This window comes from Caloenas nicobarica, chromosome 10 (genome assembly GCF_036013445.1).
Source record: "Caloenas nicobarica isolate bCalNic1 chromosome 10, bCalNic1.hap1, whole genome shotgun sequence".
In the NCBI taxonomy this organism is placed as follows: Eukaryota; Metazoa; Chordata; class Aves; order Columbiformes; family Columbidae; genus Caloenas; species Caloenas nicobarica.
Genome location: NC_088254.1, coordinates 15708958 through 15777789, shown reverse-complemented (window position 1 = coordinate 15777789; position 68832 = coordinate 15708958). Strand labels below are relative to the sequence as shown.

The 68832-nt window shown below is 51.4% G+C and overlaps 4 protein-coding genes across 7 annotated transcripts; 2 read left to right on the top strand and 2 right to left on the bottom strand.

The window, feature by feature from the left end:
- Positions 1 to 10181: 10181 nt before the first annotated feature.
- On the bottom strand, positions 10182 to 13394 carry MRPL46 (mitochondrial ribosomal protein L46). The gene is made up of 4 exons (XM_065641921.1): positions 13213 to 13394; positions 12102 to 12291; positions 11322 to 11495; positions 10182 to 10623 (listed from the first exon to the last, which is right to left on the bottom strand). Exons 1-4 carry the CDS (start codon positions 13375 to 13377, stop codon positions 10373 to 10375), a joined length of 780 nt encoding a protein of 259 aa, XP_065497993.1. The 5' UTR covers positions 13378 to 13394; the 3' UTR covers positions 10182 to 10372.
- A 42-nt stretch (positions 13395 to 13436) lies between these two features.
- MRPS11 (mitochondrial ribosomal protein S11) lies at positions 13437 to 17159 on the top strand. Its single transcript, XM_065641911.1, has 6 exons — positions 13437 to 13510; positions 13691 to 13798; positions 14020 to 14109; positions 14876 to 15005; positions 16312 to 16377; positions 16816 to 17159. Exons 1-6 carry the CDS (start codon positions 13470 to 13472, stop codon positions 16921 to 16923), a joined length of 543 nt encoding a protein of 180 aa, XP_065497983.1. The 5' UTR covers positions 13437 to 13469; the 3' UTR covers positions 16924 to 17159.
- A 9119-nt stretch (positions 17160 to 26278) lies between these two features.
- On the bottom strand, positions 26279 to 40576 carry DET1 (DET1 partner of COP1 E3 ubiquitin ligase). 2 transcript variants are annotated; one of them, XM_065641565.1, is made up of 5 exons: positions 40494 to 40576; positions 38635 to 39743; positions 35450 to 35640; positions 33619 to 33810; positions 26279 to 29930 (listed from the first exon to the last, which is right to left on the bottom strand). In XM_065641565.1, exons 2-5 carry the CDS (start codon positions 39715 to 39717, stop codon positions 29741 to 29743), a joined length of 1656 nt encoding a protein of 551 aa, XP_065497637.1. In that variant the 5' UTR covers positions 39718 to 39743; positions 40494 to 40576; the 3' UTR covers positions 26279 to 29740. The 2 variants fall into 2 exon arrangements, with proteins under 2 accessions (XP_065497637.1, XP_065497639.1); XM_065641567.1 differs by having other exon boundaries at positions 40533 to 40557.
- Positions 40577 to 59525: 18949 nt separating this feature from the next.
- AEN (apoptosis enhancing nuclease) lies at positions 59526 to 62799 on the top strand. Of its 3 annotated transcripts, none has more exons than XM_065641848.1 (4): positions 59526 to 59603; positions 60081 to 60745; positions 60962 to 61162; positions 61998 to 62799. In XM_065641848.1, exons 2-4 carry the CDS (start codon positions 60083 to 60085, stop codon positions 62199 to 62201), a joined length of 1068 nt encoding a protein of 355 aa, XP_065497920.1. In that variant the 5' UTR covers positions 59526 to 59603; positions 60081 to 60082; the 3' UTR covers positions 62202 to 62799. The 3 variants fall into 3 exon arrangements, with proteins under 3 accessions (XP_065497920.1, XP_065497918.1, XP_065497919.1); XM_065641846.1 differs by having other exon boundaries at positions 59529 to 59557; positions 60078 to 60745; XM_065641847.1 differs by having other exon boundaries at positions 59536 to 59603; positions 60078 to 60745.
- Positions 62800 to 68832: the final 6033 nt, after the last annotated feature.

Here is a 68832-nt window from a genome sequence, read left to right as displayed (position 1 = left end):
CCAGGTAGCTCATGCACCTCCAGGACTCCAAGAGCCAAGACCTCGCAGCTACTGCCCTTGAGGGCATGCAGCCAACAGCCACATCACCTTTATGAGGATCTTTTTGTACTTCAGCCTAGACTAGAAATACACAGTTTTGGCCACAGTGAAAGACCCCTGCACATACATCCACGAGTGACTCAAGGTCCTCTGAGCAGTCCAAGATCTCTCTCTGCTACTATAATTCAGTGCACAGACAACTGAGGATCCTCATGCACCCACTTTCCTTCTCCTGCATTAAAACCCCCAAGAGAGGGCAGCTGAAACAGTTAAAGCCTCACTTCAGTCACTTCAATGGGTGATCAAAATCCTCCAGGAGATAAGCCAGTGCTCAAAAGGTGTGCGTCCTACTGGTGGTGTTGATGCTGCTAGAAAAATCGAAATTTCATAGCCAAAACATAAGCTACAAACAGGAGAGGCTCAGAAGGCCAGAGGGAAAGCCCTGTTTTCCTTAGTACAGCCACTGCTTATAATCAAAACTATCTGATACACTGATGTCATGCTAGTAATGGTATAACTCCATATCAGCCTAATGGTACAATGGGTTTACAAAAGGAGCAGTATATGCAAAAATAAGCATTCATGCTTGCTAATCCCTCATAAGCCCGTAATCCTGATTCTTTCTTTTCCAAATAATAAGTGCTGATCTATTAAGATCCTATCACTAGCTGCATGCTAAATTCCCCTCTTCATGCCTGAAACCTGCTGCGTTACCCTACACATTGTGGGGCTGTGGGAGACACCATTCCTGGCAGCCCCCTGTGATGATGACTGTGATGGTTTGTGCTTGAAAACCCCACCCTGGGGGTTTGTCCCTCACCTGTACCAGAGGAAGAACATGGAAGCAGCCACTGATTCACTACCAGTTCCTTTCTGGAGAGTCTGAGGATGCCTTCTAGAGGGCATTTCTGCATCAAAATGAAACGTGTTTACCCACAGGCATGCACACAAGCAAGGGGATACAGGGGACACAGAGTTTTTCACCCCATTTCTTGCTGGCTGTGTCCCAGCGCTGCCAAATCCCAACCTCCACCAGCATCCCCAGCCACAGACAGCTACTTCCAGGGAGTCTTGGTATCAAACACCATTTTATAACCATTTCCCAGCCACCGCATACATACAACCTGGAAATCACCCTTCCAGGAGTGACAAAGTAATAGTCACTAATTACACAATTAATTTATTCTTTGGCACTAATAAAAAAAAATGAATTTGTGTTACAAAGGAAAAGAGAAAAAAATCTAAGGATTTGTTTAATTAAAACTACATTGTATTGAAAACCTAAGTAATTATGATGATACGGACAATGCCACGATTGTATGATTAGTAATTCACTACCTACAGAAATGACATTTTCCTGTCTTTAAAACTATGTGGGGTTTTTTTTGTTGTGGTTTTTTTTTTTTTTTAAATCTTGCATGTAACTATCTTCAGGGCACACAAATCATGGGAGAGAATTGCAGCGTGGTGCATCAGCTGCCAACCTGGCTCTATGTGCAATTCCTTACCTGCGGGCCGAGGTGCCGCATCCTCACCTCTTGCATCCTGATCCTCACTGAGAAGCAACCACAGACCTCTCTCCCCAGCCTCTCTCTGCCCGTAACAGCCGCTCTCTGCACTGAGAGCCAAGCAAAAGCAGCAGTGGTGCAAATTGTGACTCCAGCCACGAAAAGCTGCTGGGACAGAGCTGACAGGCAGAACAGCTACAGCTTCTGTAGAGGGAGTCGAGGAACAGACTGTTAGACCAGTGCTATATATATATTATGCTTATATGTTCCGATGTTAATCAATGTTATATATACACTTTAAGTATTCATGTATTCATAGCTATAAAGGCCTTTTCTCTGCTTGAGCTAAATTGTGTAACTGTGACCTATTGTCCCAGAAGGCTTTTTATTCATGTTAAATGAGTACTGATATTACAGTGCTCCTTGGTAGTAGGTACAGACGCATTCTGGAGGAGACAGGAGAAGATGGATAGTCCTATCAAGGCTCAGCAAAGAAACCAAAAACATGAGAGCCAAGCAGCTCTGCAGCACTGCTGGCTTCACATCCGAAAAATCAGCTCTGGGGTTGGCCGACTCCCAGGAGAAGGACAGGGTGTCACCCACCCTTGCCCCCCCCCCAGCAAGATGCTAACTGTACCCACGGAGTGGGGACATGAGCACCCAGCAGCGCACCCCTTGCACACTCACATGTCCTCAATTCTGGTGGCTCCAGCTTCCCATGGTGGTCGCCGACAGCAATGCTTCACAAGTGCTCCATGTCCGATGTCCTCTTCTGCCCTGCCCTGCTCCTTGGGGACATGTGCCTGCTCGTGTTGCCCCCTGCAAACTGAGCAATTTGCCACTGGCTCCCCAGTACCCACAGGAGCCTCCAGCCCTGTCACAGAGCCCAGAGGCACCCTGGCAGCTCCCAATTAATATTCAAGGGGAAGTACAACCTCCTTGGAAAAAGCTCTGCATCAGCATCCTGCAAGGAGCTCTTGCGCCCTCTCCCCTCCCTGCCCAGCCAGGAGATCACTGCAAATCATGTTAGTGAGATTGGCAGGTTCCCTGCTCAGATCTTCACCTTTATCTGAAGCCTGGGGACCCCTCTGGCTGCTGGATTTGAGTGTCATGGCCACACAGACACAAGCAGGGAGATGCTCCCAGCACATCTGCTTATTCCCAGTGCACACCAAGGAGAGCCCCTAGCTCCTCAGAGATGTGTTACCTCCTCACTGTCTTGGGAAGAAGTCAGGAGAAAGCTGACCTGGGTGCTGGTGCCAGAACACATGCTGGTGTCCCCTTGTCGGCTCTGACACTCCAGTCATTCCAACACAGTCAGGGTGGAAGCAGCTGTGAGCTGGATGCTGGCTGTTACGCTGGTGCCAGATGGTGGATGAGATTAAAAGAATTTGATTTTCAAATAATCCATAAACCTGGCTGAGCTAATGTCATTTCATATGCATTATCTTGTAATCCCAGGGAAGAGAACGTTTCAGAGCAAAGAGCCTTATGCTCCCTCCCTGCAAAGACTCTAACAAGCTATAGATAATCCCCTTTTTGTTGGAAGGTGCTTACAGGGGACCTACAACACCAGAGCATGGCATGGGGGCTGCGGCTCTGCAATGATGGCTGGAGGACAATCAGGCCCCCAGCACTGCAGGGACTGTCTTGCCCTTAGTTTTGTAGCAGGGAGCAGCACATAGCAGATCCCAAGGACACCTTGAACTCAGACCCCTGGCTGATAAGGGAGGATAAAGGAGCAATTTTGCCACTCCTGTCCTCTAACAGTGCATGGGAGCCCATGCTGCATCACTGGGGTAGCGGAGAGAGAGACAGCCCTCTTCTTGTTAAACCCACTTTTGGGGATAAACCCCCAAAGCCCAACCCAAGTAAATCAAGGGCTGGCTGTGCCACTCCAGGAAGAGGATCAGGCCCTCCTTGGTGACTGAACTTCACAGCTGGGGGCTGGTGACTGCACTCCTTCTCACAAGGTGAGGGACAGCACGCAGCCAAAACCTGGACACTGCTGGCAACACCTTCACTGCCCTCTCCCAATGCAACTGCTGCGCAACCAGGCCATAAAAAAGTCATCCTCAGGGATTTATCTTCATCCTCAGGGACTTCTCATCTTCTCCTTGCCTGTGTCAAACACCTGTAACCCCTTTTTTGCCTCTATCCCTGCCCCACAGGGATGCACTCCTCCTGCATCTCCATCATCCCTCACCTCTGCACAGCACCCTGGGCTGCTCTTAGCACCCACCCTCCATCCCTTGGTGCTGCCTGCCTGCTCCCTGACCCTTTTCTTTGCCCTGCAGCCTCCTTTGAGGCTTTGGTTACTTGTCAAGCCGCCATGGAGCAAAGACGACCCTGTGCCAGTCGCTGGGACCCTTCCAGGCACCAAGCTGGGGCATAATTTTTAAAAATTGGTGATATTTAGCCCGTGTTCCAGGTTTCCACACTGGAGCGTGTGAGAGTAGAAGCAGCAGGTGATTTTAAGGGGAAAGGGAAGGAAAGCTCCACGGATGGGATTTCCCGGTCACTGCCTGCCATCTAGTGCCTGGCACTGAGCTCTGTCACAGACAGCAAGTGACATCTGCCTCTTTACTCGGGGGAATTTAGCTCTTAAATTAGAGCCAGCGACACTTACTCATCGGGGTCCCAGCGCTGGGGAGTTCCCCACTGTCCTCTTCGCTCTTGGCCACAGCCAGGGAGAGGGTTTTGGAGTCAAACAGCTGAAATCCAGGTGGGACCTGCCAGGGAAAACAGCCCAGGAGGGAGGGGAGGTGATGTGTGCCCACCTGGGTTGCAAATGTGATGCCCAGCTACAACAAGCTGACTAAATACAACACATCTCGCTTCACCGCCTGCTGTTACCTTCAAGGTCATGTCATCGTCATCAGCAGCTCCGATCAAAGTGGTGCATACAGGCATTGTGTGAAGAATGCCACAAACAGGCTGAAAATAGGGAGAAAAATGCAAGAGAAAGGGGCAAACACTGAGGTTTGTCAGGTGTGCAGGAGACTGAAAACGTACAGAAAAACAGGAAACAAAGGAAAACAATCAAGAGACATCGACTTTGTGACTCAGATATTCCAGCACTTGGAGACACTGCTAGAGTTTCCCACCCAGTTCAATCCATGGGCAACCATTTCAGCAGGAACACAATCTCTACAAGCCACTGGAAACCTTTGGGTCAGAACCAACAGCAAGTGATTTGGAAGGTTTTGCAGGTCTTTAGGTGACTGGGGGGGCTGATGCTGTCCCTCCCCTCCCTTCAGTAGGGGTATATCTGTGCTTACTTTTGGGCTGCTCATCTGGCAGCTTCTTTTCCTGAAACGGCTCTGATACCTACCTACATACAAAGGCAGGAGAGGGCACTCAAGACAGCTACAGCTCACCACAACCCTGTTTCCAGGCAGAGAAAATTAAGGGATATAAAATCTGGAAGTTTTGGGATAGGGCAACATCTGTCCTGCTCGCTGCCTCCAACCCTGATCATTTGGAAAAGGCAGGCAGGGCAGGGCAGCAGCTCACAAACATGCAGAACCAGATTTACTGATTAGCACAGGGCTCCAATTTCCTCCAGTGCTTCCAGAAAAAGCAATAGGCGACATTAACAAAAGGATTACTCAGAATTCAAAAGCAAATGGGATTTATGACCCATCATATTAACCGGGGACTGGGGAAAGCTCTACAGAGAGAGTACACTGTCGGCAGGTCACCAAACTAATTATTAAGAGCTCACAGATCACGAAGCTAGATATATACACCCATCAAGATAAATTTCTATTTGCCGGCAGAAGCAGGACACTGGCTGAGCCACCCTCCCAACTCAGTGTGCATTTTCTATGTGCCCATTACACCTGGATTATATCCAGTTACTTTCCCCAATAACTCACTTCCCCCACAGGTTTAATGCCTGTGGAATAACATTTGGGAGGGTAAAACCTGAAAGAAGAAATGTAATGGGCATAATTACTTTGATAGATGGGAGAGAGCAGAAAGCAGGCACGCAGCAGGTGGTGGGAGCAGGCAGGCAGCTCACACACTCACCCCTGACACTGTTCACTGTCCTCCCAGCACCAGCGCTGGCCCCTGCCCTGAGGTCCCCATGTCCCCAGGTTCCCTCTGCCCAGATGCTTGAGAGGCAGAGCAGCCCTTAGACACAAGATAATCTGCCGCCAACATCAGTTCTCACCTTAATCTCCAGCAGAGATCAGTTTAAGCTGCAAATTGTTAGCTATAAAATCTTTACGTAAATTTTTTCCTCGGTTGTGAGATGGGATGTTCATGGTAGCACCCTGCCCTGCTTCTGGAGTAAGCGAATCCTAAAGCCTTGTAGATGCTGCATAAAGGCTTTGTTGCCTTGCTTGAGTTTCAAAGAAGCTTCAGTTTAATGTTGCTGAATAATCCTTTATATTTTGATTGAGAAATGCCCCTGGGTCTCTGAGCATTGTCTGTGAAGTCCTGCCAAAGAATTTTATACCCCTCAAAATCTGTTAGGGAAAAACAGCCTCGACAGCAAAGCTGTAACTGAACTACCTGAAGGGGCTTCCTGCTGTCAGCATTTTGTACTCACCTCACAAACTCCTGGCTTTGCTTTTTTGAGGGCTTGGTGTTAAGGACAGGGTATCATCAACAAAGCTTCTGGAGCAATTTTACTCTGAGTTCAAGTTTCCCAGTAGCCTCCTCTCCTCTTATATTCATTCTTACCTTTGCAGAGATTCACCCAAGCACTGCCTTCTGCCTGCTCCACTCTGCATCCTTCCAGTGTGCTGGTTGTGTCAAAACACAGGCATGATTTCACAAGAAAAGGGAGGAAAAAGGTGTCCTCAAACCAGAAGGATGAGACCTAATCTACTCATATCACTGGTGATCCCAACCAGATTTTCCACACCATTTTCTGCTGAGTGTCCGGGCTGCCACAAGCAGATCTCCCCACGCTGCTTGTCCCACAGGCTGCTGGGCACAGCGGGAACAGGCAGCACTCACAGATACCCCAGGCGCTGCCAGAGAAACTCCCTCCAAAGATACAGATCCCTTCCAACACAAGCATGGGGGCTTGAACAGAACAAAAGCAACATGACTGATGCTGCTGGAGATACCTTATCCTCCAGGACAGGTTGTGAGCCCACAAGCTGCCCCAGCTGGGACTGACCAGCTCCCACCCTTCCCGAGCCAGCCCACCCCATGCCTGGGCCAGGAGGGATGCCACAGGCTGCTCCCTGCACCTGAGCAGCTCTCCCTGCTCTAACAAGCTCACATCTGTGTTTGGGACCAACAGCATTGCTCATCTATAGGTTCTCAGAGAGCAGGGCCCATGGCTTCAACTGCCTCTCCTGACTCTGCAGGTATTTATCTTCCAAATGTTGAAGCCTTTGGTTGCTCAGAGCCAGCCACGAGGAGCAGCAAACAGCAGCTTCTTGTTATGTGAAAAAGCATGCAGTTCTGAACAGTCTGCAGTGTATCGCAAAACATATGAGCAGGGCTCTGCTGAGAAAGAACCAATCCCCAACACTCCCACAGACAGGGAACGATATTGGGGAGGAAGGTATTTTTGTGGGGGAAGTAGAGGAAAACTGTATCGGTGAAGGTAAAAAGTGGTTTTATTAGGACTTTTTACCTCTCCTTCGCTGGATGGGAGTGCTAGCATCAATTTGTCACAAGGAAAACCATCTCTCTATTCTAACACGGTGGCTTAAGCAATGGCTTAGATGCTGGCGTTTTAGACTGCAACTGATCCTTCCATTTGTTTTTGCTCCTGGAGGCTTTCATTATAGCAACAGCTGCTGGACTGCATCGTGCCAGGAAAAGGTCATCCCGATTTGCGTCCTTCCTCCTTGGAGGGGGGAAGGATCTGGCTTTTGGGTATCACCCTCATGAATGGAAGTGTCCTGTGCTGAAAACGGCTTTGAGGAGCAGTCTCCGCAGTCTGACTGCTCTCCAGCCCCAAGGTAACGCTCGGACACTGGCCCTGGCAGCCACAGCACTGATCTTACATCAGACTTTAGATGAGCCCCATGTTGCTGCTCTCAAAGCCAGAAGTCATAGGTCCTTTCCAAAACACCCCTCTCCAGTGCATGCTTCCCAGCAGAGCTCTTCGATTGACCTGACCATGCCTTGCACTGAAGAGCCACAGCAAACTCGGTGCCTTCTCAAGTATTTGCTGCAGCTCCAGGTTCTAGTAGAGAGATCTTGTGTGAGGAGACCTTTGCCAAAGCGAGAAAAACCCTCCAGGCCTTGGGTGCAAACAACCTCCAAACTCCCTCAACATCCAGGCAAACAATCACGCAGTTCTCCATCACGTTTGCAGGAGGAGTTTTTGGTTTCATGCTCAACACCAGTGAAATGCTCCCCCTGCTCTTTGTGCTGGACCACAGGAGGGACAGCACAGCTGCAGCAGCTCTCCCAGCCATGACTCCACAGGTTTCGTCTGTTCCAGGAGAAAAGCTCTCTCAGAAAAGGTTTAAGGCTTTGTGCTACCCTTTCAATAGTTACCGGCCAAATATATTCCACCAACCTGCCTGATCAGACTTCTGCAACTCTGCAAGGAGTACGGGTACAGGTTTGCACTGAGTGGAAAGAGCTTGCAGCCACCAAGTTCTCAAAAGGCAATAACAGCCTTTGTGATCTACTGCAGGACCTCTAGGAGCAGAGAGATGAAAAGATACAAACCATCCTCTCTGCTGCACGATATCCTTCTGCCTTCCCTCTCACTGAGGCTGGAGAGGCAGGGAACAGGCCACACAGAAGAAATGAGCAAAAGCACCCAAGTTGCAGGATCTGGGATTGTTTACAGCAACTGGTTGAGGGTTTTTACATAAAATAAACTGCTGAGGGAAAAAAAAAAAAAAAAAAGAGCTTTTCCTATGCTATGAGCAGGAATTTGTGGCCTAGGTGATGAGAAAACAACAATTTCAGCTTCCAGAAAAGACCAAGCTTCTCACATACCTGCTACTTAATAAGAACAAAGGCCTGAGCCTAAGGAAGAGAATTTAAAAAAAAAAAAGAGGCTGTTGATTCTGACCTTTCCATTGCTGCAGGGAGCTACACCTCTCTCAGCACAGGCAATGCCCAAACACTCATACCTTGAACAAGCCACAGAATAGGAACTGCTTGGGTCTGAAGATCAGCAAGATTTCAGTACAGCCTTTTTTTCCCTCCTTTGTGCTCCTGGTTTTGAGAACAAATAAGCACCAATTAAATAGCATTTTACATGCTTTGGAAATTTTTTTCCAGCAACATACAACATATCTTTGGTATGGAAAATGCAGTAAAGACCTTGGCACAGGGCATGCCCTAAACCTGTGCTGAGCTGAGCCTAAGCAGTTAGTGGGGCACAGCCTGAGGGGAGGAACTCACCTCTCCCCTCTGCAGGAGCTTTCAGTGCTGGAGAAGGCAACAGTCTCCCCTTCAGCAGCGCTGACCTCAGACAGCAGCCAAAAAACATGCATTTTTCAGGCATGTATTCTGTTCCACATTAATTTCCTCTTTGCCAGCGCGCTCTGTTGCAGACACAGCCTCCTTGGCAGGCCTGCAAAGGCGCTGCAAGAAACTAGGTTTTGTTTTGTTGGTAATTTATGGCAAGCCTGCAGCTCCCAAACTGCCCAGCGTTAGAAAATAGAAGGCTGCTGTGCTACCCCTCCACCCCAATGGCTTGTGGAGTGATTAAGGATTGCTTTAATTTGAGGCCTGCAGCTCAACAACTCCCAAAGGATTGATAAAATAGATACAGCAATCTCCAGTTCCACCTCTGGAGGCCGAAATCTCTCAATGATTAACGACAGCTATTTCCTCCCTCTCTCCCTGCCACTGAAGAGGCCGATTCTCTGCAAGGTCCAGCCAGCACTGGCCCCACACTCTATCAAACAGCAACATTTACAACCAGAAAAAAAAACCTCCAAGAAACATGACTGGCCCCAGAGTGATGAGAGAAGTCCAGAATAGATCTTCCAATAAAGAAATTCGGGTAATAGGGTCAGGCTACCTGCAGCAGAACCAGCTGCACTGGGACCCTAATGCACTGGGAATGGGAGCCCAGGACTACCCAAATACACCTCCAAGGCTGCTCCCAGGAGGCAGCAACACCACAGCAGCTTCCCCTGCCGGGAAAAACGAGCCTCGCAGCCCAGAGAGCTGCTGCTTAAGTGTTCCCCTCCTTCAGTGGCTGCTGCTATAGCTTGAGGCTCAAGAGGAGGGCAGTGCGGGTGGGAAAGCAGAACTCATATAAAGAGCGAGCTGCTGCCTGTTCCTCATGAGTCTGTGTCCTACACGTATCACAGACTCTAGGCCAGAGGCAGCTCTAATACAGATTAAACGTAAAACTGTGAATATCCCAGCTTCCAGCTTCCCAGAAACCCACCTTTCCCAGCCTTGTATCCAGAAGGTTCTGTTCCCACCTGGACACACAGATAACCTTCCAGTGCTGCTCTTATCAAAGAGCAGGTGCCAGAGACAAGGATTAGCCATTGCTTAGAAGAAACCAGTTGAGCTCTACACTATGGCAGGAGTCTGGTGAGGAGAGCAAGCCTCCCAGCGCTCACAGCCCCAGGGAATTGCACACTTGGGAGAGGAAAAGATCACAACATGCATTTCTAGAGGAGGTGGAGGAGGATTCAACAAGAGCAAAGAACTCCCTGAGGAGAGCTTCACTTCCTAGTATAAGTTTTAATATTTATTTAGTACAAGCCTGGTGAAGAGAACTGGAAAATATGGCAAAGCCAAATTATCTTCCAGAGCCCAACTGAACATCTCATACACACAGACCACACGAAGCAGCAGCTCTGCATCTCCCTGGAGTCACGTCCCACATCTTCCCCAGCTCCTGGAGCACAGCCTATTGCCTATAAGTCCAGAAGGAATCCATTGACTTTTTTCAGGTATTCTGGCTTCAAGTAATCTCCCAGCTCATCCTTTGTGACCCACAGGTAGTCTTTTTTCAGCTCGGCCTGGGACAAATCGCTGCTTTGGAGGAAGGCTTTGAAGAAGAATACTTTGGCTCCCAAGTTATCCTCAGTCCTGATGGCCCTGGGGAATTTATACTTGTAAACCCCAGACGGCGCATTCCCCAGGATTTTGGCTTGAACGTGATCTCCTGCAAGACCCCAGCAATGCAAGAAAAAGAAAACAGAAAACAAGATGTAAGAACATAGAGCAACAGTAACTGCTCTCCTGTAGTAACAGAAAGGACAGCATAAGTCACTTCTTGTATCTGGTTCAGATCAACTGTTCCTTCTTCGCAGAAATACTGCCAATTATAAGCATTTTCTCATGAAAAAAAACCAACTTGTCCCAGAGTCCAGCAAATAGAGTGAGAGAGTTTTACCAACTCACATCAAAAAGCAACAACATGTGGGTTTGCCATCACCTGTCTGCCACAAAAGCTGCTACAGGGCGACAAGCGGGAAGGTGAAGCCACACACCTGGAGCGAGCTGAGTCTCTTCGGACGGGTATCTGGTGATGTTCCAACATCAGACCCTGAGGGCCAGACCTGGCACCACAGCTGCTGGCAGCCAGAGACCCCAACTCACCCGCCACCAGCCCAGTTGGCCCCCCACACGCTGCGGTTGCACTGTGAAAGTGCACAGTCACAGAGCCAATTGCCCAGCATCACAGCTCTTGCCAGAGAGCCCACCCTGCTGTGCTCCATCTCTTTGCCATGAAATGCCTTTTCCCAGCAGACGGGAGGTGACTTCACCACAGCAGATGGCAAATACCTCTCAGGTAGGGCACACGAAAAAGACCACTGGGACAAAAAGAAGGGAGGCCTGGGCAAACAGCAAACTACACACCCAAAAACGTAGCCATGGCTCTCTCAGCTGTGCTTCGCAGTGTCTCTCCAGGCTGCCATTCTGCTTGAGGCAGGAGCCACAACTTCTGATGACCAATTTTCTGTTTGACCAGGAGCATCAGGTTACTGTCCAGCCTTCTGTTCAACGATGTTCGATTGTTGTTTTTATCAGCATCTGATAAAAAACAGCACATGATGGAAACAAAGCCTCCTGGCAGCACTGGTCTGATCCCCATGATTCATCACCCCTCTCCATCTCACATCCTTCCAGCAGTAGCACACAAACATGGATACACAGAACAAAACAAAAATCTAGATGGAAACGCTCTCAGTTGCTCTGCAAGCCAATGCAAGATTCAGCTGGAAACCACTGTTTCATTTACAGGAAGAATTTATAGCAAGCTGCCTGGATCTCCAGCTTGACAAAAATCAACAAGAGCACCAGGCAGAGCTTGGGAACCAAGCAACCAAACATTTCTCTTGTCTGGAAACAACATCCATTTTCCTCATTTTGCTCTGGTAAGGTTGAACATGCACATTATTGCAGCATGGAAACACTCATTCCCTGGGCACCCAGTTAATTCCTTGTGTGCTAAAAGTGCTCCCACAGAGTCAAGACCCTCTTTAAAACAGAACAAAAAAGACTTAGCAAATGCCTTCACTGAACTGCACTCAGCTGTGTAAAAAAGACTGAGCAAATGCCTCCCCCTACTGAACTGCCTTCAGCTGTGTCTGCAGACAACCGGGGGTGTTCCCACTCACCACAAACTTCACCCCCTACCTGTTATCCGTGGAGCAGCTTTGAATCCCAGTAACTTCTGTTCCCACTTATCCTCTAGGTCTTGAGCCATGATGACTGTTTTGCCAGTTGTTTCATCATCATACAGGCTTTCCTTCCTCCTCCTGAGCTGCTCCTCCTCCTCCAGCTTGCGGATTTCATGGTCTGAATAGTGGCTTTTCTCCAGCTCGATCTAAAAAGGCAACACAGAGAACTGTTCAGGCACCAGTGCTACAGGCTGGGCTCAGCAAGCAGAATTAAATTATTTCTATCTCTGTGAATGGAAGATGCTGAGAATTTTCCCCAAGCTTGAGCAGGACTTCCCTGCCCTCACCACGAGCCTCTATCAGGGACACCTACAGCACTGAGAAAGACTATGGGAACGTTACTAAGACCCTTGATACCTGATGCAGGCCAATACCAAAAAGTCAGCAAAAAGACTCCTTAACTCTGCTTTGAAAGTGTTAAAAAGCCGGCACTTTTATTGCAGCACGCTGGATGCTCGGAGGATTTTTCCCCTAATTGAATGCGTGCATGCCTCACACTTCTTGGTATTTATTACATGTACCAATTGCATATTCACTTGTTTCTACCGCTAAGTTAGTGTCTTAAATGTAGATTATTTCCATAATCACACCACTTGTCAGAAGACCCTTTTTGGTATTCGAGAGTCTTCACTCTAGTGGCTCCCACTGGTTCTGCAGCCTGGTGCCCCCTTGGATTACAAGTGTCTGCTCCTTCACCTGATTTCTTGAGCTTGTGCGTTGTTATTTTGTGCTACTACACGGCAAAAGTCACATAGATCTTTCTTTATCTAGTGGAACATCCCGCTTGCAAAACAAGCGCATCCCGCTTTGAGTCATCTCTGGTGTCTATACAGCTGTTGTTTCTCCATGAGGGTCCTGTTGCATCAGGCCTAGTCGTGTTTCTAAGACTTCTGTTGCTCTTATCGAGGCAGCAAACCATGCACACAGCACCCGGCATTGCTTCATGGAGGGGAGCGACACCACCCCAAGCCACCAGCTCCCTCGGCCTGTCGCCCCCGCGGCTGCTCTCCCCACCAGGCCTCAGGCGGCCATTTTCCCGCCAGCAACCCCACAGAGCCCCCTTCTACCTGCCCCATGAGGGCCGCCATCTCTTCCTCCTCCTTCTCCAGGGGCTGCGTGATGCGGGGCAGCCGCAGCAGGCACATGGCCCCGAACAGCCGCCAGGGCCGAGGCGCAGCAGCCGTGCAAACCCACCGGCCCCGTCCCACCGCTCGCTGCGCGGCCGCCGCCATGACGCCCCGGCGCGGCCCACAATGCACCGCGCCGCCGCCGTGAGTCCTCCTCGCTCCCGTCGTGCCTTGCGGCGGCCGCAGCGGGAGCCGCCATGAGCGCGGTCGCCTGGCAACGGCTCGGAGCGGCCTGGGGGTGAGCGGCGGGGACGGGCCCCGGCGGGTGGGGGGGCCGGGGGGTTCGGGCCGGGCCCCGCTCGCTCCGGGCTGACCGCTTCCAGCCCCGCCATGGCGGCCGGCACGGGAGCTCCCGCCGGGCCCGATCCCCCCCAGCCCGGGTAGGCCCCGGTGTCCTGACGCCGTTTCTTCCCCGCAGGGCCCGAATCGCCGGCCTGTGCCGGGGCCTCCGCACCGGCCCCCGGAGCCTGCAGGACGTGGCGGGGGCGGCGAAGGAGGCGGAGAATCGGAGCGCGACCGACCTGAGGTGAGGCGGGCGGGGGGGGCTCCACCATGTGCCTCTTGCTGGGAGGTTTTATCGCCTTCGGTGGTTTTTCAGCCGAGGGAGGGAAAGCAAGTGACTTGACTCAATCACAAACGCAGCTTGTGTCTTTCAGAGGCTCGATCCCTTCTTTCTTTCCCAATATGAAATAAAACACTGCAAAATTTAAAGAGCAACTGCCTGATCGCTGTTCTTTTGCTCCGCAGCCCTTTAATCCTGCAGAGGAACTCCATGAGATGGGATGGAAAGGTCTATGAAGAGATCCCAGTAGCTCACATCAAAGCTACGTACAACAAGTAAGCAAACGAGCTGCTCCGTTCCTGCTCTCATGCAAAATGAAAGCTCATACCCGGGCTTGGGCCAGTCTGTGTTTTGATCAAAAGGATCAAAGGAAAAGAGCCAGGGGAGTGGTGGTCATGACTGGGAAGATAATAATACTGAGTTCAAACTTCAGTGCTGTTCAGGAAGCGTAACCGTTCTTATAGCGTTGTTAACAGCAATAAGATCGTTATTATATATTTTGATGAGAGTCTGATATTAATAATTAGAGGCTGGCAGCTTTAATGGCAGGTTAACCCAGCTCTAGCACTACTGCTGTACAGCTTTTGAAGTAATTATCATATTCTCCCTGAGAGATTGTTGTGTTTTATTAGTGATCCCTAGTGTGATATTTTACTGTTTCTTAAAGCTTTGAAGTTCTAGAACTGTTTTATGCAGGTGTTTTTTTTTAATAACTGGAAGAGTTGTTAGGCTCACAGTGAGAGGTGGGTCTGAAAGGGCTGAGCGGTATCTGAGGAATACCTGGATAAAGTACACCTTACCCAGAAAGGTTTTGCCACCTCACCCAGATTCTCTAGGGTGACCCAGAGCATCACTGCTGGGAGGTCTCTGCAGCTGGTTCGTGTAAGGGGGATACCTCAAAAGAGAGTGCAGAGTTAAAAGTGGTTTGGAGAAGGAAAATGGGAGTTCTGTGGTGAGCCGTGCCAATAAACTGAGCAAGAAGAAATGAGAATAAAGCTCTGTTCTACCTTGCTTCTTTGTTTTGCCCCTCTCTTTCTGTAGCACCCACATCCAAGTGGTCAGCTTTGACAACCGGCCCTTAGCCCGTACGTCCTGTGGCACAGAAGGCTTCCAGAACGCCAAGAAGGGAACTGCCATCGCAGCACAGACCGCAGCCATGGCAGCAGCAGCGGTGAGCCCACCCTGGTTATTCACACCTTCCCCCTGCCTGGGTACACAGCTCACAGGCAGCACTGTGAGCTCTGCGCCTCGGCGCTCGAGCAATAATCTGCTGTTTGCTGACAGTTTCCCTACCTTCCTCTGACACAGCACGCATCTTCACACAGGCAAAGTGTGTTCCAAACAGCAGCTGGAAATGCCCAGAGGGTGAACTCAGCTGTGCAGGTTGCGACTGGGAAATGTAACTTGCAGCCTGTCTTTTCCAGCTCCAGTTTGAACAGCTTTTTTCTAAGTAAACACCTCTCAGCCACTTTTGGAAATGTAGCTCCTGAATCAGCAGCAGTTCAATTTTTGCACAGTGGGAGACTGAGAAACTGCTGTAATTACTGGCTGAATGTTTTATATTTATATTTGCTCTCTTCCTCCATAGGAGAGCTGAGCTGCTGCCAGCAGCTCCAGTCAGAGAAGGTGATGTCCTTGCACATGAAGTTTCCAGCTGCATACAGTTTACTGTAATTGTTCCTAAAAACCCATGTGGGTGTCCAGGTGGCAGGAGAACATGAGGCTGGCTGTGTCACGGACCTCATTACAGCAGAATCAGGCAAAGTTAAAGTGAAAATCCTCATCCTAAGTTAGGCAGAACTCACTCCAGCCTTTCATGTCAGAGGTGGTTTTGGTGCCACTGCTGGCCAACAGCTTATTGTGGTTGACTCAGAGGAATGTAAGAACATCTCCACTATTAATCTGTGCTCATTGGAGCCTCACAATAGCTGCATAGCTGTGCCTGGCCAGATTTATTCTATCACTGTTCAAGTTAGTAGATTAATTGCACCAGAACACTGAGAGACCCAGAGGAGCTCCATCCACTTGATGGCAGCACTGCTTTGCTTTACAGCAGGTGGTTTTCATTTTCAGTTTGTAAGCCCCTAGAATTTTTGCAGAGAAGGTGCAGACACCTGCACAGCAAATACAGATCTCACCTGCTTTTCTCATTTACCCTCTAGAAGGAATCCGCTGATCACAGGAGAGAAGTCACTGCATCACAGAAGGGAAAACAGCCTTGAGTTTGTCCTTGCCAGTTCAGTCACGTATCCGTGGATATGTCATTTGCTGCCATGGCTTTAGGTCACAGATGGTTTGATCGTAAAGCTTGCTCTGTACACAGACTTGACAGCCCAGAAGCTCTCTTGAATCTGCCATGGTTGTATCCAGGCCTCCTTTTCTCCTACAGTCTTTGTGCAATAATACACATATTTGTCTTCTGTATCCATTTCTACCTACTCTTTATTTTATATACTAACCAGTTGTTCTTTTCGCAGAAAGCACGTGGGAAGGGTGTATTACATGTACGAGTCATGGTGAAAGGACTGGGGCCAGGACGCAGAGTAGGTGTCAAGAGTTTCAGTATTTTTCTTTTTCAAGCATCATCTAGGTTTTTTAAATTCAGGCTGGTCTCATGACTATACCTATTAACTTGTTTTTTCTGAAAGTGATGTAAAGAATTTGTCACTCAAGTACCTAGTAATGAAATTTTAGAATAATTAGAATTTTAGAGTAATGTCAGTTTGGAGGCAGAATAAAAGCTGTATCTTGGACTTCCAACTAAAGTAGGAAAATTAATGGGAACTCTGAAAGGACTGTACCAGACAGGTTCAAACTGGGTTTTCTGATATGAATTACTTATTTTTAAGATAATTACAAAGTAGAACTATTAGAACAAATAGATTATTAGACGAGGGACCAAACTATTTTCCCCTGAGCTTTTCTCCTCTGCTGTTCAATGTGTTGATAACAGCGTGTCATTTGTTTTCTTCTTCTTCCAGGCTGCCATCAAGGGTTTGACTATGGGAGGTCTGGAGGTCATCTCCATCACCGACAACACCCCAGTTCCACACAACGGGTGCCGCCCACGGAAAGCCAGGCGAATGTGAGAGGAGAGTGAAAGACATGCTGTGTTCAACAGCAGTTCATGCAACCAGGACTGCTCCTGTGACAGATTCTAGAATCCGTCTTCCCTGGAAATGCTTCCTGAAGGAAGATTGAAGAGGAAGCACCATCCTGGGCCTTAAAAGCCCAGGGGGTAGAAGCGGGAATACACGTGTTCCCTTAGTGGGATGCTTCTTGTGTACAAAATTTGTTGATTAAAATGTTGGTCTTTTGACAGCCATTTCCTACTGTGTTCCCTGAAGTATTTTGGATTATTATTGCCTCTCGACTGCTCCCTTCCTCTAACCACTGTATGTGGCTCTTGTCTAGCCCTCGGTGCTATTATTGCCCTTGTTATGTGGAAGGGCAGCCTGAGGTCTGTAGAGAAATAGTAGTAAGTTATGTGATCACACATAATTGTTTTCCTTCCCTCTTTCTCGTCACACATTTGGCAACAAGATGTGTGGTAACTTCCCCTTCCTCCCAGCTTGCAGAGCTCTGTGTGCCGTGCAAGAGGCAATGCTCCCTGTCCAGCATGGAGCACCGCAGCCTGGATCTGCTACTGGCAAAGAGCTGTTGTGGTGCTTTGTTTCAGCCAAGCTTTAGCTGGCTTGCCTGCACTCCTAGCAAATAGAAAATGCCAGTCCTGAGGAGGCTGGGATCAGGATGGGTTTGATGCTTGTCATCTCTTTAGTCCCACCTTGTGCACCATAAACTGGATTTTCTGAAGTCCTGGGTAAAGCAAGCAGGGGGTTAGTAGGCCTGAGGAACAACAAAATGCTGCCAAGGAGATTTAAAATGCTCAAGTTTTGAACTGTATCTCTGTACATCCACAGACAGCATGGGCTTGTCATGGCTCTCTGATATATTATTGCTGTCCTGGCTCCATACAGAGAGAATTTCTGCCAAGCAAATATGTCTGAGGCTCTCTGGAGCATTAACCAGGGAAGATGACAGCAGCAAGTGACCACAGGAGCGATGCCCTGGCTGGCAGAGGCACAGTGCTCAGGAAAGGGCAGCTCCTAGAAATCCACACTGCCAGAGAAGCCCCGTGCATTTACAGTGTATGCTGGGCAAATATTTCACCAGTAAACAATCAATTTTGGTGTGACCAGCAGTTCTATGACAAACTCAGAACCTTCCTTTCTATTATTTCTCTTTCTGTCGTTCCTCCTTAGTTTCTTAAATTGCATAATTAACTATTCTCTTCCTCTTTAGAGAAAGGGTACCATGGCAACAAGGCAGTGAACCTACTTCATGGGGCTGAATGGTACACGGCAGATTTTGAAAGAAATCAGTCTGCTTACAAGAGCCTGTTGAGTTGCATTTGACAGAAGAGAACAAAACAAGATGCAGATGAATCCCCTACCTTACTCCAACCATCTGAATTTGACTAGAGGGTAGGTTATCTTAAAGGGAAGTTCCTTGAGCTGTCATAGATTTGACAGCAAGGAAGAGAGGTTCTTCCATAGGTGTTTGACACACTAAAAGAGCTTCCCTCTCACTCCAGAAATAAGGCTGAGCTTCTGGTAACTTCATATTCCTCTTTTTAAGAAGATACCAGGTCAGCTATTGACTGCAAAGATTATGTCTCTGAGAACGCAGGCAGATGCTGTGTGTCAACACCAGTGTGCCTCACAGCAAGTCTGGACAGGTTTCTGTGCCGAGCACAGTGACCAGCCCCAAGAGAGGAGGAGCAGCAGCAGCCTGCGCTGGCAGGCTTGTCAGTGATATAGTGTCTAACACACCGAGAAAACCAAACGCTGCCATTCTCTGCCAAAAGCTGCTTGTCGCATCAATGTGGCAGAAGTGCCCACGTCAGATAAAGATGATAGAGCAAACAGAAAAATAAGATTGGGAAGAGATCTGCGGTCCTTCCGAAATTCAAAGAAGAGTAGGTGGATGACTTGGGAGTCAGAGAGCAACGAGAATAAATCTTTGTGTTATCCAGGCCTAGAATCAAGGCTGTGCCCTTTGTAAAGGCCACTCTTTAGTGCTCTCGGTTGCTGAGCATTTGTGAACATTTTATGAAGTCTACCAATGCACTGCCACTGCTTACAGTTGGCAGTTTTATCTCCCTGTCTGCCCTGCCTAGTTCTGGGACCTATCCCTACTTCTTCCTCCAACTGATGTTTAAACAGCACTCTCTGGCCTGGACAGAAGAGGCTGACGCTATTTTCCATGGTTCAGTGGCTGGTTCTGTACAATATAACGCAATATCTGTCTCCCAAACCCCCAGCTCTGCATACTCTCCCTGAGCTCTCTGGCACGGTGCTTCGGTTGTGCAGAAGTCACATTTTCTACTCACCTTCTCCCTGCCCTGATGGAGCACCCCAAAGCCACATCATACCTAAATGCTCAGGCTGAGCTGTTTATTCTGCAGCTGATCCCAGGGCTCCGCGGCAGCCGGCAGCACAGCGGGAGAGCACAGCTGCACAAACCAAGCTCTCCCACCTTGTGCAACGGCTCGGTCGCTCCTTCCTGCACGCGCTGTATGGTAAAAGAAGTCTTAAAACTCTGTTGTTGTTCATTTTGCAGGGTATTAATAGACACCAATAGCACTTAATTATTTCCTTACCCCTCAGATGAAATTATTAATTAAGGGCCTGTTTTCAAGTCGGCCAATGGTGTTTACCAGTTCTAATTGCTTTTCTTCGTGCTGGGTGGAAGGAATACTGTTTTCTGCTGGCTCACGTTCCTCCTGAGCAGCAATTACTTCACATTAGCACCCTCGTTAGGGTCACATCCACTCCCTCTGGGCTTCCCCATTGCTTTGGGACATTTTTCTCTCCACTCCCTCCTAGCTTTTGATTCCCTGCTCTCAAAGAAGCCTTTTTCCATGAAACAAGCTCAGAAACTGCTTCTGATCATAGCACTTCATCCTGGTTCAACCCTGGTCTTTCTGGGGTTTTGCCCTCCATTTCAAAATACAACCTGGACCATTCTCTGTCATACAGGGGGTGAAACACAAACCAGTGTTCTGACCAACAGATAAAATGCTGCCTGAGGTCTGTTTACCCCTTAATGAGTGCCGTACCGCCTTGGGGAGTTAGTCTAACTCTGTTACCCTTCCCCTGGACTGGGATGGCACCTGGTGGCTTGGAAAAATAGCCCCCAGCCTTCTCCCTCATAGTATATTATTCTGCAAAGAGGAATTATTTCCCTATCCTCAACAATAAGGACTTTCTACCTAGACCTGCAGCTTTATCTGCTGAATTGGTGATTTACTATGTCTTACATGAGCATCTCAGTGACAGGAGTCAGGCAGACAATTTTGATCCCTTTGAGAGATTCAATTAAACCATTAATTAAGTGATGTCAGTGTGCTTTAACAGCTGACTGTACACACAAGCAAGGAGAAGGGGACAGACCCCGCAGTGCTAATAAACTGTAGCAGCAGGGGTGGCTCACCACAACCCAGCTGCAGATGTTAGGGAACATCTGTGCAGGCTTTGCAGGTTTTCCCTCTGCTGCAGGAATACCTGGCTGAGGATGTGCACAAAGCGGGTTGGTGAGTAGGTGTTTATAATCCTAAAGCACCCCTTGGGAGCCTTTGAGAAGTAACAGTTCAAGTCGGGTTATGTTTTTGCTCTCTGACTTTTGGCAGATAATAGTGGTGCTGCTTTCATTCCTGGTGTCCCTATCTGGCCCCTCTTCCTCTCCCAGTTGGCCCTCCAACCTCAGCCCATGACCTCTCAAACCAAAAAAAAAAAAGAGATCAAGGACTCTCAGATTGTTTTTGTACTTTCCAATGTTCTCCCCTGCCCTCAAGAGGCATTAATGGGTACTTCAAGGCAGTGGGAACTGCTCAGAGGTTTTGCTAATGAACTGCCTAATAGCATCCAAGTTCCCATGCTGATGGTGAAGCAGGCCTGCAGGGTCCTCTTGGGAAGGTGCAGAGGGGAGCCAAGCCTCCATGCTATTCCCTTTCTTTTGGAAACCATTCGCACCTCCTCTGCTGTGCTTGCCAAGGTCCCCCTGCTCTAGTGTCACTTGGCAGGGTCCTTTCCTTTCTCTGGGTTCATAATTCTCTTCCTCTGCCCACATCTACTGAGAGTCGGAGGCTGCAAACGGATCCAGGACATGGACCCAAACCTCTCAACAGCTATAGAGCCCCAGCAGCTGCTCCTTGGGGTAGCTGCTCCCAGGAGCAGCGTCACAGCTTGTTTTTCCAGAGGAAGGAGGTGAAGAGGATAAAGGGTTGGGTGCGAGGGGCTGAATGCTCAGTGAGGATGTGCGCAACAAAAAGGTGGGTCGGGAAAGAGAGAACACAGAGGATAAAATGCAGGAAAATACAACATTAAACGCCTTTTCTAAGGCTAAAACCTTCCATCTGTCCAAGAGCCAGCACAGATTAGAAGGATGCAGGGGAGGGCTCTCCCGCAGCAGTTGTGCTTCATGACCAGGCTGGATGCGCTCCCTTTGCTGTTCTCCCAGACAGACCTCCCCATGAGCAGCACAGGGTGGCCTTGCCTTGCTCAGGAGCCCTCCCTGCCAGCATGACCAACCACTCTTTGGGCCTTTCACTTCACCCTTTTGAAGAAGGCACAAATACCATCCCAAATCCATATATAGAAACTGCTCCAAAGCCTCTCCAAGTGGCAACAACAGTCCTCAAAACCTTCCTTCCCCTTCCGAACTGGCTCTGAAACCCCTCTTCTGTGCTGTGCCACTTAACAATTCATTTTGCAAAGCCAAACTCTAAGCTGGAGTGGCTGGGATTGATGTCCACCATGCCTCCCAGCCACATTGCTAGACTCCAGATTTTGGCCCTTCCTTGCTCTGCTTGCTCCTTTGTGCAGGAACAGGCCAGGCTTCCTACCACATGAAGGACTCCAGGTAACAAATACAACCTGGGGCCCCAGGCAGGAGAAAGACACATATTTCATCACCCAGCTACTCATCTCCAGCCCCTTCAGCAGGTCCCAAGATGAAGTGGTGAAGTGTGACCCTCATCTCTTCATACACCAACCTGCAGGCAAACAAGTTGCTCTCCTAATTGCCCACCACGGCTAGATGCTGCCTTTCATTTTGCTCTTGCTGAATCCACAGAAATAAATTATCCATTCCTGAGCTGCCAGGGTGGAACTGAGGAAGGAATGCAAATGACTTTAGACCTGCCGGTCCTCTGGGCTTCTCTGTAATGCCAACAGCCGGGAAGCAGCCTGCTCTAGTGCTGGGAGATGCTCCAAAACAATCTGCCCTTGGACATGGTTGTAAAACCAGTCCTGTTTACCAAAATCCCTGCAGGAGAAGCAGATCAGCTGGCCGGGGAGACTCCCTGATCCTGCAGCCAAGAGCAGTAGCGCTGTCACCAAAGGGCCACTGTAAAACTGGGACTAACCCTGCTGGGTCTCAGCCACATGGCAGAGCTGCTCCCTCCAGCCCTTCTCAGTGGGTCAGCATCAACATTTCCTTCAAATCCGACCCCTCTCTGGGTAAGACGGTGAGGGCAGAGCCATTGTCTGGGGGGATAAGGGACAGGAGGCAGGATGAGGAGAGATTAACTCAGATTTTGCTGCCTGAAGCCGGACGGGCTGCACTGCACAATTGCGCTGTCAACACAATGTTTGTCTGCCCTGTGTTACAGGAGACCTTGCTTGGCTGCCAGCTGCCCCTTTTCCCTTACAAAGGGGGATTTTACCAGCGTTAGGGACTCACCAGTCAGGGCTGAATCAGACGTGGCTATACTGCTGCAGGTATCAGCACAACTAATCGGGACCTTACCCTGACCTCATGACCAGCCCCCAAAAAATAGGGAAGCACCAGCAATTAAAACCATCCTTTACAGCTGGAGATGCAAGAGTGTGCACTGGCTCTGTGACAGGGGCAATGCCAGTGTTTTGGGAGGGGTGTCCCACTGTGGGGACGGTGCTGACACTGGAACAATCCCACAGGACATCGGTTCAGCCCAGCAGCACGAGCCAGGGCTACCCACTGGCTGCTGCAGGGGTGCCCATGCCTCTCACCTCTCCACATTTGGACTGTTTTCCCCTCGAATCGGTTGCTGGGTCCAGCAAGGCCGTTTCCATGCGGACGGCTGTTTCTCCTCGTTGCCATGGCGACAGCGCTGGGTGCCAGCAGGCTGAGGACCGTATCATCTGGTGCTCGCCAAGGGCAGCAGGTACATCTAATCCAGCATCGCTCCATTTTACGCCTTTGTGGAGCACCGAGGAGCTATCAAATGACCAGCTCAGTGGCGGCAAGCAGGCGCTCGGAGGAATGCGGCACTGCCTGCTGCTCTTACTTACACCCTAAAATCACGTCAAACAGTGGCTGGATGGCTCTGGCAGGGCTTCCCTGCCACCTGCCTGCCTCTCACCACCCTCAGCCCCCTCGCACAGCCGGTCCCACACATCCCCTGGCCACAGTACCCCCAGGGCTGGGCTGTCTCCTCTGGCAGGACTCAGGCCTGGGGCTGGATGCCAGCACCGCCAGCGCATCCTCACCAGCCCCATCCAAGATAACCAGAAGCTGCTGCCCAGTTCATCAGGCACTGGGATGGACACAGCGTGCTGGGCCACCCAGCTCCCCCTTGTACTGCTCTGCCTCCCTACCTGGGGCTGTCACAAAGCACCTGGATGGAGGAAGGACATGGGCAGATGAGAAGACAAACCTGTTCAAAGGCAGCTTTCAGAGAATGATGGTGCACTGCCAAGAGCAGGGGGTCAGGGAGTCCTTCGGGCAAAGCCAGGGCTGCTTTGGATCACACTTGGCATGTTGCAAAGCTACTGGGGAGAAAGAAAGAGGAGGACAGCAATGGAGAGTAGAAATAGTGTGTTCCTGGCTTAAAAAAAAACTGAATTCAAACTAGTTCTGTCACCCACAGAAAATAAACTCCTCCAAAGGCTCCAGTTCATACCTGGACAAAACAGAATCGAGAAAATGCTGGGGCCTTCGTAGTGTTACCCACAACTTTCCATTGCCTTGCTGCAGTTTCTATAGGATTTTCTTCCACAGAGGCCAAGCACTGTGCGGTTCCTTCTCAGGGGAAGCTCGCCTGGGAGGCACCTGTGGTCCCTCCTCCCCCTGGCCAGCCAAGGGCCCTGGGCACCCATTGAGCACCTCCCTGCCACACTCCTCTAAAACTGTCCTCAAATTTTCAAGTGCCTTTGGTATCCTTGCAAATCCAAGAACAGACAGTAATCACCCCACTAGCAAACTGCAACAGCTAGAAGGTGCCCTAGCAAAGGTTTTGACACCTGGGAGGGAAGAAACAAAGAGACATGGTAAAAAATTATCTCTGCACAAATGCAGCAAAGCCTGTGGGCTCCTCCAGCATCCTTCACCCTTTGTTAACCAAGCAAGATACTCCAACGCTGCAGCACAGCTTTAAGCACTTGGGACTAGGGGCACTCTGCCCCTTTTCAGCTCTCCTCATATATACCACCACAGCAGTTGCAATCTGGAAATCAGTAGTTTGTAGGCTAGTATAAAACTGGTGCAGTATTTTTATGTCAAAACATCAGGAAAAGAATGTGCAATTCAGGGTTTTTCCCACACGGGTGTTTTTCTGAGACCTCATTTCCTTACACAGTAAGTACAGCTCTTCCCCAAGAGAAACAAAGGCAAATCAGACCGCAGGCAAGGGCTCTCGCAGGGAACGCTGCTCCTGATGAGCAGTTAGTCTGGTGGGCAGGTACTGCCAGGCTGTTACTGCTACAATGACAGACTTTGCACAGCTCAGCCCACGTCCCCCGCAGCCCTAGAGCAAGGGAAAAATAAAAGAAAAAAAAAAAGAAAATAAAAGTCCTTTCACCATTCCCTCCTCCTGAGGAGTATTTGGCCAGAAAAGCTTTTACAGCCCTATAACAAGACAGGGAAGCACAAGGATTCAGGCACATCAACCACCCGGACTCTGAAACTTGGAAAGCAAGACAAAAGCAAACTCACAAAATCCAGTCCCGTTGCTTGCCCACAGGAACATCTATTTGCTCTGCAGCATGCACCTCTCTGATAAAGGCTCAAAGAAGGACAAAAGCTGTCAGGGGCACATGTCCCATGTGCCATCCAGCCTCTACCATTTCTCTGCCCATAGCCCTGAGAGATCCTGCAGGAAAAGCTGGCGGAAAAGTGGCACCACAGAGGACACAAATAAGGACAAAGAGCCTTCTTAAAGCATCAGAAATCCAATTCTCCAGCTGGGTCAAAAGGACCAAGGGAAGCATAATAGACACCAGTACCTGAGCAAAAGGGAGGTCTTGTAAGTACAGCAAGAACATCAGGGAGCTAAATTAGAGCCAGCCACTCAGAGCTGGAAGGTTAATGGAAAGGAGTCTTCAGCAGGGACATGCCAGGGTTTGATTCTAATGGGATCTCTGTGGCTCGCTGCCTAATGCAGTTTATATAAGAAATACTGCAAGTGTTCTGCTTTTACTACTTTTTTAAATAAAAAAAGGAAAGGCAGCACAAGTAGTAACAAAAAATTGGGTTCTGCTGCCAGTCAACCATGGTTTCCAAGTCAAGCATCTCCTCATCACTTAGTGCCTCTGTGAAAAGCCACAGGCTCAAGAGCTTTCTGATATGCTCAAGGTCTCCAGAGAAAAGCATCAGAGAACTGCATGCGTGAAAACAGAGGAAAGGTTCAAAGAAAAGTGGCTTTCCTGACCAAGATGCAAATGCTTAGAGGAACTAACACAAACAGGGGTGCTGCTGGGTTGTTACCGAGCAGCAGTGGATTACAACGAGATCTCAGACTTTGGGAAGGTCCCATCCACATGTTCTCAGCCACAATGTTCTGCAAAGCTGCATCTCTGCTGAGAGCAGCACTCAGTGGAAAACCGAGTGCTTTAGCCCAACCTAAAAGCAGCGGGCAGGTGATGGCTGCTCTGCCAAGCAAAGTACATGCAGCTTTCTTCTCTTGATCGTGGACAATCAGCAGAAAATGGCCACACGGTTAGACACACACTAGAAATGGAATAGAGGAAGAGCCTCTGAATACAAGTCGGGCTAGTAATAATATATAAAGGGGAAAATGCAACTGAAGGCCAAGAATTCCTCACCCAGCATTAGTTCATGTAGACAAGAATTTGAGAAATCTGCAGTAACTACAGAAATGCCTCAGGCAGGAACATCCTAGAGGATGCTGGTACTCCAAATGCCAGGAAGAGGCAGCCAGCTCACACGCGGTATTGTCTGCGTAGTCCAAGGCACACCCTGCCATCTCTTCTTAGAAAAGGGATTCCCACCCGCACCACTAAGGTATTTGGAAGAAAAAGACAATAAATCAGGCTTTTAAAGCAAATTCCATTTATTCCACTTTTATCTTATGTTGCTAACAAATCTTCATCCAAGCCTAAGAAAAATATCAGGTAGAAAATATCTCCTCTTTCCTCCCACCCTCCCCACCACACACACACTTCTTGTTTCTTAAATAAAAGAATCAAAATTTCAAGCATGAGAGACTTTTCTTTCAATACATTTCTGTAATAAAATGAATTCTGTTGTAGATATAAAATGCATCAGCCAAGACCAGAGGATCTGCTATGGTACTCCAAGGCAATTAGTATCCAGAATGATCAATCAGTTTGTCTGCAAACATAATAAGAAAATACTTAGCACTTATCCTGCACTTTTTACCCATGAATCTCAAAGTGTTTTACAAAAGCTGAAGATATGTTTTTGGCCTCATTTACAGAGAAGAAAACACCAGCTGGAACAGGAAGAGATTTGCCCCCAGTCACAGAACAATTTAATAGCAGAGCTAAGAACAGATCTCTGGTCTCTCAGCCCCAAGACCAACAATCCGTGCCACACTCTGCTTCACACAGGACTGCAAAAGGCAAAAGCCCTGACTGCAGAAATGCTACATGGTTTATATTTTTGCCACCAGAAAAAAAAAATCTAAATAGAGATCTGACAGCTATTTTAGTAAGGACTGACCTCCCAGGCTATGATTCCAAGGAGTAAACCCAGTCTTGGATGGAGCTGCTGAGAGCTTTGGAAAAGAAAAAAACATCTCATACTGGAAGTGTGAACAAATGTGAGAGCAGTGCAGAAGGAGGCAAATCCATGATCTACAATGTGCAAATGATTCTCCACTTGGAGGTTTAACTGAATGTTTGAGGAATGGATCACAGGATAAAAACCTAAAACCTTGACAAATAGTGTTATTAGACGGAGAAGAACCTGAAGCTAAAGCATGCGTTGCCTGACACTCCTCTATTAGCAGTCGTCTGACCTGAAGTCGCTCCTGACAGAGCTGAGAAACCAACAGTGCGAACGTCAGGAAAGGAGCAGTGAAATACACCTTACCCTAGAAATATGTTTAGCAAGGCCAGGAGAGAAGAGATGAGACAGAGTAAACGTTGATGCCAGGACCCCAGGGCACCCTCCATTATGCTACAAGCAGGTACCAACAACCCACACAGTTATTTTCCTATACATTACCATGCAAAATGAACACATGGCTTCAATACTGCTCTTCACAGGCATGTGGACACAACACATCACCCAGAGCTCATTTTGGTCCAACAAGACACCCACTGGGTCCTTTAAAGTAGAGGGTCTCTCATGTATAAGCACCAATTTTCTAATGCTCCCTCTGTACCTCCCATGGGAATGGGGCAACAGCAGGTTCCAGCTTCCAGTGGAGCAGCCCACGATGCTGGGATGGCCACGCCGCCTGGCAGCACAGCCCTAAACCAGCCTGCGTGCAGAAAAACCCAAATGGAGGCCTACAACCAAAACCTCAATTTTTTAAGAGAGAAGGGCAGGCCAGCATCCTCATCAGTCCACAGTGGCACATAATATCACACCCAATAAAATAATATCGGTAGCACAAACACCACAGTGGTCCAGGCAGCATCGCCACACCAGCCAGCTGTGCTGTGATACTCAGGAACAGCAAATCTGGTTCTCACAGAGAACAGCAGGTCAAACAAGCAACCTAAGTCAATAAGCCCACTTTGTAACTGCAAACCTGCAGCAATGCACATTAGTTCAGGTCTCCTCATCCCTTTCCGGGGAAACCCAAATGATACTAATACTCCAACACACAGGAGGGTGCCAGCAGCTGGGTCTCCCTTCCTCTCAGCAGCAGAACCTGCAGATGGTTGTGAGGATTCACCCACACACTGCAGGAAAGTCCTTCCGATGTGAGCAAGGAGCTGCTGGTGCTCTCCTCACCCTTCCCAGCCACCCATCCTCCTTCTGTGCCCACCTCCTTGTGCGCTAGTGACACAGGCAGCTGCCCTGGCTGTCTGGTTTTAACACACCACCTTTCACAGATACTAAGGCACAAAGATTAAGTGACTTGCATATGAGTCAGGAACACACCTCATGTCTCTCAATTGCAGTGATTTCTCACCCCTTTTTTTTTTTTTCCCTGACCTCTTGCATATTAAAATCACACAAGTAGACTGTGTGGATGAGAAAAGGATTTCATTTCTCCAGTAATACTCAAGACACAAATGGGTATTTTCAGCCCTCCCCATGGTTCCCATCCACTCTCTCTACAACAGGCTGTCTCAACAAGATAGAAAAGCGCCAGTGCAAAAGGGAGCACTCCACAAATGTGTTGCAAAGCTCCATCTTTGCCATCTTATCATAGAACAGTTTGGGTTGGAGGGGACCTTCAAAGCTCATCCAGTCCAAACTCCCGGCCATGAGCAGGGACATCTTCACCCAGATCAGGTTGCTCAGAGCCCCATTCAGCCTGGCCTGGAATGTTTCCAGGGATGGGGCATCCACCATCTCTCCAGGGAATTTGTACCAGTATTTTACCACCCTCACTGCAAAAATTTCTTCCTCATGTCTAGTCTGAACCTAGCTCTTTCAGTTTAAAACCATCACACCTTCTCCTATCGCAACAGGCCCTGCTAAAAAGTCTGTTCCCATCTTTCTTATAGGCCCCTTTCAAGTGCCGAAAGGCTGCAATAAGGTCTCCCCAGAGCCTTCTCTCTCCAGGCCTTGCTGAACCTCATGAGGTTCACATGGGCCCACTTCTCGAACTTGTCCAGGATGGGATCCCGTCCCTCGGGCCTGTCAGCTGCACCACTCAGCTTGGTATCATCTGCAAACTTGCTAAGGGTGCACTCGATCCCACTATCTGTATTAGTGCTGAAGATACTAAACAGTGCTGACCCCAATAGGGACCCCAGAGGGACACTGCTCATCACTCACTTCCATCTGGACATGGAGCCATTGACCACTACCCTCTGGATGTGACCATCCAGCCAATTCCTCATCCACCCAACAGTCCACTCATCAAATCCATATCTCTCCAATTTAGAGAGAAAGATGTTGTGGGGACAGCATCAAAGGCTTTACAGAGGTCCAGACAGCTGACATCTGTAGCCTACCCTTTGCCCACTGATGTAGTTACTCCATTATGGAAGGCCACTAGGTTGGTCAGGCAGGCCTTGCCCTTGGTGAAGCCATGCTGGCTGTCCCAAATCACCTCCCTGTCCTCCACGTGCTTTAGCATAGCTGGTAGGAGGATCTGTTCCATGATCTTCCCAGACAGAAAGGTGAGGCTGACCTACAACAGGAGAGAAAACAGACACATCTCTGGGAAACCAGGAAAGGAACTTCAGTTACACTTTGTTCATTAACAGGAGTAGGGAACGACACCAGCACTTAATGCAGCAGGACCTCCACAGTACAAACAGGGTCAGAAGAAACATTCACAGTCCTAACTTGACCAGATTGGCTTTCCACAGCTGAGGGGCCTGAGAGATGCCGGCTGGTAGGAGCTCCGAGGTCAGGTTTCTTGACATGAGTGATGGTTTGGTTTCCTAGAAGGTGCAAGTGTCTGGCTTTGGTGCGTCTGGAGCAGAGGCCCAGACCCAGGGAGAGTGGTCGCCCCAGCTACGCGTCACACTACGTGCAGCTGTGCCTCATGTGGAAGTTAACCACGTACTCTGCGTTAGTGCGCTGCACCGAGATGGCAAAGGGCTCGAAGGGGTGGAAGGTGAACGCAACCAGGCGTCGCACTGTGTGATTGATGGGTCGCCCCAGGAGTCCCGCCTGGATCTCAAATTTCAGGAGGCCAGAATCACGAGCGTAAAATCTGAAAGGAAAAGAAAGTCAATTATGGCTGTTCCTGACTATTGACTTTGCCATCTGGGCTCTTCACACACAGAGACAAATGCCTTGTTCAATCTCTGGTACTCTGTCAGGGGCAGGAGGTCCTCAGCTGGGTGTCTGGTTCTTGACTACACAGGAAAATCCCTCCCAGGGCAGCTCATTTTCCACTGTCTAGAAAAGATTGACTTCATTTTAGTACCAGTGAGAGAACTCTGTCTGTCATTTTGGTGGATGTAGCTCACTTCACAATAAGGATAAAGTTTGGTGCAGACCCCACTTGTGCTGGCCCTCCATCCTCTCTTACTGCAAGCCGCTCCCCTTGATCCCTAAGGCGGATGTACCTACAGAACTGAGATCACTTCCCTTAGTAATGGCCTCACTCCGGGTATAAGGCCACCCTGTCCTCTACTGCCAGGTAGGCTTTACACTGCTGCGTTTGTGCTTCACTACATCCCTATTCGGTCAAGGAAGGTGAATAGCTGGATCCAATTCTGCACAAGGGCATCGAGTTGTACTTCACAGTTCAAGCAAGGCTTTCCATCAAAAAAAGCATTAACAAGAAAGGCCGCACAGGAAGGACCTAGTGGATAGCATTCAACAATCACCACAAGAGCAGAGGTCAAGGAAAACCTCGTGTCCTTCTGCTGTCACCCACAAACCTGCCTGTGGGTCTAGCTCATTTGTGTCTCCAAACAGGTGAGCTCTGGAACACACACAGCTTCAGCACAATGCGAACATTGCCGAGGGAATGAGGCAAACTGCTGAAGAGACAGGCGAGTCTAGAAAACTCTTCGCTTCTTTAACCTTCTCTGCGTACTCTGTGTAACTGACACAAGCCCAGGTAACACCACTACCCTGTGCTGCTGCAGGAAAAGGGGACTATGCAATGACACCACGTTCCCCAAGGCTTTGGTGGAGGTTTTGGGATGTGGTACCTTCAGGAAGCAGCTGGTCTCTAACTCAAGTCCTCGCTCTGCAGTTGTCTCAGCTCCTTAGACCATTTTCTCTGTTCTTTCTACTTTTGAGCACAGAATTGCCATTTTGTCTCCCAGCTGTTTCCTTTTACACCATCACTTAGTACATGTGGGTATTTTGCATTTTCCTCTGGTTTTAACTCAGAGAATGCTTTTAATATCAGAGCCCATTTCCCCCCCGCCAGCAATATGATCCACTCAGCTCTCAGCCTGGAAGAACAGGTGATGACAGATACAGGCAATGCTGTTTCAGGAGCAGACATACTCCACATTTTAACAACACAGCCTATTGAGAATCTCATGTTCTTCCTGGAGGGCCACTCTCCTCTCCCCTCTGAATCAAAGTGCCAGCCAGCCCTGCCTGAAAATTGCACACAAGAATCCAGCAAGAGAGTCACAATCTTGGTATTTGGCTTTTCAAAAAGCCCTTTCCCCTCCTACACAAGGCTGGGTATGCAGAGGGTCATTCTTTAAATAAAGCACAGTCCCCCGTCTGCTCCTCTCCCTCCCCAATTCACAATAATTTACTACTCAAGATGAAGCTCCCTGTAATCTCAAAGATGTGCTCAGTTTGGTATTTTTAAATCTATTTTTAAAAGTGCTCTGCAATCAGAGGCCATTTCCATCGGCTCTCACTCTGCAGATAAATTAGGCACTACAATATAAAATTGTATGTCAACAGAAACAGCAAGACCAGTCTTTTCAAATTGTATGAAAATGGAAGATTTATCTGCAGACCAATTTTTTGGTTAAATGGCTCCTTATTAGCCATCTAGATGGATTTTAGAGACCCCCTACTATAAGTAAGGCTGTGTTAGAGCCTCTTCCTCACAAGTGCCATCATTTTACCCAGTGAGTGCCCCTTCAAGCCTCCTGAAAAGATACTGGAAGATGGCAGTGATGAGGAACCTAAAATCCTTCCCTCCTGAGAGCAAACAACTGCCAGTCGCTCAAGTAGCCAGAGATGTGTGTGAACCTTCTGGGATGCAGAAAGGCACTAAGGGTTAAAAGGACACAGTGCACAAAGCCACGCTGAACCCATGTGTAGAAGGTACAGAGTCCTTCCTACATCATACATGGTGCCATGAAACTGTGCACAGATTATAATACCTTTTGCTGCTGAGGGGTTTTGCACTCCAGCCAGTTATAGGACATACATTACACATTCCGTGGCCTCTCATTTCCAAGCCCTCTAACCACAACAGGCAGCAGCATTATTTTATTAATCCCTTTGTTTTGCATGTGAGAAAAACAGCAGCACTACTGCAGCCACTGAATGGTTAAGGTTAGTGCCTCATCTTCTGCTTACTCTCCAAAAAAACAGGAGCCCCACTGCTCTGAGGCCCTATTCATGTCCTAATTGACTCTGCACAGCTTTAAGGTTTAAAAGCTCTGGCTCTGAAATGCCGGTTTGCTCAAGGGAGGGAGGGAAGGTGGCACTTCGCTTTGTTTACTACAAAGAGGTAACTGCAGCAAATCACCGCGGTTTTGCTCCCTTTTGTCTGCGGGAGCCACTGGCAGGTTGGCGCTGGCAGACAACTGCCGCCCTGCTTTTCCCAACGTCAAGCATGACAAGGGGGAAAGGGCAGGCTTTTCTCTGCAGATAACATGGGAGCTGGAGATCAAACCAAATCATACAGGCAGAAAAAACAATTAAATATGTGTAATTTGGGAATCGAGAGCAGAGGTTCCCTGCCACCTGAGTCAGGGCCAGGGGAAACTTGAAACCATTTTTTGAGAATGCACTGATGAAAATAAAGTTGGGAAACTGGCCAGAATGGTCTCTCTAGGCTGCCTGAGCCCCCAAGATGTGTGCAGTCACTAAACAAAGCACTTAGACATTGAAGAATCTGTTTTCAGAGCATTAGTTTGATTTTGCAGTACTGTAAGTGGAAAGACTATTCTGTCTGGGGAACTCAGCCTCTTTGAGCCTTTCAGGCCAGAGATGTTGGATTTTTAAACACTAGTACTTGCAGCCATACCTGCAGCCAACAAAAAGAAATAAATACTCCTGGTGTTTCTGCAGTAAGTATTGCAAATCTCCTTATTCCCAAACCTGGGCTTATTCTTTCTGCCAACATGGAAGACTCAGGCAGAAGAGGCACAGAATGGCCCTTACACCTGGTTAAAACTCTTACTACAGAAACAAATTTCCTAGAGACCACAGAAAGAACAGGGGCATGAAGAGTACAGCTCCCAAGGTGAGAACTGTAAACAAGGAGTCTGAAAATAGCTAAATCAATACCAGAATAACACCTAACCCAGCTGCTATTTTATTCACAGGACAAACCAGATCATCCTTGCCAGCTAAGCCCATGTGCCCAGAAGGGATCTTTCCAGCACAGCAAAACAGGCATCCAGAACCACATCACCCTGCGGCCAGAACACAATGGCAAGATTGCAAGAAGAGGAGGAGGAACAAGAGCATTCATACGGAAAAGGCTCTGACTTTCCTCAGGACAGTTCAGCAAGAAGACCTGAAGAGCCGTGAAGAGCCCTCCCACACACACAAGGTAAAAGTTATCACAAGGAGAGAGGCCAAGCTTTGTGGGACTGCTGAAATAAACCCACTGGTGAAAGGATGTTATAAGAGAAAGGCCTTAATCTACTCCCTTTTCTGCACGCGATGCCACACAGCAAGTTTAGAATTACACTCGCACTGTTCTCCTCACTACAGCTTCTTGTCCTGTTCCATACCTTATCGGGTGATCACCACAGGTCTTGGGCCGCTCCATGACAGACACCCACTTGTCATCGTAGCTGAAAAGGGAGAGGTCGAGGTAGGGGCTGCCACTGTACGACTGGGCGCTGATGGGGAGCTGGCCCAGCAGCCTCCGCACGGCCTCCGTGTGCCCTCCGTACTTGGCATTCACAATAGTGTCTTTGAACCTGCAGCAAACCAAAAACAGGTTTTACTCAAAGGCCACACGTGAACAGCACGTCCTAAACAAATTAAGGAGGAGAACTGATAGGGAAAGAAAAACAGCAGCAGCATAAGAACTAAACCAGCTCATTTCCAAAAATGTATCACAGTGATTCAAGCATCAACCAGTTCTGGTGACCTTTTTATCCTCCCTCATCATTACTGTTTCTGCTCTGAAAGTGCAAACTGCCAGAAGGACAAGCCTGTGCCTACCCACAAGGTCTGGCCCCAGCTGCTCTGCAGCACAGGAAATGAACAGGATCAGAAACAGGGAGAGCCGGATTAGCAGCTTATCAGTCAATCCAAGCTTTACCATGAAGACTGGAAACAGCATAAGCAAAAGCCAGAGGTTTTCACAGTAACAACTGAGCCCTTATTGTTGACTTGAGAATTCCCCTCTCTCTAGGCACTATGTTTGAAACGCATAAAGGGAGAAACTTTAGATGAGGAAGAACCTTGACAAGAAGCCTAATGCTCTTCAGAAACTACAGTGAGCTGAAAAGTTCTTCCTGGTAAAGAGATTAACACAGGCTGGATTTCTCTTTCCAGGTAAAATTTGAGCTTTCCATGTGCAAGAACACTCAGATCAGCTGCACACACGTCATACATCAAGGAAGGTAAAACATTTCCATTTGACCAGAAACACTCAGCCAAAAGCAGCTCGCTGTGGATTATGCTCTATTATACTTTGCTATGTAAGTTAAACACTCCTGTTACAGGCCCTTGTAGCCAAGAGAATGAAAAGATTCTCCTCTCTCCTTGAACACAAGGCAGGAGTTGTTCTTTGGGTGTCTACAGTGAGCTCTCTCAGTCTCTCTCCCACTAAGCATTATGGATTTCCTGACAGGCAGCTCTAGAAAGTTACAGACGCAGTCAACTTCCTCTTGCTTATGTGACGTCAGCCTAAAAATCAACAGAAGTTTCATGCCCAGAAGTGATTGCCAAGTACACTGGATGATGTGAAACAAGTCACTGGAAGAACAAAACACCCTGAGTCACACAAAAAGATATTCCGAGAGAAATAACACACTCTGCCTCATTAAAAGCACATTTGACTGTTAAAGCACATTCTAGAAACCCAGGTTATTTTCCTGTTTTGCTCAGCTTTCACAATAGGTCTAGGCAGATAAGTTTTCTTTCTCCTAGCACAGTCTGACAAGAACCACTGATACTGGAGAAAAGGCTACAGAACCCAGTTTGATGCACACTAAATTCAGAGAAAGCCACTTGGCAAAATACATCCAAGTAGATGACACCAGCATCTTGAAAAATCTTATCTCCAGGGACCTGAGCTACTGGGCAGTAACACTTTAACAGCCTCCAGAAGTGTTACTGCTAAAAGGAGAGCCCTCAAAATTCCTTTTCCTTCTTCCAAGCACTGGATTGCCACTGCTTTGTTTCTTCCTGTAAGAAGAGAGATGCTGTAGAATATAAAATCAGATGCGTGAGGCTGCAAGATGAACATGTACAAGTCAGACCCCTGCATCACCCAGCAACTAAAGGAACTGGTTTTCTCAGGGTTGCCGTCGTTACTTGATACTGGCCTTTAGCTGACGGGAGTGAGCGTGTGTCTATACGATACAAAACATGCTCCCAATGGCTCACCGGCGCTGGATCTGCCTGGCAAAGTTGTTGCTGGAAGCCGAGCAGGGGAACTGGACTGCCTCGCTGTGCAGGGTGGCATTCCTGAAGAGGTCACAGAAGTTCTCAAACAGCTCCAGCAGCTCATCGGACGTATTCTCAAACACAGCGATAACCTCTGTGGTCACCATGTTGTACACGACGAAGAACGAAGGCTGGGGAGAGAAGTAGAAGCAGTGGTTACCCAGGACAGCGGAGGTGGGGAAGCTCTCCCTTCCTTCTCCCCACATGACACCACAGACCCCATCCAAATTTCTCTCCAGCGCAGGAGAATCCCACATCCTCACACTAATCTATTCTGCTGTTCAAATGCCTCAACAGGTACCAAATTATCCACCTCTTAACTGTGATTATTTATGAGAAAAACTTAATGGGCTTCCAATTTTTCAGCTCAAACTGGATGTCAACATTTCTGTTTTCTCTTCCTCTCTACACTCCACCAAATCCAAAATGCTTTCTAAAGTGCCAGATTTAATTTTCATTCCTGCTGACAAAATAATTTTGAATCCAGTACTAGCTGGCCAAAAATTATTTTTTTCCTTTGCACAAAGACATTTTCTTCCCTTTCTTAATATTTCCGTCACACAGAGATGAGCCTTTTTAGTGTACAGTGTGCTACACCACCGCCCACAAAAAGTTGTGTCCTCCAGGGACCCTGCCAGCACAGAAACAAGAATCTGAAAGCCACTAATGACTTCTTTTTAAAGCCAACATTCTTGTGCAAGAAGGCCAAGGATCCATGCTGTGGATTGGCAATGGCAGTGTTTCATGGCATGAACGAGCAAGAAATTGGGGAAAAAGGTGACACTCTGTCAGTACAGCTACAAAGGGAGACAACGTTCCCACCCCATAGGGGAAAAGTGGATTTCATACTCAGTCAAAAGCAGTTTTTGTTAGAGATGGGAGTGCTAACACCCCAGCATCCCAAAGTAAGAACCTTCCTCTGCTTCAAAGGTAACTAATTCCCCTGGTATATGCACACATCTGGGTAAGTCTTGTGTCAAAAAAAGGCAATTTCTAAATGCTTCACCTCACGCTTTCAAACAATGCTCAGGGATGACGGCAGGCACACTGCCCATCTCACCCACCTGCAAATATCACAAGGTTTGTTTGTTTTACAGCCCCCAAAATAAATTGTGGTAATACAATCCAGCCCACACATGTCAAAATGATGTGTGCTAGATGAGGTTACTCACTAGATTACCGCCTAAGGGAAGGGAAGCCCTTCTGAAAAGCAGGGTTGGAGCAGAGAGAAAATAAGAGGAGACAGCAGAAGGAAAAACTATTTACATCATTGAAGATTGCAGGCAGTATCCTCCGACATTAAAAAAAGAAGAAAATTTTCTCTGCCAGGTTAAAACACAGACACATCTACAGGATGCCCTTGACCAGAGAAACTGCCCTCACTGCTTTTTAGCAGCACCTGTAACACAGACAAAACACCGTCACTGCATGGGTGGCAGAGTCGAGTGTCACAGAAATCATGAAGCAAAGCTGCCAAGTCCATCAACACAAGCCTAAAACAACAACAAATCCCAAGCTACACATACACAACACACAATTAAAAACCTTGAAAGATTAAGTGCAGACCCTGACAATCTACAAGCACAACCATGAACAGTGACTTCCTCAACCTTCTTGGAAGAGAAGCCAGGAAGAAGAGAGGAGCCTGAAACTGGATGAAACCTCATGTTCCTCCCCAACAGCCAAAAGAAAAATCAGAGCTTTAGGTATTTTGTGAGCAAAGATTTCTTCAGAAAGCCTTAACACAGAGACTGCTCCACATCTGGAATTATCTCCTGAAAAAACTGAGAAATAAGATGCTTTTCCTCCAGCAGAAAACACACTGCCTGAGGAACACCACAAACAAACCACAACCTGCATCTTAAAGTAACCCTCGGGTGAAGAGAGACAAGAGGACGCTGCAGTAAACCAGGCACAAAAGCCTTGGTAACCGCAGCAGAGAGTGGAGCCAAGCCTACCACAAACATTCACATTAGGGTCAGGAGCACCCTTCCAGATACTAGCGAGGAGCAGAACTCATTGTGCAGGTCACTTCCACAAAGCTTTATATTTCTGAGACAGCTGCTCAGTTTTACATAAATGGGTAAAATTGATGAGATTAAGCTTCACCTATTCCCTCCCAAAGCAACTCCCTCAAACACCACATATCAGAAAAATAAACCAGAGTTATCTTCTATGAGAACTAGTCTAAGACATCACACAAAAAACTACCGTCTGTTTCACCTAGGATTTAAGTCAGGCAAATATAGAAAGGAAGAGAAGGAGCGAAAAGAAGGAAGGAAGAAAGAAAAACAAACATCTAAGGAACAATGAGACCTTCACGCAGCACTGGAGATATATCACAAAATCTTGCTAAATACTTCCAACACAATAAAACCCAAGTGGATTAAAGAAACAGAACACGTTAAAAAAAGATCCTTCTCAGTTTCACAGAGCACAAAACCTGACCACCACTCTGACAGTGGCGAAAAGAGATGATCAACCTGCAGGATGGTGAGACATCTGGAGGGACCCAGCACTGACAGAGCTACATTTGCTCTAATTCAGCTTCTTTAGTACTAAACCGAAAGGAGAAGCAATTGGCACATTAGCTAAAAACTAAGAGCTGCTACTCCAATTTGGAGAGATCTTAAATACTATCTCTCACAGAAGCTCGAAAATGTACATAGGCAGAATATAAAACATAATTCTGCTGGGGAAAAATTAAGACTATTATATTTGAAAAACATGCTCGAAGGTACATGAGAAAAGGGAGAGACTACCTCTGCAATATGCATACTACATGAAATAGCAGCTAAAAAAAAATAACAGGCGGGTATTTGGGAGGGGAAAAGGGTTGTACAGCACCTAGGAACATGGGGAACAATCTCTGGAGAAAGGGGACTCCATAACCACATAACCTATTTTTTTCTCTCACTTTTAGTTGACAAGGAAGCAATAAAATTATGAGAGCAAAAGATACATAAGTTATTCGATACCAAAGATGTCAAATGTTCACAGGAGAATGAAGTACCAGAGGTCCTAAACAATGTTCACAGGCTCAGCTAAGAAAAGCAGCTCACAGCATTGTACCTGCTCGAGCGCTTCCCCCAAAGCAACGAGCAGCCTGAGGCGGCAGGTAGTACCTGGGAGGGATCCGTCACCCGCAGCGTAACCACATCTTCGCTAGTGTATTTGATAAACAGATGGTTCTCATCCAAAAGCTGCATCTTCCACATGCGGAGCTGCCTCAACTGATCAAAGTACTGGAAGAACCTTCTTTTTGCTATAGCGCTCCCGTCCTGCTCGGCCCTTCTCCACAAGTACACCAGCAGCCTGTGCTTCAAAGAGTTTATGAAGGGCTCTTTGTAGGGGTTGGCCATCCCCGTCTGAGTGTCCCGCTGCACCTCGGGATATACCGCAGACAGAGTCAGGAGATCGTCCTCATAGCAGAAGCGGCCAATAGTCCGTACGTCAATGAACGTACCCTCTGGTGTCACTTGAAAGACGTGAATAGTCTGTTGCTGCACAGAGAGAATGGCCAAGATGTTCTTATAGAGGTACAGCCCCTGGTTGTGAGACAGGATGACTTTGTCGCATTTGAAAGTCCGCGTGTCGCACAGCCTGCCCGTGTGGAGGTCTATGATGTGCAAGGAATAATCCTCCAAGGGGGAGCGGGGATTGGGGGTGACCGACTCGCTGTTGCGGTAAACCTCAAAGAAGGGGGGATGAGGCTCCTCGGGCAGGTATGCGGCAGAGCCAACAATCACGTAGCGACAGTCGTCGGTGAACAAGCTGCACTCACGGTTCAAGTGCTCCCCATTGGAGGCCACGTTGGTGATATGGAGCAGGACAAAGAAGCGCTCAAAGAGCCGCCCCCGGATATTGACTGATCTTTGGTCGTTGCCATTGGCCAGGATCTCTCCCTCGTAGCCTTGCAGAAGATCTTCCGCCGCTTGGCAGCCTTGATACTCGTAGATCTCCAGAGAGGTCTGGTCAGAGGAAAAGGCGATGAAGTAGCGGCCATCGGGGGAGAACTTGCGCAAGAAGCAGGGTGGCTTCTCCACGTTGACCACGGTGAAGTTGGGGAAGACGTTCTGGTGGAAGACACGGACTTGGTGCCAGTGGGTGCCAGCTTTGCCTGAGCTGATCCGGCGGCGCTCCAGGCGGTGGATGACATTCTGGTTCTGGATGCGGCGGGGCCTGATGGTGGGAGCGTCATGGTCCATGGTCAGAGCTCTACTTCATCTTCACCCTGCCAGGGACAGAGCAAATGTGCCCTGGGACCATGCAGAGATGTGGGAGAATTCAGGGTACCGAGGGACCTGCCTATATGGATTGGGTGGAGAAAAGCCCCACAGCACCCAGGGGGTGGCTGAAAGCTGTAGACACACCTATGGAAGGGTGGAGAGGACACAGGAGGACACCAGGGGAAAAGGAGAGACTAGGAGAGAGACCTCAGTGTGAGGTACCAGGGAAAACAGAGGGACTCCTGGGAAAACCCCAGTGCGCTGAGGGGACCTGTGAGGCGTGAGGCATCTGCTGAAGAGGGAGCAATGGGGTGCACCGGGAGGGGATGGAGGGAGCCGGGAAAGGGAACAAGCACAGGTGGGCACCAAGGGGACCCGAGACACCTGGGTGGGGTTCGGGAATAACCCATAGACCCGCTCGCTGACAAACAGGCACACAGGAGCAGTTGGGAAAGAACTGGAGCTGGGAACGGGGGCACTACAAGGGCCACCCGCAGGAAAGGGGTGGCCTACAGGCCTGCCGAGGGGGGCCGCAGGGAGCCCCGGGTACCCGGGGGTTGTGGGAGGACTCTGGGCTCCAGGGGAAGCTCCGGGCCCGCCGGCCACGGGCGCGGGGCCCCCAGCTGCTCTCCCGCCCGCCGGGAAGGCGAGGGGACACGGGGGAGGCGAGGGGACACGGGGGCCGAGCAAAGGCCCGAGCGAGTCGCGCGGCTGGGCCGGGTGCGGGGCGGGACAGAGGCCACGGCCGCGCTCACCGCTCGGTCCCAGCGCCGGCTCCCGCCGCCGCCGCTCACTTTATGGTCGCCGCCATCTTTCCGCCACCGCACGACGCGCCGCTACGGCGGGAGGGAGTCACCCCCACTTCTGCTTCCGGCTAGAGATGCGGGGGGGCGGGCTAGACTGTCAACAGACCAGAGGCGCCCGCGCCCCCTAGCGGGTGGAGGGAGCGCTGCGGGGTGTGCCCAGGCACCCCCTGCACCCCGCGAAACCTGCACTCACCCCCAGCACCCATCCTGCACCCGCCCTGCACCCCTGAAACCCTGCACCCATCCTGCATCCCCTGAAACCCTGCCCCCATCCTGCACCCATCCTGCACTCCCAGCACCCATCCTTCACCTTCCTCCCTGAACCCTTGCACCTCCTTCACCACCCCGTAGCACACCCCAGCAAGTCTGCACCCCCATTCAACCACCCCCAAGCCCCTTACACCATTCTGCACCTCCATTCCTGCACCTCAAGCACCCCCTGAACTCCCCCATGCCTTGAGCATCCCCGACTCTCCATCGCCAGGCACCCCCCGCACCCCGAGACCCCGCACATGGACACCCCAGGGGACATCCCGCCTGCTTCCAGCCAGTGTATTGGGGTGCACCCCAACACCTCAACCCTGGTACTGGCAGCAGAGATTGGGGTCACCACCCGGGCACCCCTTTGGTCTTTCCAAGGGGCTTGAAAGCTTTTTGCTTGCCCAGGCTTTTAGGTGCATCACCCCTCCCACCCAGTGCATTAGCGGCCGAGGTGGGAGGGCGGCTCTGAGGGGCTCTTGTCCTTCAAAGCGAAGAATGAGGAATGTCAGGGGGCCCTTGAGATCCATTTGCCGCCTCTCGCCAAGGCACTGGCAGCCACTCCACCAGTGGGAGCGGGAGCTGGGAGCAGGGGCCGTGGGGCAGGATGCTCAAACTGGGGTGCTGGAGAGCCCACCGGGGCGCACCCCCTTCCTGTGGGTTGGTGACACCGCAGGGATGCAGCAGCGGTACCCAAGATGGAGGGGGGATGCTTCCGCTGCACCAAAGCTCTCGCCATTGAATTTCCAGTGGACCCTCTGTCTCTTTTGGGGGATACTTTGGGGTCCCAGCAGTAGGGGGTCCCCACTGTCCCAGTGATGGGACCGGGGTTGCCTCAGCTGCCTTCCCATGGGGATGGGGGCAGGCAGCCTGCCTGGCACTCCTGTGCAGTGGGCAGGGGACACTGGGGAACCACGGTACCCTTGGGGCACCCTGCTGCCACCCGACATGCCCACCCTGTTCCCATCTCCCAGCAGTTTCATGTCCAGCGGCCACATCCCTTGTCCTTTCCCACTTTCCCCACTTGCAGAAAGCGCGATGACAAGACTAAAATAAATGGTCCCAGTGTCTCTCTTTGTCTCCCTGCCTCCCGCTAATTAATTGAAATCCACCTTAATAGGATCAAACTAAATACCAAAGAGCATCCAACCACACGGCAGCTGGCAGAAAAACAACCGCCTAGCACACACACACCAAAAGACAGCTCGCCGGACAAAAGAGCCATTAATACGGTAGCAATTAGTGCTTCCGGAGCTAATAATTTCATCACCACGATCTTCCCACGGCTGCAGCCCCCCCCAGTGCTGGGGAGGGGGTCGAGGGATCCTTGCTGGAGCAGTTTCATCCATCGGCAGGATCTGCATCACATGCAATAAATCTCATTGCAGGCACAAGGCTGGGGGCAAAGTTAGTCCCAGCTGAATTTGGCGGGAGATGGGGGTGGTTCTGGAGCTGGAACCTGCCCCTGCAAGGGGATGCTGGAGGCTCAGAGCTCCTGAGGTGTTTCATCTGCTGTGATTTCCCACCTCCTGCAGCATTTCATGCTGCCCCTCAGGGGTCCAGCGCTGGTGGGGATGGGGGACACGTGGTTGTCACCATCCTCATCTGCTGGGGGACAGTGGGGAGGGGAAGTGTCCATCTGCATGTCCCCAGGACAGGGGGAGATGGCAAACCCCAGACCAGATCCCAGAGCTCTGGAACGGAGCTTACTGGAGGCTGATACGGAGGTTGCTGGGGACTTTTACACAGGTTACTGGGGGCTGGTATGGATGTTACTGGGATGGGTATGGAGGTTACTGGAGGCTGGTTCAGGGGGTTGCTGGGCTCCAGCCTTGCAGAGCAGCTGCAGGTCCAAGGCTTTGTGTCTCGTTGGGCTGGTTTTGGTGGCAGAAGTGGTGTATACTGAGGAGCCCTGCTGTCCCCAGGTCAGAGCTGGGCAGCCGGGGAGGTCAGACCTGTCTTGTGCCTGATTTATCCCTTGTCCAGCCCTCAGCTCCCTGCTCCAGCTGCTCCCCTCCGCAAACCCCCCGTCCCACCCCAAACGGCCTCTAGTGTGTCCTTTCCTACAGAAATGAATGATTCCTCCCGTGGGGGGACGGTCCCTTCTCCAGGCTTTAGCAGTATGCAGAGGAGCAGGATGCTCTGTTCCTCAGCACCGGAGCGGCATCACCAGCCCCACCACTGCACTGCCAGTGCCAAATCCATCTCCAGACTCTTTCTCCAGAGCCGGCAGGTGTGTTAAAAAAAAAGATTTTAAAAAAAATATTGTAGCTCATTTAGGCTGGTTTGGATGATTTCTCCCATTCCTGAAGCAAAGACCCTTATGCTGTTCTTGCTTTGGCTGTTTACCAAGAGCCTCCTGGCCCTGGATGCTGCAGCTTCTTTCCCAGGATTAGAGGGGGTGTGTAGGGAGGACAGGGCTGGGGAGATCACAGGGGGAGCTGCTCCACATCCTGCCTCCCCGCCAGCCAGATACAACCCCCAGCATGAAGTCACTGCAGAGAGAAGCTGGACCATCTCTTTGCAGGAATGCTCACAGAGGAAGAAACCCCTCCAGGTTCTGAGCACGGCCCTTCACCTTCCGCAGCCACCAAGCTTGGTCACTGTCAACATCTCCATTGTGCCGAGGATGGGGAAAAAAATAAAGCAATTCCTTTTTTTTTTTTTTTCTTTTTTAAGTATGAAAAATGGAGGGTGAAGTTTGCACAGGAGGCCAGTGTGGGGAGGACTGTTCAGCCCCAAGCGGTGCCTCATCCTTCCCGAGCCCTGACATGTGTGGGGATGAATCCAGCCTCTCTACGGGAACCAGATGCCTCTGTGAGGTTTTTTCTAGGGTGAAGCATCCTTGCGATGGTAGTGACAAAATTCAGCTGGGAAAACTCTTGTCGGTGTGAGAAAAGAGCAGAGGGAGCAGAGGGAGACCTTGGATGTCTCTCATTTTTTCAAGGAAACAAGGATGTAACTAAATATTTAGTTCTTCCCCAAGCCTGGGGAGTGACTTCACTTGTGTTTGCAGAGTTTTGGGCTCCCCTTGCGTGGGGATCCATCTACACATTTGCACATGCTTTAATAAACGGAATGAAAAGGTCCTGTTCACCATTGTCAGGACTCACAGCTCTCCAGCCCCATGAAAACCCCATGGGGGCTGTGGCCACTGTCCCCACACTGGGCGGGTCTCACCAGGATTTGGGTCCATCGAAGGCAAATTTGCAGGTTACAACAGCCATGGACAGCACTAAGGAAGTCTTTCTTTGCCGTCAAAGTGACCCTTGCTCTGGTTTTAACTGGTGCCAGAGTCTCTTTTTGAAGTGGAACTGGGTGAGTTTTGGAGGCTGTTAACGGGATCACCACCGTGGGGATGTGGTCTGTGGGTCTGGGGTCTGTGAGTACGGGACTGGGACCCCCTTTTCTTGCTCCCAGGGTTTTCTCGTCTCTACGTGAAGGTAAGATCTGCTTTAAACACCTTCTGCAACTCTGCTGGTCTTTGCCAAAAGCCCCACTGCAGGGGCAGAGCCCAGGCTGGACCCCAGGGGCAGGAACTGGGGGCTCACTGGGGTGTCTGGTCCTCTCGGGGTGCCCATGGAGACAGCTGGGTGCCACCACTGGGTAATGGGGATCCCTTAAGTGCAGGGAACAGGCAGGGACCAGCACCCTCCTGAGTAAGGGGACAGTGGCACCCACCCCTGTAGTGGGGTGGCCAGGCATGGGGGGGCGCACCTGGTTTTGCCACATCCCCTGGTGACAGCTGGACCTGTCCCCTCGCTTAGACCACAGCCTGTGCACGGTGACAGCCCTGTCCCCTCAACGCCACCCATGGAGTGACAGCCCTGCTACCGTACACCCACCACCCGGTGACAGCCCTGTCCCCTCCATGCCATTCATGAGGGTGACAGCACGCTGTCCCCCCCGTGCTTCCCGTGGCGTCACAGCCCTGTCCCCCTACCCCGTGTCACCCATGGGGGTGACAGCCCTGTGTCTCCCCCATGCCACCCGTGATATGACAGCCCTCTTCCCCCATGCCACCCATGGCGTGACAGCCCTGGTCCCCCCCGTGTCACCCAGGGGGGTGCCAGCCCGGCAGCCTCCTCCCGGCTGATGCGCAGTGACATTTGCAATCTGTTGCCATGGGCGCTCGGGGACTTTTGCTGTGGAGGGGAATCGCGTTTCTCCCCCCTCTTCTCCTCCTCCTCTTCCCTTTCCCTCCCTCCCGATGACGTCATGGATGACCACGGTGGTGACAGGGCCACCTGTGGGCTGGTGAGGGGTTTAAAGAGACAGTCTGTAGCTGCAACAGGAGCCCTGGCTATTGTCTCCCGCACCTGAGAACAGGGGGGACCTGCAGCCCCTCAGACCACCCACCAACCCATCCATCCCATCCACCCTCCCACCCATCCCATCCCACCCACCTCACCCATTCCATCCATCCCATTCTATCCCACCCCATCCCATCCATCCCACCCAATCCCATCCCATCCATCCCACCTCTGCATCCTCTGTCTCCGGTGCTGCAACTCTCCCGGGACCGGTCCAGCATCTCTTCCCTGTAGAAGCTCCTCCAAGGTAAGGCTGCGCTTCGTGACCCCCTGTCCCACCAGGGACCCTGGTGGGCAGCAGCTCTAAATGCCACTGGCAGCATTTGGGGCTGCAGCCTACCAGGGTCCCCCAGGAATCCAAACCTCAGACAGGGCACAACCAGATGGGACTGGTCACTTCTGTCCTTCGCTGGGACCCTGGCACTTTCCCCACATCTCCAGACAGGACACAGAAATTATTCCAGAAGAGAGGACAATCCCTGGAATAACCAAACCCCCAGGGTGGCAGGTGTCTGCCAGCATAAAGGGGCTGGGATGCTCCCACCTGGGCTAGCACTGTAGTGTGGGGGTCTACAGGCTCTTCATCCCTTGCCAGCTGGCTTTTCCAGACCACCTTGGAAGATGCCCACCCCTTCCAACCCCTTGGCTGGGCACCTGCCTTGCTTTGGGGAGATGGCTTAGGCATCTCCTTGTCCCTGCTGTGGTCCTCATCAAGGGGACCCTCAGAGCTGGTACCACACTGAGCACCTGAAGCCCACCACAGCCAAGCCCTGAGGGGCTGTGGGTGATGCCAGGAGCCACAGTGCACCCTATAGGAGCAGGCGGAGGCAGGGGAAGAGGAGCTGCCCTCCTCATCTTGGGTTGTGGGGGGTGAAGGACCATCTCTGCCCAGTCCCCAGGGCTTTGTCCCAGCTCCAATAGGGCAAGCGGCAGGTAAGTGTCTCTGTTAAGTGTCACTCAGATGTGCAGACAGGGAGTAGGATAGAAAAAGGGTCTGGGACCTGAGAGAGGCTTGGAGAAGAGCAGGGTGGAGATGTATATGTAGGGACTGGCATGTGCCTTCCTGGAGAGAGGAAGGCTATGATGTCCCTTCCTGCTGGACATACCCCAGCAGTGACCATGCAAGTCACCAATCTCCTCATCGGCTCCCACCGGGCAGCCCTTGCGGGTCTTCTTCTGCAGCTGCCTGCAGATCCAGATCCATTGGAGCTTGTGTGGACTCCCAGCTCCAGAGCTGCTGGTCTTGCAGGGGTGGCTGTGATGGAAGCAAGGCAACTGGGGCAAACCTTATGGCTGGTAGCCTGGGCTGGCTCCACAGCCTTCCCAGGGGCAGATGGCATGGGGACATGAGGCAGGTGGGGACAGGGACCATGCAAGGACACAGCTGCCCCTGGCACCCTGGGAGAGAGGAGCTTGCCAGAGCTGGGCTCTCCACATCCCGATCCGGCAGTGCTGGGAGCTGAAGGAATAAGCAGTGGCATGGTTCTGCCACCCATCCCTCAAAAGACAGAGAGGGCTTGGGCTGGGCCTATTTTTTGGGTGGAAGAGGCAAAATGCAAATTGTCTGATGGTTGGAAATCTCTGTCTGGGTGTCCTTGGCATTTACCCACCTGGCAGCAGCCGCAGTGCACAGGCAAAGCCTCTGCCTCCCAGCTCATGGCCTGTGAGATTTGAGAGTAATGCCCATGGTTCACCATGATGCTTTGCCACCTTTGCGCCCCTTGCTGCCGCGAATGCACCCCGTGAGCATAGCCTGTCAGCTGGGGAGCTCCAGCTGCACCCTGGCCCAGCACAGGGCAGCCCTGCCTGGACCCACCTTGCTTTGGGGGGCTGTGGGGAGGCTGAGGCTGCTGCTCCATGGGCAACTCAAGTGGGGAATCTCGGAGAGGGGTGCAGGGTCCATGGCAATGAGCTGTTGGCGAGGGGTGTCATCTGCTCCCTGCACTGTGCATGGGGCAGGAGATGCTTAAGCGGCTGCTAGGAAGGCAGGAGTTAATTTAATTGAGGATGGGCATGAGCGAGGACTGCCTATTGTTCCAGTGGTGCTAAAAGGTGCGAGTCCAGCTGAACAGACCCAGGGCATGGGGGCTGGCTCTGGTCCGTGCGGACGGACACATGGAGCAGGCAGGGGATGTACAACACGTGGGAGGAGTTGTGGAGTAGTGGCTGGCTGTGCCCAGTGGTCCAGGGACGCACTGTATAGCTGATCATCTTTTACTGCTTAAAAATCCTGCCAGAGAATCCATGCCTGTGTGTGAGGGCACCCATATAAACATATATACACACGTGCCATACCCAAATACGTCGTGGCGCTGGGGAACGCCAGCACACGAGCTGGTTACGCTTCCACCTTCCCCCATTCCCAAGGGGGAAACACTTGCAATGCTGGGGATGGATAATTCTGCCGGAGCGTGGGCTCCTCTCTTGACCCTCCTTCTGGCAACATCCGAATTCCCTTTGCTGGCTTTGTAGGCTTCATTTCAAGACGGCGCCTGAGCTCCAGGCTAAGCGCCTGCTTGCTGCTGTCTTAAGCAGGGATGGGGTCTCCAAGAGGGATTTCTCCGGGTGGTGAACAAGGTCAGGACCTTCCTCTGGTGGTGAGGAGCCCAATCCTTTGCCCATGAGAGGCAGTTAAGGTGAAGTGACCAATTCCACCTTCAAGGCTCCTCCCTGGTCTGTATTTTGTTGTCGGGGTCTGAGCCCACTCAAGGCTCAGGCTGTTACCGTGTGCCAGAGTGATGGCTCCCTCTGGTTGAACATCGAGCAGGGATGAAGATCTCAGCTTTCACATCACCCTTGGCACAGTTTAGGCTGGATTGTGCCCAAGCCACATTGGGGAAAGCAAGGAATCGATGCCGCTGGGCAACAGCCAGCATCCCTCACCTCCCAGCCTGGGGCGGCGTGTGCTCGCAGCAGGCGCCGGCTCCTCAGCAGCAACACACAAGCTTCCAAGCACCGCCTCTTAACCCTGCTAATTCCCTTGTTTTCTCTCGCCAGGCTCCCCGCGCCTCTGCCAGGGGGTGGCCCGGAGCCTGCTAATTACACTAGTGATCTGCAATGTGGCTCTACATCACCAGGGCTGTCATTCTCTGGGGTTGTTTTAGGGGCTGCTGGCCTTTGCCTAGCAGTGCAGGACAGGGCAGTAAGCTGCAGCACCCCTTGTCCCTTCCCCTTCACCATTTCCAGACAAATTATCTTGATTCTGGATTGACTCCCCTGCTCCCAGCTCACACTGATACGGGGTCTTGCCAGGGATCAGTGCAGCACTTCTCCCACCCCTTCTTCCCTGTTGGGAAGACTCCAAAGGCATGATGTGAGGAAGAGCTGCCTGAGCTCACCTAACCTGCTCCCAGCCCAAAAGTCCATGTCTTCAAGGCTGATTTGGAGGTGTCAGAGCTCATCTCTGCGCCTGTCCCCTGCTCTCCTCCCCGACTCGTCCAGGGGAGGCTCAGGGTGCCAGGAGCACCCCAGAGTACCCCTCACCTCCCACCTCCCCATCCTCACCTCCCATCCCCAGGCCATCTGGCTACACTCATCCATGTTAAACAAATGCTAGAGTCTATTATCGGGTCATGCCTCCCCCTTCCCCCCCCGGACAGATGGAGGCTGAGCGCACCCATAGCCCTGGCCCGCAGCATTCATGTGTGTGAATGAGAAAATTGAATTATTTATGGCCATGCGAATAAGGCTGGCGGCTGCGGAGGCCAAGCGGAAAGGACTCCATTACGTGGCAAGTACCTGTTGCTATGGAGCCGGGGCTTCTTCCCCGCAGCCCCTCAGTCCCCCATGCACAGCTGCATCCCTGCCTGCCCCCCATCCTGCCTTCATCCTCACGGGGCCAGGATGGAGAGCAGAGCCGAGCGCTGAGCTGGCCATGGTGTGCCCAGCCACGGGTGTTTTGCTCCCTGCGCTGTGCCTGCTGCTCCCCTGGACTGGTTTGGAGGTCACCCTGAATCTCCCTGCATTTTGGAGCAGGATCCTCAGTGCAATTTGGGGATGGTGGGATGCTGGTGGCTGGTGGCAAGGGTTGAGGTGGGCAGCAACAACATCTCATGGCAGGGGCTGGGCAAAGCAGGTCTGATCCCAGCACAGCACAGGGCGAAGGGAGACACTCAGCTCAGGCTCCTGAACTCTGCTTAAACCTCCCATCCTTGGAGGCAGCAGGAGCTGTGACTCGAGGTCCCCCACCTCTCCCATGCCTGGCCAGAAAAGCAGCTTTGCAAGACCGAGGACCCTTTCCAAAGCTGCCTGTATTACAACGGCTTCTGGGGATACCGAATCCTGTAGCAGTGCTGAGAGAGGTGAAGGGGCATCGCTCCCTCCTGCTGTCTCCCTAACTATTCCTTGGCCAAAAAGTAGGACTGTTTTCCTATCAGGCTGCAGTCCCTCCTGCCTCAGTGCCCCCTGGGGTCAGGCCAGGCTCCTGGGGACAGGGAGGGGATGGGATCCGGCAGCCCCCAGGCCTGCGTGGTGGCATCGCAGGGACTCCCGCTCCCTTCCCTGCAGGGCTAAGAATAGACTCCAGCTCTGCTGCTGGCGCTGAGTGGGCTCTGCTGGGCTCGGAGGAATAAAAAGCAGGCAAACGCTTATTTTAGTCACTGCAGTCGGCAGCTGTGACTCCGATGTACCCAAGGAGTGGCTTCACACTGTGTTTACCTGCCTGCTGCTGGGAGCAGAGACATGGTTGCAGACCACTCATTCAGGCTATGGATGCCCCCACAGTGCTTCCAGCCCCAAAATCCCAGCTGGGTCCCAACTCTTCTCCAGCACACCCAGCTGCTTCCCACCCTTCTTCTTCCATGCTTCTGGGGTGAGCCTTGGCAATGCAGATGCTCCTACCCTTCTCCATGCCTTGGGGGATGCTCCACCCCAGCTCTCCACACTGGTCTTTCTGAGATGTTTAAGGCTTGTGTAGGGTCCTGGAGCACATCCTGCTATACAGGACATGGAGGGCTTGTCCCCACTGCCTGAGATAAAGGAAAATTGCAGACATCCCTATGTCCGAGTGAAGCATCTGCCCAGCATGCTGCAGCAGCAGCTGGTGTGTGCCAGCCACAGCTCCGGGCACAAGGCTGGGGGAAGCACCCGCTACAGGAGGGCAGCTCTGGGTCCCTCTCCCTAGCATCACCCCCAAGGTAAAATCAAGAGAAAGCTAATTGTTACCATAGTTACGTGAAGTGGCCTTTCTCAGGGAGCCGCGTCATCACTGCTGTCATAAGGTAAAGGCGATGGGGAGTGGTGGTGGTGGGGAAGGGGGGTGGGGGAGAGATGTGTTTTCTTTGGAAAAACCATGGCAACAGCTATTTCTAAGGGAACAGCTGTGCACAGTGAGGCCGTGGGGAAGGGGAAGGGGCTGGGGCGTCTCAATGACAGCCGTGCTCTGGAAGCAGCAGCACCAGATCCAGCAGCTCTCGATGGCAGGCTGTGCCCCCAGAGCCTCCTTCCCACCAGTGCCAGGGCTCGCTGGGCATCTCTCACGGTGCTGGCATGGTGCCGTGGGATCCAGCACACCCAGCAAAGCAACAGGAGGCCGATCCAGTTTGCTTGCCATGTTACAACCCCTCCTGGTATGCATCCATCAGCCAGGGCAGGAAGGAGTGCCAGATGTGTGGGGTGGCCAGGACCACCTGCCATGGAGAGCTGGGATGCAACTGCTTGTCCAGGACAAATACCCCAGGGAAAAGCCCCAGTGGAGAGCCCAAGGGCAATCAGTGAGTGACATGAAGTTCGAACAATCGTAATGCAAATACTGGTGGAGATCATAGGCTGGGAGTCAACACCGCTGGAGCCAGTACTGCCCAGGTTTGTAAAATGGCCTCCCGCAGCTCATGTAACTACTTTCTGATGGAAGCTGCTGCTGCTGAGGCCCAATGTGTGGAAGAAAAGAGGAAGGTGTTCTTGGGGCTGAGGAGCACTAATAGAGGTGCAAGGGACATGGGGAGGTTCTACAGGTCAAGGCAGGGCTGGCCAAGCCCCAGAGATGCAGAGGTGTGAGGAACCTCCACACAGATCTGCCCTCACTTTGCAACAGCCAAATGGACCAGTGAGGAGAAGACGCTGGTCTCAGCTGCAACCTCCACCCTGTCTCCTGTTTCAACACATAGCTGGAAATTATCTCTCTTTGCAAGATAGACTCTTAATTAAGCCCATTTCCCTGAAGGAAGCCAAGATGGAGAGCTTCACTTCTCGGTATTCCAGCGCTTTCTGGCATTTGTTTCCACACCAATTAGGGCACAAATTAGTCATCCAGAGTGCTATTCAGTGGCTGTGCTCAAGGGAGGCTCTTCAGCACGCGTGCCACCTTCTTCCAGGAAGGCGGGTGGCAGACACAGGCTGGGTGGCCATGACAGAATGACGGGGCAGGGAAGGGACAAGCACGGCCCTTGGGGTGCTGAGGTCTGTGGCTGGTGGTAACAACCCAGGGCTGGGCTATGACTCCAGCACGAGGCATGGAGCAGAGTCAGCAAAACGAATTATGGTGTCTCCATGAGCTGTGAGTGGATGAATCGCTGGACTCTGAGACTAAGCATTGGGACTAAATGCTGGAGAATCTGCAAATGGCAGTAAAATGGCAACAGAAAGGGTGGGAGGAAGAGCAAGGAGCCAGCTGCTCCCCAAGCCTTTCTGCAGGGTCCTCACCACCCACCTTTGCTCTCCAGCAGGAAGGCTGGGAGAGGACAGGGGCTTTCTCCTGCCACGGAGGTTGGCTGTGTCAGGCTGTTCCAAGCCCACAAGCCAAGGAGGAAAGACAGGAGCTCCCTGATGGCACTGGCAGGGGAGGAAGAGGGATCTGAGGATGAGATGCTCAGCTCTGTGCCTTGCTGTGACAGCATCTGACCCAAGGGTGCGTTGGAGGGCTAGCGCAGAAATGTGGTTTAAGGGGGATTGATATCTCGATCTTGAGGTTGTTTGATCTGGACAGTCTTCTGCTCAGCTTTTAAGATGGACATGTGGCAGCACCTCTGCCATGGTCATGGCTGTGCATCCATTCATCTGCGAGTGAACATGTCCTGTTTGCTTCAGCAGAGAGGTTTTTGTACAAGATGCAGCTGAAATGCAGGATAAGAGTTCAGGAGGATGGGGGTTCAAAGGCAAAAAAGAAAAGCCTCTCTGGGCAGCATCACAGCCATACTGGCTGCTCTCCTGAGGGGTGCTGTGGTTGTAGAAATTAATTGAACACATCTTTTGGTGCCTGTGGGGAGCACCAACGCAGCGTCCATCCTGCTATAGAGAGCCTGGGGGCTGATCAGTGGCAGAGCCAGTGTGTGTGAAGTTGGTGGCTGGAGAGCTGATGGCAAAGCAGCTGGGTGGAGGCATCCGAAAGCCATGCTGGCTGCTTGCGTCTTCCCGGGGGGGCCCAGGGAGTGGGGGTCTCACTACAGCACCAGGCATCCTCCCTGCTGTCCTTCCTGGCCCTCTTCAGGGGGCTGGGAGACAGCTGTGGCCCTGCAGAAACACCACATAAAGCTCCATGCTGACCATAAGAGAGCTGGGGTGGGAGGGCTTCAGCTAAAATAGCAGTTTATTGGTGTTGTCAGTTGCGAGGCTCAGTTCCCCCGTTGCTTCTGAACACATTTTACTGAGCCCTGCAGGGTTGTTTGGGCTGGTGTCTCCTGCTCCGTCAGAGGGACCATGTCTCTGCCTCTGTGGGACAACCTCAGGCTTGGAGTGGCTTTCTCTAAATATTCCTAATTACCAGCAAACTTTCTCATTTCCCATGGGCGTAGCCACCATATAATGAACAGAAGTCTCCATCGCCTTCTGGCCAGCCTGCCTGCTGCCCGCTCCATCTCCTTCAAAATAGCACCAGGAGCTCTGCAAGGAGCCGCTTACCCCCAGGTCGTGCCCTCTGAGTCCCCATTTGTTAGCGGTTGTCTTAAGTAACGGCAACATTTGTAGCCCTCTTCTTCCTAATCCCGCCTGATGTAACCGTGGCTGTCCTCATTAGCCACATAATTGTCGAGCAAACACAAAACAGGCCCTGACACGGTCGAAGGAAATTGGTTTAAAAATGTGAAGCCGCGTTCTCAGATGTTGTTGGAGGGGGCTCTTTTGTTTATTTATATTCACAAAGCCCCTGTGGAATAATGAGAACCACTTTGCCATGAAAATACGTATTTTTCTTAAAGATCAGCTTAGGAGAAGGTGGATCTGAAATGCCAGCTGGGAAATCCAGCCTGGCCTCTGTGCTGGTGGAAGACAACTGCGTCTCCAGTTGGTCTCATCTGCTGCACCAAGGGGTTTCCAAGCAGAGAAGGTGGCATCTCCTGCCCATGCTCACATGGACATGCACGTGTTGGTATGGTTGCCCAGGGAGAAGTTTAATCATCCACATCTCCGAGTGGATTTCAAAGGGGCTCCATCCACTTCTGGACAACAGATGACAGGGCTAAGTTAATGGATGCAGTGGTAAGAAATCTAATTAACCTGCAGCCTGTTGTTTAATTTGTGCAAAGTTGTTGTGGCTACTCAGCTATAAACTCCGTCCTCAGCTCTAATGACAGTGACTTGCACGGCAGTAGCGGAGAGCATCCTGGAGGTGGGCAGCTGCCTCGTGCTCACCCTTGAAGGTGCCCCCAATTATGTGTGGAGCGTTCCAGTGGTTGCCTCCATCTGGCTCTTCCATGGCTTTTGAGACACTTTTTTGTCTCCAACCTTTGGAATGGGCACCTGTGCTGCTTCTCCGCCTGCTCTGGCATTCAACCCTGGTGTACAGCTTCCAAAAAACAGCCTTCAGGACCCAGCAGTGTCAATCTGTTGATTGCACTAAAGTCCAGGAGATGGCTTCAGGTCGCTGAGTTCCTACCATAGCTCTTAGGCTGTAATTACGTTCAAGGCTCTTTGCTTTGGTTATTTCTTTTTGCTGGTGCTTGGAGCTGCTGCACTGATCTTTTCTTCAAGGCTGACCTCCATGTAGCTTCCCCGGAAAGAGCCAGGCCTGTTATTTAAACCAATTCACAAACCAGCTCCCAAAGGCCAGTTGCCCATTATACAATTTTTTGAACAGCAGGAATCAGCAGGGCTGATGGCGGCCGAGCTCTTTGTGTCGGTTCAGGGAAAGCATAGGAAAAGAGACAGATGTTGTGTGTTAGCAGCATCTCTTCCCAGCTCAACCTTCCCCCAAGGTCCTGGACCACCCAATATCACCAGTTCGAAGGACAGACCAAGATCCTGTCCCCATGCAAAGCTCTCGGCATCCCATCCCCAAGCTGCTGAGATCCACGTCCCTTCCCTGTCAACCCAGGGACAAAACCAGGTCCCTGGGCAGCAGCCACCAAGAGGAAGAGGAGCTGAATCCGGGTTTTTCCTTCTTTCTTTTTCCTTTTTTTTTAAAATTTTTTAATATTTTTTTTAAGAACAAAGAATTAAAAAGTGGCAGCACTAGTGAAGGGTAATTATTCCTCTGTTCCAGCTGAAATACAATTAAGGCAGCTCTCAACGAGCCCCCGGGATATTGTGGTTTACTAATTAACAAGCGGATATGCTGTGGCCCCTGTCATGGCAATTACAGCATGAGACAGGCTTCAGGAGCTCTAATTACACGTCAGCTCACGACACACGCTGCAATACAAATTAACGAGGGCTGAGGCTGGTGATGCAGGGAGTTTACCCAGTGAGAGGCTGAGCTGGGCAGCAGGGATGGGGTTGACAGGGATGTTGTGGGGTCAGGAGGATGCAGGGAGCAAATTGGGGTAAAATATGCCAGGGCTGCCAAAAAAAGGTGCATCAGAGGAAGGAGAGGGGCTTTTGCTTTGCAGAGCTGTGGTCTGATGAGTGGCATTTGGGATGACTTCAATGAATAGCAAGTATCACATCTTCCACCATTAATTCCCAGACCAATAAAGCTGCTATTAAGAAAAGAAGTCAGATGGGAAATATTCAGTAGGGTTTTGACTGCTGACAAATAACTAACAGTGCTCCCAAAGCCAAGAGGAATTTTTTTGGACAATTTTTTTTATTGGTAAAAGTTATGCAGTTTCAGGTTGAGTTCAACTGATACCTGGCTAAAGCTATGGAGGAAAAAAAAAAAAAGACGATCAGGATTTTTGTAAATGCAGTTTTTACATGTTGCATTTTAAAAAGCTGTTTCCTTTCAAAACAGATTCAAAAGACATAATTAAACCAAAATACAGACCACACACCTAATGAGGACATTTTGTTTCTGACAAAAATGAAACTATATTTATCAGCTTCGCTGGTATTTATCAGATCTTCGCTGGTCCCAGCCCAGCAGCGACACAGGTTTTCTGTGATAGCAGCGAGCCTTTCGAATTTATTGCTCCTATTGTCACTGCTCCAGCACCCACCTCCTGCAGGCACCTGCGGAGGGACAGTGCGGGGTGATGGTAGTGGATGCCCCAGGCTTTGGTCACTGCTGTCACTTGCAAATGCTGCTGCAGACAGGGTAGTTCTTGGGCAGATGGGAGGATTGGGGGAGGCGGAAGCAAAGCCCCTGGGTTTCGGGGCTCCCTCCAGCACCACGCGGGGTGGGCTCCGTGGAGCTTGGGGACGGCCCTTGCAGGGGAGGGAGTGTCACGCCATGGGGATGTACAGCAGGTCCCTCATTTGCTCCTGGCTGTGATGAAGGTGTGAGACCAAACAGGTGAAGGGGTTTCAGATTCATCCTCTCCAGGTGTGCTGTCCCCATGTGCTGTGGGGAGGAGACCCTGCCCAGTCCCCAGCTGCCAGCACCCAGAGCATGAAGCCACCAGAGGCCACCTCCACTGAGTGGAAGGGCACACACGTCCTCACACATCAATCCCAAAATAGATCTCATTAACCATCTCAATTAACACAAGCCGGGCCCTGTCTCCTCCTTGCTGCCCCAGCCTGAGCTGTACATAAAAATAACGGTTTATTACACAGCGGGCAAAGCCCGGCTTATCGCTGCAGACAGGAAATTGCTGCACAGAAACTGCACGTTTCATTTTTAATAAGTTTGGCAATAAAATGTCTCGTCAAATGAGGCCACGACAGGGCGATAATGAAGCTTCCGTGTGGCCCATAATTGCTTACTGCTCTCCTGGGGGTGAGCCAGAGAACGGGGAGTGAGGGGGGAGCTGTACGGCAGTATCACCTGCCCTCACCTCCTGCTTTGGGAGCATCCCCACTGCACCAGCACCTGCCTGGGACATGGTTGTGGAGAAGGTCTGTCCATGCTGGAGGGATACAGGCAACTCCCACAGAGCGGTGGAGGAGGTGTCAGAGGAAAAGGGAGGTGGTTGGTGCTCCAAGGGAAAGGAAAAGGTTTTCTGCCTTCCAAGTAGGACTTTTCAGCACTGAATAGTCTTTCAGGTTGGGTGAGTGCTGTTGCAGCCAGTCCGTCTGTGTCCTTAGCTGGGATGGGAATGGTCTCCTGGAGGTTTTGCACAAGCAGGCTCAGGATGAGGAACTCAAAGAATGGCTGAAGAATTGAGAGCATAACGCAGGAATGAGGAAAGCACACTGAGGAAAGCTCATTGACTAAGACCCTACAGACATTCCTCACTTCTTCACAAAGGTCCTCACTGTCCTGCCAGCCATCTCCCATGGCTGGGAGGGGACAGAGAAGTCCAGGGGGACACAGGCACAACCAGCCCTGCAAAGACAGGTGCGAGCTCTGGTGCTGTGCTAATAGGAGACAAAATGAGCCGTGTCCAGGCTGGGACTGGGAAATGAGGTGGTTTAGAGTCACAGCAGGAACATGCTGGTGCTGTCAGGGACCGCTGGCTGCCAGTGGGCTCCCGGGCGAGCGGGAGGCTTTGTTTGCCCCTGGCACTGAGTTTACCTGGAATTACTGATCCACATTCATAAACATGATCACATTAATTGGCTGCCGCAGCTGCAGCCACTGTCTCCTCCCAGCACTGGGACTTCATCTCCCTTCCCATTCCAAATGTCAAGATGTTTCTATTCCTCCATCCGCTCCGCACCACGGCTGAGGATGGGAAAGTGATTGGAGAAAGGAAAGAGTCAGAGGATGGGTGAGGCCACAAGCCTGGAGACGGTGACAGACACCCACTGCCACCACCTCCACTTGCAAAGCCATGCATTGAAAATGAACCGCAGACACCTTCTCAATGGGTCCATGAGCTCTGCAGGAAAGCTCCGCAGCCCCAGGCACCTATGACCTGGGGACAACACCTCAGCTGGAGACTGGCTTTTGTTGCAGGAGCAATGACCAGGTGACGGGAGAGGGACCAGCTCCCAGCTGAGGACAGAGCCAGCCAGGCTGCTCAGCCTGAGATGAGGCTGGTGCTCATCTCGCTTGGAGCGGGGCCAATCACTTCTAGTAAATTATTCATCCAACAAATTTAGCCTGTTATTCTAGTCATGCTCTACCCAGTGTTTTACAGATTTCCTTATTATTTCAAATTGTGCAAATATTGCAGAAACCTCTCCCAGGCTCTGGTGCGTTCTGCCTTCATCTCAGCTCTTGGCTCATCTGCCACATCCAAAGCAGCATTTCTACCACCTGGTGCCAAAACCCCCATCCCTGCCAGGCCACAGGACCTTGTGGAGATAAGCAGCATCCCTGTTGGGCACAAGGCTTCTACCAAAGGGAGAACCACCTACCATGGCAGAACCATCTACTGAAGGTCCAGAGGGCAGTGGGATGAGAGAAGGCCATGGTACACCAAGGAACCATTTGAAAACATTCTGACATTTTCCCATCTCCATCCTTGTACCTGGGATAGGAGAGAAAAATGACACAACAATTCCTTCACAGCCTGGGCTGTTGTGACCTTAGGAAACCAGAGAAAGCTTTTTCCTTCCTCCCCAGGTGTCCATAATTTTGCTTGTTGAAGCTTTTTTATAACCATGAGGATACAGCTAAAATTTCACACTGCCAAGAGGAATTGCATGCCCCTTGCAAAACATACAGCTTGGGAAAGAAGGTGTCATCAAACAAAGATGCAGGGAGATGGATGGGTTTGTTGTGGATGAGCCATGACTTGATCAGACCCATGAGTGCAACAGCAACGTGTACAAACCAAGAAGCACCGAACACTTGAGGCACTTGAATCCCTCATCCCACTGCAGGGTGTGAGGGAGAAGAGGAGCCAGAGATGCCACCTCCCTGCCCACCCAGATCTGGTGGAGATATGCCACAGGCAATGCAAGTCCATTTCCCTCCCACCAGGGCTCATGTCTTCCCCCGGCTTGTGCAGTCACGGTCAGCTCACACCTTGCTTAGGGTGAGAAAAACGGGGCAGAGTCCCAGGAACCACAAATGAATCAATCCCCAAGAGGTGTAACACACAGTTTTACCAAAAACACCAGAAAAGAGCATAAATTTCTACATAAAGGCCTGCCAGGACTCCTTAGCAAGTTATTGTGCGACAATCGAACTACTCTCATTAGGCAGAATTCATTAGCTGAACAGCAGGGATGGAAGCAATGGATGTAAAACAGAGTAACAGATTTAAGGAAGAGGTTTACTAGGCAGAAGAAAAACAAAGGAAATAGGAAAAAATACATTGCAGGGTGATCTAAATATTTTCTTTCTGACCCAACAGAAGAAGCTCACCGGTGGCAAAAAGGTGAACAACGAAGCATGAAAGCGCTTGTCCTGCATCTCTGTAAGCCCCTTCAGCAGTGGGGAGAGGGGATGCTCAGTGTGGGGCCCTACAGGACAAGGACAGAGACGCGGTGCCTGGCTCCCTCTGGAAGACTAGTGATTTTGTTGTTGTATGGCTCATCCCACCACAACAAGTCACAGTCTGCCCTAGGGTGCATGGCCTCTCCGGCGATGCTGAAGGTGCAGGAGTGAGCCGGCAGCCACAGCTGTTCTGCACTTCTGACCACCTCGGCCGTTGCTTTCGTGAGCCTCGAGAGCGAAGCAACGAGAGGCTGGTCTGAAACCCCCTCTTGCACCTGAGCCCCAGCCAGAGCTGCCCCTCACATCCCTGGGAAGCACCACAGGAGAGCCTGGAGGATGCAAACACCATGCTGCGGTGCCTCAGCCCACCCTGCAGAAGCAGTGCTGCCGCAGCCTAAGGGTCCCCAGCAGGAGAAGAGTTGTCCACAGGGTCAGCATTGTGCTCCAGCAAACACACAGCAAAACCACAGCACATTGGTACTGTGCGCCAAGCTGCAGGGCTGGGTACCCCAGTGTATATCTCCACCCCAAACCCACCACCCAGAAAGGTTCTATCCCGCCACGGGTGGGAGAAGCTGAGCAGTACCCAGATCCGGGATGTGAGCACCAGATGTACCGCTCCAGCGGTCCCATAACAGCCCCAAACACGCCACCGCGTTACCGCCGAGGCGCTTTATAGCGAGGCGGCGCCAGCCCCACCCTACCCGGCCGCGGGCACCGCCCCTCGTATGCAAATCACCCCGCGCCCAGCCAATGGGAAGACAGAGGGGCGTGGCCACGGCGGGACTTGCCCGGGCATGTGAGCGCGGCGGCTTCCGGGCGAGACACGTGGGAGCCGCGCCGGGTGCGGGCGGGCAGCGGCGGGTCCGGGGCAGCGGCGAGTCCGGGGCGGACAGAGGCCTGAGGGTGGGTAATGGGGCGAGCAGGAGCATGGGGTCGGGTAATGGGGCGAGCAGGAGCGTGGGGTCGGGTAATGGGGCGGGTAGGGCACTGGGGCTGGGAGTGCGGCAGAGAAGGCCTGGCTAATTGGCAGACAGGGCCCTAGGGGGTGTGTAATCGGGTGGGCGGGGGGTGGCAATGGGGTGGGCAGGGGACTGAGAGTCGGTGAGGGGGTGGCCAGGGCCCTGGGACCGGGTATGGGGCAGGCAGTGACCCAGTGACCAGGCAATGAGAGGGTAAGGGCCTGGGGACAGGGTGTGACAGTGTGTCCATGTCCCCCCCCATCCCCTGCCCCATAGCTCCGTCTTGAGCTACGTCAGCCTACCCATGCCGCGGGAGGGGTGATATGTCATGGGGGGCGTGCTGTGGATTACACGGGTCCCTTTTGACAGGGGAGCATGGAGACTGCATGACACTCGTGCCCCTCTGTGCCCATTCCAGCAGGGATGCCTCCTGGCAAAGGGCAGGTGACCCCACTGCTGACCACCCCAAAAGACTCCGTGCCCGCCCCGCAGGGCACCCATGGACCCACCACGGGGGGCTGCGCTCAGGCCCTGGAGGGTCCCGCCATACTGCAGGGTCGCAGCAAGAAGAAGAGTCGCAAGCACCAGCGGTTCCTGGAGCGCCGGGCACTGCTGGAGCAGAAGGGGCTGCTGAGCCCCCACCGATGCTTGGGCAACCAGACCCCCATGGCAGGGCTGGTGACAAGCAGCACGGTCACCAACGCCGGTGACACCATGGCACTGCACTGTGGGAAAGTCATCAAGTCCAAACAGATCCTCTCCCCATCCGCCTCTCCAGACAGCATAGCCAGGCATCACTCCGTGCTGCTGTCCCAGGGGAATGGCAGCTCCAAGGGGGTGCAGATGTCCTCCCCGTTCCTGCAACCTGGCAAGTATGTGGCCATCGACTGCGAAATGGTGGGCACAGGTCCTCAGGGCAGGCTGAGCGAGCTGGCACGATGCTCTGTGGTGAACTATGAGGGGGACGTCATCTATGACAAGTACATCCAGCCTGAGCTCCCCATTGTGGACTACCGGACACGCTGGAGTGGCATCACCAAGCAGCACATGAAAAGTGCGATTCCCTTCAAAACTGCCCAGGCAGAGGTGAGGAAAAAGAGAATTTTTTTTAAAAAAAGACTGTGTGTTATCTGCCGGCCACAAATTGGAAGCCAGTGGGTTGGTTTGCTTCTTACTGCTCTGTTCTGGGAACCTAAAAAGCTAGAACTGAAGGAACTGAATTTAACATAAAATTATTTATTTTATGCTTAATTAGTGTTTCTTTTGGTGCACTGCCTGTCTGACCTTTTCTGACGCTTCCAGATCCTGAAGATCTTGAAAGACAAGATTGTGGTAGGACACGCCATCCACAACGACTTCCAAGCCTTGAAGTACTTCCACCCCAAAGACAGGACCCGAGACACCAGCCAGATCCCCATGCTGAAGCAGAGGGCAGGGCTGCCCGTTAGGGCCAGCGTCTCCCTAAAGAGCTTGGCCAGGCACCTGCTCCGGAAAAAGATCCAGGTGAGCACTAGGAACCTATGGGGACCAGTTCCTGGGTTTGTGATTGAGCCTGTGTGATCAGCCTGGTCCCCCCCATGTCCATCAGTGCTCTCTGTGAGATGGAGATGAACATTTTTCATCCCGTACTCCTGGTTATGATCAAGCTGGGGGATCCCAGGACTTCACAAGCTGACCATTAAGCATCTCAGTAAAGCAGGAACAAGACCTCTGCCCTTCAAAAGGTGCTTGTATGGGAATGTAGCACAAGATTGGCGAGGAGGTTGGTTAAATGTAAATACGCTCAAAGTGACTTGCACCTGTCTGTAGAAAAAGCACATACATCACACTAATTGTTTTACTGACCTTGTGTGCTTGATGAGTAGAACCTCTGTGTCTAACACAGGCCTGTGAGAAACTCTAGAAACCTTGTCACTATGTCTGAGATTCTTGTTTTGTTGTGAGAAAGAGCGGGAGGCTGCACCTGCCTGAAGCCTTGAAATACAGGCGAGCTCAGCAGGCCCAGGGATCTTCCAGCAGGGCTGAACTTACCAGCGCCTGCGTCCCCGCTTGTGTCACCTCTGCCTGGGAGCTTAGGTGTGAATTCGGAGATCCCCCAGTAGAGAGGTAACTAAAGTAAAACTTGCTCTTTGCAATGCATTCGTGGCCTCTGGCTCTTCTTGCAACATGCCTGTGTATGTGTACACAGTGCTTGAGATGCATGTATCTCCTGGGCTGCATCAAACCTTTGCCATCTCCAAAACCCCCAGCACTCATGTCCTTCTGAGGAGCAGGCAGGGTAACCCGTTGGATTTTTACCAGACCCTTTTTCTAACAAGTCTTTCCCCCCTTTGCTCAGGTCGGCTGCAAAGGGCACTCATCGGTGGAGGATGCTCAGACGGCCATGGAGCTGTACAGACTGGTAGAGGTGCAGTGGGAGACAGACCTGGCCCGGAGCCTGCCCACCCAGCCCCCCAGCCCCATCACAGACCCCACCACAGACAGCAACCAGTACCTGGATGACCGGTACTGGCCCACAGACCTGGTGACAAGCAGCTTGTGATGGGGGACAGTGTCTCCTCCACATGTTTCAGGCTATCTTGATGCCTTCAGCTATGGCAGGTGGAGGTCGCTGCTGACCTCCTTCACTAGGGCTTGTGCCCCACATGCTCTGCCCAGCACCTGGGTCCACTGCGGACAGCAGCGCAGAGGAGTCGGATGCCCCCAGCCCTGCCTGGGGACAGAGAAATGGTGGCACTTAGACACTGGCGATCTCCTCTAAACGGTCTGCAGCCTCTTCCTGTTGCGCAGCAATAAGTGCTGTGGCTGTGCCGTGTTCATCTGTCGGTGTTTGGAGATGAGAAGGGTTCCTGGCGGAATCCCTGTGGGAGTGTGAGTAGGCTGGGGCTGCCAGGGCACCTCCTGTGTCCTCTGGGAAGGGGATACCCCCATGATGGGCAAATGGCAAGTCTTAGCATGGGGGGGCTGAGGTGTTTTGCTGATGCCCAAAGGCTGCAAAACATCTGGGCCAGTTGAACAACCAGTTTCCTCCTCACTTTTTTTGCACAGTGAAGCCTGAAAAGAAAGTCTGGATCTAATCAATGTCCAGCCTGGACGAAAGCACAGGGTGCACTTCATTTAAAATAGACCACTTACGTATTTATCCAGTTCTGAATTAAAAGCTGTCCTTGCAAAACCCTTTTGTGTGTGGTGCGTGATCTGATCTGGCAGCTCTCCAGGAGGGAGAGGGCAGAGATGGGGTCAGCATTGGTGCCTGTGTCCTGTGCTGTGCCCCAGTCCTTAAAACCCACCTGCAATCAGAAAAGGTGCTTTGAATGGCTTGATGATGGCTGGAGTGAGCAGTTCTTGGGGTGTGGGCTGGCAGCAGGAGCAGGGGATGGGCTCAGCAAGAACCCTGTGGTCCAGCACTGCTGGCTGCTTGGAAAAAGCCCATTGCAAGAGAAAGCATCCCACTGTGTCCTGCTGCAGCAGTGGGGCTGTCACAGCTCAGAGAGCTCCCTGGGATTTGCCCACCCTGTGAGACAGCATCCCTGTGCGCAGGGTCTGGTAGGGGTGGGAATGATGCTGACCTGTGGTATGGGCTGCTGTGATGGTGTGGGGACCAGGGTGATGCTCACCTGCAGTGGCTGCTGCTTTATGGGTGACATCTGTAGGTATCTGTGGCTGCACCGCTGTACCCAGCTGGGCACGTGAGCATCAGTGTGAGGTTTGGGGCTGGACATGGAGAGTCGCACGCTTCCCCAGGTTGCTGAACAGCCATGGTTAAACAAAATCAGTACTTTTTTGCCAGATGCCTCAAGGCTGAGGCCACCCCTTTAGCACATGGGTCCCCCAGTCATTGCCCAGGTTGTGAGACAGGATGGGGCTAGGAGGCTGCTAGCACCCCAGGAGCTTTGGGAGTCCAGTCACAGCGCTGAAATGGAGTCCATGTCTCTCCAGCCAGGCTAGACAGGTCCCAGGCTTTTCCCGAGGAAAGGAGAGCTCAGCCCCAGCCTTGGGAAGCAGCCAGGGAGCCGGGTGACGCAGGCACACCTGACGCACACATCAGTGCCATTACAAGACACATCTTGCACTTCCCATCTTAACTCCTCCCTGCCCGGCAGAGCAAGCAGGGGACAGCTCAGAGACACTTCAGAATGTGTCAGACATGTCTAAAAAGCTCTGCCCTCCAAGTGGCCAAACTGCAACCACCCTTCAACAGTTGCACTTAAAGAAATAATAGTAACTTGGGCTGTGTCTTGACCTCATGGTCTGGGCACTCCCCACCAGTCCTGGTAGGAAACATGGTCCCATATATGCCTTTAAATCCTGCTTGTGGCAGTTCGTCCCAGGCATGTTCCAGATGCAGCAAGCTGTAAAACCCAGCTGGCACCACCTTGGTGTGAGCCTTAGGGTGCAGCTCAGCTGAGCCCCAGCGTGACACCATGCCACGTCAGCAGGTCCTGGTGGGGCACACGAGGGACCTGCACTCCGTGGGTGCAGGAGGAGGGAAGCTGGCACAGGTTTTTTTTCTTTACATTTCCTCCTCTTTGCCATTTCTGCCTCTTCCCAGAGCAGCCGGAGGGAAGCACACACAGCTGTGGGAAAGGTGACAGGAGCTCAGTGGGTCAGCACAGCCACCATCAGAAGACGGTGGCATCCCAAAGCTGACACAGCAGCACTGTCTTCTGCCCCCAGGAAAGCAGACCCAGAGGAAGGACACAGCGGAGGGGTGCTTTGCTCATGGCCTTATAACCTAGCCCATAACTGCATCTTCTCAGGGAGGACGTGTTTGTGGGGAGCTTGCATGGGGCACCCCACAGCTCCCAGCTCAGTGGTCCACCTGAGCCCCCCCAGCCCACACTGTCCCACCACCCACAGCACCGACTTGCCCAGGGCCAGCTGATGGCTTGATGCAGGACACGGGTGCACTGGGGTGAGGCTGGAGAGAGCCGCCGAAGGAGGTGGAAAGCCACGAGGTTTTATCAGCCTATGACTCAGCCTGCCTTGCCGTCAGCCAGCGGCGAGGGGAAGGCATAATTAAGGAAAAAAAAACACATTTCTGAAGTCTTGATCATCCAAACACTGTAGTGAAACCCACTTCCAATAGTAAGCCCAGGCTGAGCTGCAGGCAAGGGACAATTTTCTCTAAACATTCATCCCCTGTGACCCAGGGCAGCTTTGTCCCTGCCTGCCCACGCCGTAGCTCCCCAGCCTGCCTGCACAGCCGCCCACGTCCCCTCCTGGCAGCACAGTCCTGGGCTTGCACGGTGGCACATAGCAAGGAGAAAGTCTCCAGCTGCCTCTGAGAGCTTGTTCTCATCACCCCCTCACTGATTTAACCCCCCTGCTGAAATACCCCCCCACTTTAGGGGCAAATTTGAAGGTAGCAACACAGCCAAAGGCTGGCTGCCCTTTGGTACTCACATGTCCTGCAAGTTTTGCTTCTATGCAGTGATCTCCAGCTTTTGGGGAACCTGAGAAACAAATTTTGGGCGTCAATCCCCATCTACATCAGCTTTGAAGGGCTGGGAAAAACCCCACATTGTGCTCTGCAGCCCTCAAGCCCCCCCCAGGCAGAGTTGCTGAGGAGCAAGCCCCATAAGGGATGCCAAGGGGTAGTGACAACCATCTCCCTGCTAATGAAATGATGTTTGCTCTGAGAAATCTGCATGGCAACTTTCATCCCGTTTGCACCTGGTGAACCCTTCAAGAGCTAATCAAGATTTTCACAGGTGTTTCTGAATATTCACATACATGCCAGGGAGTTGCTATGGCTGAGAGCAGCCAACCTTCTCTCTGGCTCAGCACTTAAGCAGCCTGCCGAGCATCTTTAGGAGGGTGGAGGAGAGCTGCACTGGCTCACCATTTGCACTAAATTTCGTGGTAATTGAAGAATCTGCAGAAAGCTCAGCCGTTGTCTCAATGACCCTGAATAATGATTAACTGAAATGCACAAATCCAGCAATGGGCTTTTTTATCAGGAGAAAACATTGTCAAATGAGTTTTTCCCAGCCAGCTGCGAAAGCAGGTAACTGATAAGCCCATCATTGGAGTGGGGCTGAGCCAATGGGAGCTGATGGCGATGGCTTTTACTTCTGTCTAGCAACAGTTTCTCCTTGAGCAGCAGACGGCAATTTGATGCTTTGCCTTGCTCTTATTGAGCTTCCTCCTTCCTGCCCTCCTGCTACACAAAGCTTTTCATGGAGGAGTTGGAAACTGAGTTTTGTGTGGATTGTCCATGTTTTTCTGCATGTTTTCTGTGTCTATTCCTCTCCTGCATGGTGAGAGCTTTGCAGCTGTAAAAGAGGATGCTTACCCCCTGTCCTGCTCACATCCCAGGCTCTGCTCACACTCTGCCTTGCCCATGCACGCAGGGCTCTGCTTCTGCTGGGTGTTTGTTGGACACCCATACGGTGCTCAAAACTGCTCTGTGGCAGAATAGCAGCTGTACTGGGAGACCCTGGGCCAGGGATGTGTCTGACACTCCCACCCTGCAATGCCAGTGTCTCGCTGTGGTCCTGCTCCTCTCCTGGCTGTGGGGGGCTATTTGCATGGGGACCATGGCTGGGAGCAACATCCCCTCATCAAATGCCTGGTTTGTTTTGATGCTGGCTCTGGTTATCACAGTAAATGTGTTTGAAATGCCATGTAAGCCCCAAATGCCTCAGGGTGGAGCAACGCTGGTACCTGATAACAGCCCAGAACAAGCTCCTAACCTGGGACAGTCTGTCCCCTCACCGTGGTGACACAGAGGGACAATTTGCCCTGTTTGCAGGCGGAGAGAAGAGACTTTGCTCAGGTGACTTGCCAGAGACCAAACTGGTCGCAGTGGAGGGAGGAATGGGCCTCTCTGTGCCGCCACCCCATCAGTACCCCCACCCACCACCACCCCTCCCCTCTATGCCCTGAGTGTAAATTAGAAGGCAGAAAACTCTCAGCCAGCTATAAATTAAAAACTCAGGAGCTTTAATAACCTGCTTGGCCGGAAGGAGCGAATAGGTGTGATGTGGAAATGAATAGGTACATCTGGCAGCCACTTAGCACTGGCGCTGCAGGAGGGGTGTGCGCGTGTGCATGTGTGTGCATGTGCATGTGTGTGCATGTGAACCGCCAGCACAGCCTCCCGGATTGGCTGCAAAACCCCTTCCCGACCAATGCTGAGGACCAGGGTGGCCTAGCAACAGCCTTTCCCTAATGAAAAACAAGCCACTTAAGCATCGTGATTGTCTGCGGATGAGAGGAAAAGGCACAATTCCCAGCACACCCCAACCTCCCTGGGAAGCTGGACCCAAACAGGGGCTGCAAAAGCTGTGCTGGAGGGGTGGGGGTGACCCGACCTGAGTACCCATGTACCCCTTAGGCCCTGTGCCATGGTTGCTTTGGGTGCATGGGAAGGGTTTGCTGCAGGCACGACACGAAGAAGATCCAGGTGATGAAACCCTCAGCTGTGTGGGCAGCCTGGGTGCCAGGCTCACCTCCAGTATGGCAAGGGGACCCCCGCCACAGGGACCCCAAAGCCCTGTACCCCTGGGGCAAGCTGGGTGCTGGGTGCCAAGTGGCCACCGGGGCCATGAGCTGCTGAAGATGCCACCTTTGGGGCAGGAGGGTTTTGTGGGGTGCAGTACTGGGGGCATGTGGAATGCTTCCCAGAGCCACCAGGTACAGAAGGGGCAAAGGGGCTGGTGACAGTTGTAGTCTTGCTTGGAGATGTCACCTTCCCACATCTCTGCCCCAGGCTCTCCCCTCCCCTGCCCAGGGAAAGAGCTCTGAGGACAGCAGGGCTCGAACACTGAGCATAAGCCTATGCCTTAGCGACAGCCTCCCTGCCAGCCAGCTCACAAAATAACTGCTGAGCTTATGGCTGGGGGGACCAGGAACTGGATTTGTGACCAGTGGGCACAGGGACATGTTGCAGGAGTCAGGCTGGGAGCTGGGGACAATGGCAGAGGGTATTGAGGCACAGCATTGCTTTTGGGCTGCAGAAACACCTCTTCCTTGGGGAACAGCGAGATGCAGGTGAGCTCTCTCCCAGCAATGTGTGCAATTCCCAGCAAGGCAATGGGGACAGAAGACGCAGCTCAGCCCACCCAGTACTGGAGTAGCAACACTGTGGTGTGGCATTTTCTCCATCCCCAATTGTTGCATCATCCTTGTGGTCTTTCAACCTGCTTTTCCCCTACCTGCTTGCCCTGGAGGTGATGGGGAGATGTTAGAGCACCTATGGTGGTTTTTTAAATTTTCTAATTCAAAAGGGAGATTTTGGCTCAGCTGAAAGCACAGCCCCTGCCTCCAGCTCAGACCTGCCCCACAACAGAGCTACTTGCACCACTCTGCTCCTGGGCACCCTTGCAAAGCATTAGAAATAACTTTTTTTCTACCCCCCCAGACAAGAAAACTAAATATAATAATTTTTCCAATGCCACCTGAGCAGAGCAGAGCAGCAAGTGTGGTCTGCCCCAGGCCAGCATCTCTGCCGGGATGGATGAAGCGTGGCGAAGGATCTTCTCTGGGGAATCCTGATGGAGAAAAATTTTAAAATAACTGCAGTAGGGGGAAAACACAAAACGTGACTCTCCACACTTCGGTACTGACCTCCTGGGGAGACTCCGCCGGTTTTCACTTCGTTTCTGCCCATTCCAGGTCCGTGCCGTCCCGGCTGTTCACTAGATGGTGCCCTCGGGCTGCTGGTTCCTGCGTTGTCCCCTCACAGGCTGGGGACGGGAGGGGGCCCGGCTCTGCCCCGGGCTCCCAGGGTGTATTTCAGGCAAGTCACAAGCATAAGGGGAGTGTTAAAGCCACTTGCATTGCGCAGTTATAACCCTCAGCATTTAGGGGCTTTAGGATTTGGGTCCAGTTACAAACTGCAAGCACTGGCCTCTCACCCTTGTCCTGGCTGTATTTGAATCCTTCAGTATTTTATATTTCTGCCACTGTGAAGGTGGTTTACAACCCCAAAACTGACAGAGGAGGTGGGATGGGGAAAGAGGCAATTCCATGGCGAATGCATTTCTGCAAAATAACAACTAACAATTCACAGCCATCACCCAAAAACCGTGTACACCCATAGTTCTGCAGCTCCAGTGCAGGAGGGAAAAAGGAGGAAGACAAACTAAAACACATTAGTGTTACTAGAAGGATATTTTAAAATGTAAATTGATGGTCACAAAGCAGCATTAGCTGCCTCTGTTGGG

Bases quoted from the DNA above. Each gene is read 5' to 3' on its own strand.
- MRPS11 (XM_065641911.1), top strand. From the start codon at position 13,470: ATGAGCGCGGTCGCCTGGCAACGGCTCGGAGCGGCCTGGGG. The intron at 13,799-14,019 runs GTGAGGCGGGCG...TTTGCTCCGCAG, and splicing joins CGGAGCGCGACCGACCTGAG to CCCTTTAATCCTGCAGAGGA. The intron at 16,378-16,815 runs GTAGGTGTCAAG...TTCTTCTTCCAG, and splicing joins GACTGGGGCCAGGACGCAGA to GCTGCCATCAAGGGTTTGAC.
- DET1 (XM_065641565.1), bottom strand. From the start codon at position 39,717: ATGGACCATGACGCTCCCACCATCAGGCCCCGCCGCATCCAGAACCAG. The intron at 35,641-38,634 runs GTACTACCTGCC...TTCTCTCCCCAG, and splicing joins GGGTGACGGATCCCTCCCAG to CCTTCGTTCTTCGTCGTGTA. The intron at 29,931-33,618 runs GTATGGAACAGG...TTTTCCTTTCAG, and splicing joins TGTGGTGATCACCCGATAAG to ATTTTACGCTCGTGATTCTG.
- AEN (XM_065641848.1), top strand. From the start codon at position 60,083: ATGCCTCCTGGCAAAGGGCAGGTGACCCCACTGCTGACCACCCCAAAA. The intron at 60,746-60,961 runs GTGAGGAAAAAG...TGACGCTTCCAG, and splicing joins TCAAAACTGCCCAGGCAGAG to ATCCTGAAGATCTTGAAAGA. The intron at 61,163-61,997 runs GTGAGCACTAGG...CCCTTTGCTCAG, and splicing joins TGCTCCGGAAAAAGATCCAG to GTCGGCTGCAAAGGGCACTC.
- MRPL46 (XM_065641921.1), bottom strand. From the start codon at position 13,377: ATGGCGGCGGCCGCGCAGCGAGCGGTGGGACGGGGCCGGTGGGTTTGC. The intron at 12,292-13,212 runs GTAGAAGGGGGC...TTGCCTTTTTAG, and splicing joins TGGCGGCCCTCATGGGGCAG to ATCGAGCTGGAGAAAAGCCA. The intron at 10,624-11,321 runs GTGTGTAGTTTG...GGGGTCTTGCAG, and splicing joins AGCCATGGCTACGTTTTTGG to GAGATCACGTTCAAGCCAAA.